The following is a 60,948-nucleotide window of genomic DNA, read 5'->3' as shown; positions in this document are numbered from 1 at the left end:
TGGTTTGTGTTGCAACTACTCGACTCTGTTGTGGTGCAAAGCAGCTCGGGACCACACGTCAGCGGAGCATGGCTGTGTGCCAATAAAACTTTATTTGTGGATACTGAAATTTGAATTTCATATAGTTTTCACGTGTCATGAAATATTCTTCTTTTGATTTTTTTCAAGCAGTTGAAAATAGAGCTCACAGGTGTACAAAAAGAATGGGTCAGCTTTGGCCCATGGGCCATAATTCGCCCACCCCTATCCTAGAGGGCCGAGACCCTCTTTGTCTACTCCTCTGCTGTATCCCCAGCGGCCACAACAGTGCCTGGCACATAGCTGGCACCCGATGAGTATCTACTGATGGCCAACTGCTTCCTCTTCTGCCCTCCAACTCCAATTCCTTTTCTATCCTTTCCAACCAATAGCAGCAAGCTTCTGCCTCACCCCCAGGCTCCAGGGCAGTAGAGGAGCCCCCTGGCCAATTCTCCAGCACTCCTGGGACCGTCCCACCAGCACGCTCCTGTTCCTCCTCTTCCTTTCTGATTCTGGGCCTCATTCTTCTTCTTCTTCTTCTTCTTCTTCTTCTTCTTCTTCTTCTTCTTTTTTTTTAAAGATTATATTTATTTATTTGACAGAGAGAGAGACAGCCAGCGAGAGAAGGAACACAAGCAGGGGGAGTGGAAAAGGAAGAAGCAGGCTCCCAGCGGAGGAGCCCGATATGGGGCTCGATCCCACACCCTGGGCTGAAGGCAGACGCTTAATGACTGAGCCACCCAGGCATCCCTCTGGCCTCATTCTTTACCAACCTCATGATCACAGTCACGGGAGGGCCTTTAAACCGAAGCCTCTTCTCACATTTTCATCTCACGCCAATGGAGAACCCATCCAGTGAACTCTCTAAGTCCCAGCCTCCTGCCCTCCACTCCTTTGCAGGGGAAAGCATTAAGGGGAAAGGGAGAAGGGCTATGGGTGTTACTTGCCATTTCTCTTGAGCACCTACTGTGTGCCAGGCACCACACAGACATTTTACTGCCCAGTCTAACTTAATGCAATCACCCCTAGTTTAGAGATGCAGAAACACGTTAACTACGTGCTCCGAGTCACATAGCTAGGAGGAGGCAGAGCCTGGGTTAGAGCCCAGGCTGGTGTGGTCCCATTCATAAGCATGTTTGAGGGCTTGCCATATGCCAGATGTATCTAGGGATACAGCAGGAAACAAAACAGCCAAGGCCTGCCTCGTGGAACCTTATTCTACTGGGAGAAACAAACAACAGCAAACATATAAACAGGCAGTATGATTGCTGGTGGAGAGGCGAGCCGTGAAAACAGGATAACGGAGGTGATGCCATTGATGGGGAGCTATTTTAGATAGGGCCAGTTCTCTCCGAAGAGGTGACATTTGAGCAGAGGTGTGAATGAAGTGAGGGAGCCAACTTGGAGAGCCGGAGAAAGAACAACGCTCCACGTGGAGGGGACGGCAGGAGCGAAAGCCTGGGGTGGGAGCTACCTGGCCTGTCAGTGAGCAGGAAGGATGCCTGGGGGCAGGAAGGCAGTGAATGAATGGTAGGAGAGGCGATGCCCCAGGCAGCAGGGAGCCAGGTCCTGTGGGGTTTTGCAGGCCCAGCAAAATCTGTGGATTTTGTTTGAAATGTGGTGGAGGAGTCACAGGAGTGTTTCAAGCAAGGGAGTGACGCCACCCCGATCTCCCAGACCTAGATGGAGCAGACGAGAGACTCCACCCCTCACCTGTTCACCACTCCCCACTGTCTGCACCCTGTGTACCCCTGTGCTCCCCTTCTGGGCTGAGTGACGTCATTAAGAGCACTGGCTTTGAGTCTGAGAGAACTGGGTTCTCAGCCCAGCTGCAATACTTACCAGCTGTCTGACCATGGGCAATCCTGTCCCTTTATGAGCCTCAGTTTTCTCATCTGAAAAATGGGGACACTGGTTTCTATCTCATGGTGGTGTTGGGATGATTTGATGAGCTCTTGTTTGTAAACAGCTCCTAGCAGGCCATATTGTACTCTCTCAATAGCCCCTCATAGTTGGTGATTATTATTTAAATACTTAGCCAAGCTCTGGCCTTTTGTAATCACTTGTTAAAGAAGACTGCCATTACGATTATCCCTCTCGTTGTGTTCCACCTGCTGCCAGGAGACACGTGTGCCAAGACCCTCCTCTACTGAAAGGCTAAGAAAGAATAATGACAGACCCTCTCCCTGAGTCAATGCCCTCTGCTCTTGAACATTATAGCAAGCACGTGCCCAAGCTGCATTAGAGAGACCCAAAACCAGCCCTCTGCCCCATCCATTCAGCCTCCCTGCTCCATGTCAGAAAAGTCTCTTCACCAGGATACAAAATAATAACCTCACTTGTGTCCAGCAAAGCCCTTTCATGAGTCATTCATTTAACAAACACCTCAAGTGACCGCCCAGAACAGCCTGTTCTAACCCCATTATTATTATTATTATTAGCTAGCATTTATCCACTACTCAGAGTGTAGCATTTCACAGCATAGGGTTAGACTGCCTGGGTCTGAGTCCTGGATTTACCACTTCATACCTAGATGATGCTGGAATATCACTAAGCCTCTTTGAGCACCTCCTATGTGCCAGGCAGTGTGTCAGATGCCAGGAAGACAATGAGGAGCCAAAACGCGACCCCGGCCCTCTCAGAGTTTACTGTCCAATTGAAGAGCTAGGTGTTAATAGAATAATCACATAAACACACGGAAAGGTAGCACTGTGAGAAGTACCCATTGCTATGAGTGTGTATAACAGGGAGGTAGACAAAGATGTCCTGTAGAAGTGACTGTGGAGATAAACTGGTTTGAGGAAGAGGGGAGACAGTTTCAAGTACGAGGAGCAGCATATTCAAAGGCCCTGTGGCAGGAGAACTGAAGGAAAGTCAGTGTGGTTGGAGTCTAGGTGGAAATGGGGAAAATCGTGAGCTGCTGCTAGAGCAGATCACTGCTGCGTAGGGGATGGTTTGGTCTCCATAGCTCTCTGGTGAGTGACTGCTGTCACTACAACACTGATAGGCAAGCTGACCTACCCAAGCTGCCCAGGCCGGGCCCGGGTGTCCTCTGGGCTTCCTTTTTCCAGCACAATCCACCACTGCCTTTCCAATACCTTTGGGAGAGGGGACATAGGAAGTGAAACGTACTCATAGGAAAGCACAATCATTACTCAGTCCTTAAGTGGAGATGCTGCACTTGATAGGGAATCCTTCCCTGTAAAAAGGGAAAGAGGACCAGGGGCCCCAGGAAAGGGGCAGACTGAAGACAAAATTGCTCCTGCTTTCTCCTCACTTCCTCCACTCCTGCCCATCTACCCCATCTCCCTCACCCAGTCTTTTGTCCTCCTGTCCTGGGCTCTCTTCCTGTCTCACTTCACTCCAGCTTGTCGTCAGATATTTGGCACCTGTGTGCCATCTCTTCTATATCCCAAGTAGGATCATTAGATTTAGCAAATCAAAATACACGATGCCCAGTTAAATTTGAATTTAAGATAAACGGCAATAGCTTTTTACGTAAGTCCACATATTACAATGCTAGCCCTGAGCAGGAGGGGTCGGGGCATTGCAAACTGGTTCCAGGCAACTGAACTGGCTGATACTGACCCTGATGTTAATAACGGTTGCCACCTCTGGTCCGAGCTGCCTCTGGTTTAGCCCCCACCCTTTCTCATCAGGGAGGAGGAGAGTGAGTGAACAAGAGAACAAAGTCTGGGCCCACACTGCCAGAGTTGTCTCTCAGCTCTACCATTTTCCAAGCTGTGTAACCTCAGAGAGACCCAGAGAATGGGATGCTTCATTTCTGGTCCTCAGTTTCCTCACCTGTTCACTGGAGATAGTAACAGTACCTACCTCATCATGTTGTGAGGATTAAATGAGTTTATACAGGTAAGGTGCTTAGAACAGTGCCCGGTCCATATAAGTACTGGGTGTGTGTTGGCTGTAATTATTTATGGAATCACACCAGATTGAACATAAACCCCGTGAAAGCAGGGGCTTGGTTTTGTTCATTGCTCTATCCTCAGCATCTAGAAGAAGTCCTGGTATACAACATATGCTCAGGAAGAGCGCCTGGCATGGAATATAAAGGTATAAATGTTTACCGAATTAAAACGAATGTAGGTGAGGCACCTGCATGGCTCAGTCATTAAGCGTCTGCCTTCAGCTCAGGGTGTGATCCCAGAGTCCTGGGATCGAGCCCCGCATCGGGCTCCCTGCTCCACCGGAAAGCCTGCTTCTTCCTCTCCCACTCCCCCTGCTCGTGTTCCCTCTCTCGCTGGCTGTCTCTCTGTCAAATAAATAAATAAAATCTTTAAAAATAAATCAATAAATAAAAAATAAAATGAATGTAGGGGCACCCACGTGGCTCAGTTGGTTGGACGGCTGATTCTTGATTTTGGCTCTGGTCGTGGTCCTCCGGGTCCTGGGATTGAGCCCTGAGTCGGGGTCTGCGCTTGGCAGGGAGTCTGCTTGGGGATTTTCACCTTCTCCCTCTGCCGCCCCTACTTTCTCTCAAATAAATAATTTTTTTTAAAAAAGATTTTATTTATTTATCTGAGAGAGAGAGAGAGAGAGAGAATGGAAGGGAGATAGAGAGCACGAGCAGGTAAACTCCTTGCTGAGCAGGGAGCCCAATGTGGGACTCGATCCCAGGACCCTGGGATCACCTGGGATCATGACCTGGGCTGAAGGCAGACGCTTAACCGACTGAGCCACCCCGGTACCTCTCGAATAAATAAATCTTTTTAAAAAAATAAAATAAAATGAATGTTGTGCTCAGTATATACCTGAAAGATTTGGATTACAATTCTTTCACGGATAAGGAAACTGTGGTTTAGAGATACAAAGTGAGTTAGTTTTCCAATGTTAAGGATGTAATAGAGCTGGGATTCATATCAAGATTTGTTGGGTTCTGGAACACCTGGCTGGCTCAATCCATAAAGCATGCAAGACTTGATTTCAGGGTTGTGAGTTTGAGTCCCATGCTGTGCATAAAGCCTGCTTCAAAAAAAATTTATTGGGGGGGGCGCCTGGGTGGCTCAGTGGGCTAAGCATCATACGCTTGATTTGGCTCAGGTCATGATCTCAGGGTTGTGGGATCCAGCCCTGAGTAGGGTTCTGAGCTATGTAGTGAGTCTTCTTGAGTCTCTCTCCCTCTGCCCCCCCCCATAAGTAAATAAATAAATAAGTCTTTAAAAAATTTTGTTGTTGGGTTCCAGTCTTTTCCACTGAAAACTCAATTCACTTGCTACCTTAGGAAAGTTGTGGAATAAGGGTAGCATCTGGATTTAGGAGAAATCTTCATACACTTTGATTTCTTAAAAGTCCTAATCTGTTCTTGACCAGCTGTGTAACCTTGGGTAAATCATCTCATCCTTGTGAGGCTGTTTTATGATTTATAAACTAGGTGGTGGTGGGAATTCAAAGAAGTCACAAGTCAATGGAGCTGGTTCACAGAAGATTTTTGATAAACAATCCTCTCCATCCTCCTGCCTTAAGATTTATTTATTTATTTGTTTGTTTGTTTGTTTGTTTGTTTTAGGGAGTGGGGGAGGGGCAGAGGGAGGAGGGGAGAGAGTCTTACCAGAGGCAGGGCTCAATCCACAACCCTGAGATCACAACCTGAGCCAAAACCAAGAGTCCCATGCTTAACCCCCTGCGCCATCCGGGCATCCCAACCATCCCCCTGCCTTATAACAGCTTTGCAAGTAACTGTCCATTCTTCCCCACTCATGATCCAATCTCACCACAGCTGGACCCCTAACACCTCATTAGATGGAGACTGAATCTCTCGAAAAGGAACCCTTTTCCCTGGCCTTTTACTCCACGTGCAGCCCAAGAATTCCTCAACCCTGGGAGTCTGGGCCCGGTCCTCCTCCGAGGGGGCACAAACACAAATCAACCCAGGGCTGGGCTTGAGGTTGGAGAGATTCTGGGGAGACATGGCTAGAAAGGGGTCCCCTCAACGACAGATTACCAAAAAAATGTGCATTAAGAAATCACTCTGGGGGCGCTGTGGGTACTGATGGTGGCAGCGGAAGAATAGGAACCTACCTGGAGCTGGGGCACTAAGATCGCGGGGGAGCTCCAGGGCCTCGGGAGGTGAGGGCCTGAGGGGAGTGGAGCCCAGGTTCTTTTCAAACCTCCGCCTGGGTCAGGCCCGGGACTTTCGGGGTGAGCGCGTGTGTGAGAGGGAAAGGGAGAGGCGGGTGGATGAGGGCTAGGGGAACAGGGGCTTCCCTCCCGCAGGAGGAAGAAGGAATATCTGGGGCGTGATTCCACCCGAGCAGATGAGGGGAAAGCGATGACCCCGGGGTGGTCCGCGCGGGTAGGACAAGGTTTGGGAAGGAGGAGTCGGGAAGGCCTCTTCTAAGCGGAGCAGAGCACCGGGCAGGGGCTCGCGGCGGAGGCGGGGCCAGCAGTCCCGCGCGCCGGGGGCGGGGGTCCGCTCCGGGAAAGCCGCGCCGCGGGGGCTGGGGCGGGGCTTCGACGGTCCCGCCCCTCGCTCAGGTAGCCAATGGGCGCGGCGGCGCCGGGTGACGGAGGGAGCCGAAGTGCGAGTGCCGCGGCGGCAGCGGCGGCGGACGGCCCAGCCCGAGCGCGGGGGTCTCGCTGGGGGACGCGGGGACGAGGGGGCGCGGGGGCGCAAAGCCGGGGACCCCGGGACCCGGGAGGCGGCGCGGCCCGGGCAGCCAGAGGAGCGCGGGCGGCCCGGCGGCGGCGCGATGCCGCTCGCCCAGCTCAAGGAGCCCTGGCCGCTCATGGAGCTGGTGCCGCTGGACCCGGAGGTGAGTGAGCGGGGCGGGGGACGGGCGCCGGCGGCCAGCGAGCCTGGGTCCCCACGGGGGCGGGGCGGCTCGCGGCGCCGCTGCAGCCTGCTGGGCTTCCTCGAGGGCGCGAGTGCACTCCGATCTCCTGCCCTTCTTCGGCTCCACCCCCCCATGCTCCGGGTGTGTGTGTGTGCTCGAGGGACCGTTCCGCCAAGCGCCCAGAACCCCCTTAGTCCGGAGAGGGGGATCCCGCGGGGCCCTGAGATCTGGCTCCCTTCACCCCACACACCTAGGACCTGTACCAGGAGCTGTCGGAGCCTCCTCTATCAGCACGGATGGGCAGGGCTGAGGTGCCAGATGTCTGGGATTCTACAAGAGACGAGGGTCATGGGAACCCCAGGTCTCCTTGATGTCTCCCAGCGCTCTACTCCGAGAGCCCTCCGCTTCTCCGCTGCTGACCCTAGCAGGGTTACCCCTCTTGACCCTTGGCAGTTGTGGAATATGGGGTGACACCACCAGTCTAGAGCTGAAACTCTTGGTTTTCTTTGCCCCAAGGCTAGGGTCAGACGACACTTGTGTCCCCTACCCCAGGCTGTGGAGAAGACCGTGGGGGAAAGCCCTTAGACTTTATGAAGATTATTCCCGGAGACTGGGAGGACCTTGGTGCCTTCCTTCTTTCTTGTGAGCCCTCCCATAGGAAGGGCTGGGCCCCTGGGGCATTTGGCCTCTGTCACCTAACCTCTCCCAGAAGCAGCTCCTGCCCTCCTCTGAGGATTCTGTGGTGCCAAGCCCTAGGATGCAGAAGGCCAGCTGTTCCTGTGCACTTTGACCCCCAGGGTCAAGGTCAAGGCTCTAAACCAGCAGATTAAGAAAACTTTCCCCTCAGCCTCAATCTGGGAAGGAGGCAGATGAAACTCCATTTCCAGAGGGTATGGGGGGGGTGTGTATACTGGGAGGGTGTGAAGACCTCAGTGAGCCCCGGAGCCAAGGTGATTTTCTCCTGGCTTTGGTCCCTAGCCCCTGCCTAGTTCCCCTCCTCTGCCTCCTCTTACCTGGGGTAACCACCAAGTACTCTGCCTCTCAGGGCCACAGGTTTGATTAGAGTGAGGACCCCGGGTCCCCAGCACCCAGGGTGTGCTACCCCTTTAAAGGGATGGTCAGAGCTGACACTGGCTATTGGAGGGTGGGCGCGGCAGGATTAGGTAACCAGCCTGAAGGTGCAATTTGGACTAAATTGCTCTGGGATCCCTGCCATGGGGTTTTTACAGGCCCTGCACGACTCTCGGAGGTTCTCTCGCTGACTCACCCTCTGAGGTGAGGAGCACTGCCCTCTGCAGTGCCCCCTCCCCGGAGGCCTGGGGCATAAGGGCCTGGTTGGGGGGGCGCTCAGACGTGGATTCCTTTGCCCTGGCATGCCCCTGTGACTTAGGCCTCCCTAGAGGAAGGTAGGCTGGGAAGGACTTAACCCAGGGACTTACCTTGGGTTATACTCGTAGGAAGGGCAGACACCCAGGAGCTTGATTCCCAGCGCAGGGCACTACTTCCTGCTTCCCTTTGAGGAATCCTGGGCCAGGGGACCAGGTTTAAACAGGAAACTCACTCAGTTTTGAGTACAGCTGCATGGGGGTTCTGTGAGAGGTGAAGACTAGTTTATTTCCTAGGATTGGGGGCATCGTGATTTCTCAGAGCTTCAGCTTGGAAACACTGTGTGACCCTCAGCCGGTCCTTAGCCTCCCTGCACCTCTGTTCCTCCAGTGGCCAGCACTGGGTCCTTGCTTCGTGCTTCCTGGGCCTGAGAGGTGCAGAGCCCTGGGCACTGCTGCCTATTCTCCCCCTCCTCCACTCCGTGGAAGTGCCAGGCGACTGGGTGTTATTGTTTGGGTAATAGGAGCCATGGGGCAGCCAGGGTGCCGGTTGGGCCATTCTCACTGGAGAACAGGGCCTTGCTGTTCTTAGCCCAGGTGATATGTAAGCGATACAGTAGCCTGCCCTGCAGGTACAGCACAGCCCCCGGCTCCTGGCCAGGAAGGAGGCAGGCAAGGGGCTGGGGGGGGGGGGGCATTTGGCAGAGGCCTGGGACCTGGACGGCTCTGCCCTCCTCATGCTGCCGAAAATGGGCTGCTGGGAGGCAGGGCCCGGCCCAGGTGGCGGTGTGGGTGAGGATTCTGCCTGGGCCTTCCCTGGCCCCGCTGAAAGCAGGAACCTTCTCCATGTGCCCAGCCCCGCTGTGTACAGTGTGCCACCGACCCTGCTTCACCTTAAAATAATTCTCAAAACAGCTTCTCAAAGTAGGGATTATTGGGGTGCCTGGCTGGCTCAGTCAGTAGAGCATGCGACTCTTGATCTTAGGGTTGTGAGTTCAAGCCCCATGTTAGGTGAGGAGCCTCTTTTTAAAAAAGGGGGGTTATTACCCCCCATTTTTGTATGTAACAGCTGAACTTAGGAGAACTGGCCTATGAATTAATGTCAGAGACAGGATGCGAGTCCAGATCTCTGTCTTCCAACAAGTTGGGGGGGGGCGGGGCTCAAGGATGGGGAAGGGCTGGGATCAAACTGGCCCAGGTGGAAGGTACTCCAGGAGAGGCTCCGGATGTTGGCAGACTCTCCTTGTCCCACAGGGCCTCTGTCCAGCCTTTTCGGAGGGCCGGTGGTGCCAGCCAGCTCTGGCACCTGGCCCCCAGCCTCCAGCAGCGTGCAGGGCTGCCAGTGCTGGGCTCTGAACCCAGCTCCTGGGGCTGCTTCCTGCCCGTGGGGCACGTGCTGTCTTTGTCCATCTGCTGCCTGGCTTCTCCAGACGCTGCCCTGAGTTCCACTTCTCAAGAGAGAGCTGCTTGGGAGGGAAGGAACAATGCGTTTTGGAATCCATCTCTGACCTCTGGGGAGGGGACACAGTGGTCTGGGGGCCCTAGGCAGCTGTCCTAGGAGCAGTGCTCTCTGAAGAAGAGTGGGAAGAGTAGGAGAGGCCAGAGGGCCCTTCCTATACCAGACTTTTTAGACAAGGTCTTTGACTCAGGATTCTGCAAGGTCAGCATCATTGTTCCCTTCCATTCATTCATTCATTCATTCAGCAAATATTTATTGAGTACTTATCATGTGACAAGTACTGTGCCAAGCAACAGTGCAGCTGTGAACAAGACAGACCTGGCCTTGACACAGATGAGAAAACTGAGGGACAGAGAAGTGATGTGACAGACCCAAGGACAGAGCGGGTGGCCGGCAGAGCTGGGGTCAGCCACCATGTCTTTGTGGCTGCAGAGCGGTTCTTTCCACCTGCCTGTGCAGCAATCAGGCCAGATGAGCACATGGACCCTGTCTTCCCAGGACCTTGGCTCTGAGGGGGATGCTTGCCTGTGGTCTCTGCACTCCTAGTCCTTTCTCCAGGGCTGCCCATCCCCTTCTAGAAACATCGTGCATCAGCTCTTACATGAGGATTGTACCCAGGCCAGAGACCCTGGGACCAGAGGCAGCCAAATAGGGCCTGTGGGGTCCCCTGAATCATCCAGCTACTGCTCAGTCGGCCTACACCTCTGGGCGCATCCGAGGCCTCCTCCCCTCCCTCACTGGGGATTGAGGCTTGTAGCCATGTGACTTTGGGTTATGGCCCCATGCCCATCACCTGCTAGCTGAGGGACCTCAGGTAAGTCCCTTAACTCTGAGCCTTGTCTGACAAATAGGAGTACGAGAAGCTGCTCTGGTCTTCTCGCTCTTTCTGCTGAGCTGAGCTTTCATGTGACCGACTGTGTGCCGGACCCTGAGCTGGGTGCCAGGGAAATGATGATGGACAAGCTGTGGCTTCTTTCTGAGTTAACCTGCGGTTTGCTTGGTGCTCTCGGGGCCCTGAGGAGGGAGGAAAGGACTTGAGGCTTTGTGAACAGAGGAGAGGACATTGGAGGTGAGTCCTGAAAGAAGGCCAGGTCTTTACCAAAGTGATAAGGCAGGAAAGGTTTTCTTGGTGGAAGGAGCCACCATACAGATGCTGGGATATGAAGCAAGCTGGTCTGCTCAGGGTCCCAGGTCATTCGGTTCAGCTCAAGAATAGGACCCAGTAATCATAATGGCTGTTGTTTGTGGGCCAGTTATGTGCCAGGGGTAGATATTTATAGGCAGTATTTTATTTGCTCCTTGTAGCCATCCAATGAGATACATTACTTTCAACTCCATTTCACAGATGAGGAAACTGAAGCGCTGAGAAATGAAGTAACCTCAGGGTCATGCAGTGGTAGAAGCTAGAATTTGAACCCAGAAGGTCGGGTTCTAGAACCCGCATGCTTAGTCACCTGTGTTGGGCAGTTGGAGATGACGGCCTTGGATGCCATGCCAAGGGGCTGGGACTTTATTCTGCAGGCAGTGGGAAGTCATGGAACGGTTTGGGGCCTGGTCCATAGAAGGTTCTCCGTAAGGAGTGCGTGAGCGAGAGAGGTGATTGCTCAATGCAAGGATCCCAGTTGAGCTTGAGGCCGGATGGGGGTTTGGCATGGGGAGGGCGGGGGGCGGGGCTGGTATGCATGTAGGCCGTTGTGCCCATCTGTGGGAATTATAGCCTGAGTCTAGAATGCTGGGTGAACTCAAGATATGAATGCATTGTGGCCCCCACTCCCTACTCCCCGGCGCTGATCAGCCCAGCCCTCCCCCCAGGTCGCTGAGAGATGACAGCATGTATGTGCATGTGCCTGTGGAGGGGCCTGTGGAACAGCGGCCCCTGGGGAGGATTAGGGGCATTAAGGGGGCTCAGGGGGCAGGATGTTCTTCGAGCAGCAGGGAGGAGCTGCTCCAGGGGCAGGGAGGTTATGTAATGGGCAGAACACAGCTGTGCCTGCTTCTGCCAGGCAAAGCCACTGCCCTGTGGACACAGCCCCTGGCTGCAAAGCCCTGACCTGCCCTAGGCTGGGTCTCGCTGACAGTAGGAGCCCCCGTCTCCCTCAGTGCACTCTTGCTGCGCCAGGAGGGGTGGGGACAGCTCTTCCTTGCTTCCCAAGGCCTGGTTACTCACCTCATATCACACAGGAAAGGGATGGGCTGGCTTTGGTATATCCCTGAGGGCGAAGTCTAGGGGCTGGGAAAAGCAGCCCTGCCTAGAAATGGGCCCCAGTGGCTGCCTCTCTCCAGGTAGTTCCCCTGATGAGGTGTGGGCTCCTCTTCAGCAGACCTTTTTTGAGCGTTTCCTGGGTGTCAGAGACCGGATTTTGAATCCCCACTTATCAGTCGTGTGACCTTAGGTGCCATCGCTATGCTCCTCTGAGCCTCAGTTTCTTCATCTAACAAATGGGGACAGGGCCTACCTCCCAGGTCAGGAGGATTTACTGGTGCCACAGGTGTGAGGCTCCAAGCCCAGTGCCTGGCATGTGGCAGGGGCTCGGAAGAGAGCAGCTGTTAGCACCAAGTCCTAATCTCTGTCTTCCCCCTGTATTAGGAAGGCAGGCCTGTGTGTACATAGTCCCTGTCTTGTGGCCAGTGGTGCAGGGAAGGGATGCAGGGGCACAGTGTGGCAGCAGTGATTCTGCCTGGCAGGGGAGGAGTCCCAGAATGGGGCAGGAACAGGGCAGCCATCTCCAGGCTGGACACTTGCGCAGACTTGGCCTCCTTGCATCCCTGCAGCAATTCTGGGAGGTGGGTGTAACTATCCCCATGTTACAGATCAGGAGACTGAGGTCTCTTTGCAGTTGATTCGTTGGCGCAGACTCACAGTTTGTCTCCAGCAGAGCTGGGAGCCATGCATGCCCTTTCCTTCTCCCTGGGAGGAGGTGACATTTGAGCTCAGTCTTCAAAGATGAGGGGTTTGCTAGGCAGAGAGCATGAGGGAGGGAGGAGTGGGAAATGCTGGAGAGGGGCTGTTGGAGGAGGGCTTGATACCTGTGCCCCCACAGTGAAAGTGGAGGTAGAGGGCCCTCGCCTACATAGCCTCCCTAGCTGTCCGGGGCAGCCACACGGGGTGGGGTTGGGGGGGCGTTCTGGTAGGGTCTGTTTTTGCTCTGTCCCACCCCGGTAAGTTCCGATAATATTCCCCCATCTCCCTTCTCTTTTCCAGAATGGACAGGCTTCAGGGGAAGAAGCTGGACTTCAGCCGTCCAAGGTGAGGACCAAGGCAAGCACCCAGAGCAAGGGACCGTTTGCATGGCTGTGGAGGAGGAGGGAGGCCCACCTAACTCAGCCTTCCTCTCTGGTCCCACCAAATCCTCGAGGCGACCCGGGCACAGAGATCACTTGCTCCAACTTTCCCCTCGCTCCCTCCCTCCCTCTCTCTCTTTCTTTCTTTTTAAGATTTTATTTATTTTTTAAAGATTTTATTTATTTATTTGAGAGAGAGAGAGAGAGCTTGAGCGCCCAAGCGGAGGGAGGGGCAGAGGGAGAGGGAGAAGCCGACTCCTGCTAAGCGCAGAGCACAGGATATGGGGCTTGATCACAGGACCCTGAGATCACAACCTGAGCCAAAGTCAGCCACTTAACCGACTGAGCCATCCAGGCACCCCTAAAGATTTTCTTAAGTAATCTCACACCCAACGTGGGGCTTGAACTTATATCCCTGAGATCAAGAGTCACACTGGCCGACTGAGCCAGCCAAGTGCCCCTCACCCTTCCGATTTCTTAGGCGAGGGGACTGCGGCGGAGACAGGGTCAGGAGCAGAATCCAGGCTAGCACTCTGGCTCCTCCTCACCCAGGCGGCTTCCTTGATTTATTTCCTTATGGCAGCTGGGCTGGCTGTAAGGAAAGGGCTGGAGGCACCGGTGACGGGAGAGGCTCAGGGGTCAGCTGGGTGTGACGAGGGCCTGGAGTCTTCTGGGTATGTGGTGCTGGTACATGAAGGGAGGGCACCTGGTGACCCCCCCCAAGTCTAACCAGGGCCCAGTGCCTGGCATGTGGCACACTGGCCGTTTCTCTGGGTTCCCACCTCCCAGCCCTGGGCTGGTTCCTTCCGCCCTACTGTCTTTGCTTCCCCTGGGCGCCTCCCTTTAGCCCTTCAGTCCCTGTTGCTGGTTTTGTGTGTGGACAGAAGCACCAGGGCTGGGTGACAGTTGTGTGACCTTGGGTGGGTCCTTTGTTCCTTCTGGGCCTGGGCTTTCTCTTCTGCTGGGAAAGACCACACCCAGTTTTCAGGAGCTGTGAGGGCCCAGAGCCGCTGGCTACGGGGTGGGGGTGGGGGGTGGGGGCTTGGGAAGCTGCCTAGGAAGGACGGAGCGTGGGTTCTGACCTGCGTTCAGGTCCTGGCTCTACCCTCACTATTTGAGGGTGGTATTTGGTCAGAGGTGTTCTCCCTTCTGAGTCTCCCATTCCTGATCTGTAAGTTGGGGACGACGGTGCCTATGTCACAGGAGCGATGGGAAGGACGGATGAGCTAGTGACTGCCGGGCGCGTAGGACTTCAGCTCCGGCAGCCCAGGTACCCCAGGTATTGCTCCGCTTCACTTCCTTCCAGTGGCCACACCCTCTAGACCTGGGTCGGCCTGGGCACCACACTTGCCATAAGCTCGACCTTTGAAATAGACCTAGGGCTGGTCCCCATGTTTGCCTTGTCTCAGCCTCCTAAGATAAGGGAGCTGAGCTGCCTGGGGTGGGGCAAGGTGAGATAAGTAGGCTCCCACCCCTCCTCTGATGGGGACTGTGGCCACCTTGGCCAACAGAGGCCAGACCAAGTGATACAGACTCTGGGTTCCTTGGTTTGTCTGGGCCCCTTGTCTGGAGAATCTCCGTCCACAAAGTAGCTGCCTCTAGTTGCCTTGGAACAAAACGAAGGGATTCGAGGAAGAACCAGGATGTTCAGATCTTGGGGTTCAAGTTCTGGGGGTTACAGGGGAGCTTGCAGCTTTGGGGGCAGGTGGTAAGCTACCTCAGGAGCTACAGGGGCTTGTTGGGAGAGGGTAGGAGCTTATATTTGATCTCAAGCCTATGACCCCTGCTCTCGAGCAGAAGACCCCGGGATGGGAAGAGAGACAAGGCTGGAGATAGGCGGGCAAGGAGAGCCTTGGATGCCACATTAAGGAAGAGAAAGAGCTTAACCCATACCGAGCCCCACACCGGGCGCTTTGCATTTAGTTTTCACCACACCCCTGATGTAGAGATTGTTACTATCCCCATTTTACAGATGAGAAAATTGAGGCCCAGGGTCACATAGCTGGTGAGCAATGGAGTCAGGTCTTGCTTGACCACAGGGCCCATACTTCTCCCAGCCCAGAGAATACTGCGTGCTGAAGAGGGGGAGTATGGGGTCCCTGGGACCCCAGGTTCCACCATTTCTAGACACCTGCCCATCTGTCTTTTCTGTGGCATCCCCAGTGCCTACTTCTGGGCTCAGCGCACCAGGGGGCGCTCAGCCTGTGGTCAGGACCTCATCACTTGGTGCGGTGGAATGAGCTGGGAGCAGGCCAGTTTCTCCTTCGCTTATCAGACTTTTGGGTCCCCGTGCTGTGGCGCTGGGGGACCCTAAAACGAAGTCAGTACCCCTAGCCTCAGGTTGCTCTCAGGCTTGAGGAGAGGGTGGAGACAGGCAAGCTGTGTGGTGGTGGGTGTTGTGATGGCGGAGAGCGTGACTGTGGGCACAGAGAATCTCCATTCTGTGCCAGGCCCCATACTGGGCAGAGAGGCGGTGCCGGGCCACCTTGCCAGGTGCCCACATTTCTGCCGGTGAGGTGGTAAGATGAGCACGTCCTGGGGAACCAGCCAGGGGCATCTGCTCTCCGGGCTGAGCGTGCACCAGATGGATGGTTACTGCTCTGCGTGGCAGAGGAGGAAGCATCGCGGCGGGCTGGAGGGCGCCAGGCACCTTCCCTGCAGAACTGGCATTTGGCTGCGCCTCCAAAGGCAGGGTTTGGCAGCCCCAGAGAGAAGTGGGCCTTCCAGGTGGAGAAGAGGCAAAGAGGGGCCCTTGGGAGTCAGGCTTTCTGAGTTCGGAATCCTGGCCCTTTGTTATTTGCTGTAGAACCTTGGGCGGTACTTTGCTCTTCTGGGGTTCAGATGCTTTTCCTGTACAAGAGGAATAGGGTCCACCCCTCAGGGCCGCCCAGAGGAGGGAACGTGATATGTATAAGTTAAACAGTCCCACAAAGTTTGTTGTTTTGTTTTGTTTTTTTAGATTTTATTTTTAATTAATCTCTACACCCAGAGTGGAGCTCGAACTCACAACCCTGAGACCAAGAGTCGCCTGCCCCACTGACTGAGCCAGCCAGGTGTACCCAAAGTTTAGTGGTTTTTTTGTTTTGTTTTTGTTTTTAAAGATTTTATTTATTTATTCGACAGAGATAGAGACAGCCAGTGAGAGAGGGAACACAAGCAGGGGGAGTGGGAGAGGAAGAAGCAGGCTCATAGTGGAGGAGCCTGATGTGGGGCTCGATCCCGGAACGCCGAGATCACGCCCTGAGCCGAAGGCAGACGCTTAACCACTGTGCCACCCAGGCGCCCCCAAAGTTTAGTGTTTAATGCTTGCTTATTTTATTCATTTTGGGCTAAAAGGGGGATTTGGGTTTTAGCAGCCATGGTATGGACAGCAGTCCAGGGCAAGAGCTCCCCGGATCCCGTCGGCACCCCGGCACGCCTGGTGTCCTCAGGCAGACTGGGGCTCCATTCACCCTCCCTCCCTCCGCGAGGGTGGACCGGGCACCCCCGGCCCCCACCCCTGGCTATCTCCGGAGCTGGACCCCTTTGAAGCGCCTGCAGGTCTATTTTGAGAGCTGAGCGTCTCCCCCCTCCCCTCCTCTCTTCCTGTTTATGAAACCCTGATCCATCCCGGATCCCTCATGCTCCCCTGGCTGGAGCACAAGCAGGATGTGACTGTGGACTTCGGGGAGCCTTGGAAGCCTCAGGTGTTGGGGGGAACTTCCCTTGGACTGGCCAGGCTAGGCTAGCCCACCCTCCCAGGCCCTGGGACCATGTGGCTGGGCTGTGTCCCCTCAGCCGGCCCAGAGGAGACCGCAGCAGTAAGACTGCCCGCCCCATCCAGGGAGAAGTCCTGTTTACAGCATTCCGTTGTCTCTGTGGCCGCTGTACTCGTAGCAAGAGCCTTCCCAGGGTGGAATATTTAGTTTTAACCTCTGTTTTACAGAGGGGGAAACTGAGGCTCAGACAGGGAGGGAAATTTGCCTGGGAGCACTCAGCTAGTGAGTGGACAGTTCTTAACTTTCTACCCTGCGCTCCTGGTCTCAGCCTCCTCTTCGTGCGGTCTCTCTGCATAGAGTGTCTTTGTTTTCTTCCTTTCTGCCTGGCCAGCTCCTGTTCATCGTCACGGTTTAGCTGGACGGCACCCTCTCTGGAAGATCTTTTGGGACCTCACCCCCGGCAGGTAGTTACTGCCTCGGGGCACCCGTAATGCTCGACTGTAGGATTGTAGCCGGTTGTGTTTTGTATTTTCGGGAGCTGCCTGAGAACAAGGCCTGAGTTTTACATGTGCGCCTCCTAGTGTCAGGCTCGTGGCTTGGGGACGGAGCCTGGGCCGCTAGCTGTGCCGGATGTCCAAAGGGGAAACAGGCTCGCAGGGAGGGCGATAATGAAACGCTTGAGTGTGGGCTTTGGAAGCAAACCCTCTTGGATTTTGCCCTTAGCTGCCCCCCTTTCTAGCCATGTAGCCTTGGGCAAGTCACTTTCTCTCCGAGTCTCTGAAATGGGATGATATTGTCATCTCTCAAAGTTGAGACACAGGGCCTGGCAGAAGCCACACCAGCAGAGGTCGAAGGAAAGAACGGCCTTGTGCAATACATGCTCCATTTAGAAGGGGCACAGTTCTCATTGTCACTCATGCCAGCCCTGGCCTAGTGCGGCAGGGACACCTGGGAACTGTGGACCTCTCCTCTCCTCACCTGCCCAGGGGCACGCTGGGAGACAGATCAGGAGCGATCTGTCCCACCGGAGGGGCAGGCCTGGGGGGCCCCCGCATATGCTGCCAGCCGGGGAGGGGGCTGTTGGTGTCCGTTACCGCCGGGATCGCAGCTGGGTTTGGGCTGCAGCTGGTGGAGGGAGGCCCTGGGGTAGGGACCCTAGAGACCAGGGATCAGGCTGGGGGGCTCTAGGCTTCTCTCCCAGCTGCCTTGTGGGAGGAAGTAAGTTAAGAGGAAGTATCTGGGGGGGGGGGGGGATGGGGCAGGGACCAAGGGATGTGGTCTGATGCCTGTGCTCCCCCACTCTTGCCACCAGAGGCCTCACAGCCCCAGCACAGACCCTCCAGCGAAAGCAGTTCTGAGACCGGTTCCTTCCTGTTGCCCCTTCCTGTACCCTGCTAGCCACAGAGTCTTCCTTTGCTTCTGAGGGATTTGAGGATTGGTGGGGGGCCCAGCTGGCTCCGCACTAGAGAGCTTCGGGGCTCCCCGGGCTGTCCCAGCTTCCACACCCCTGCCTGCAGGAGCTGGGTGCAGCGAGCGGCCTGTCTAGGGAGGTCTCTTTCACAACCGCCAGCAGGCCATCATCAGACTGTCGTTGGAGGCCCTTTGAGGACTGGAAGGGGAAGTCCGTGTGTACGTGGGGGCGTGTGTTTCCACATGTCTGTGGAAATGGTTTCCGATCATCGGCCTGTGTGTATTTGTGGGCGTGCCAGTTCCTGTGGGGGTACTGGTGTGACTGATGCGTCCAGGCCACGTGGAAGGGGGCTGGGCCTGGTCAGCCCCTGCCCCACCGCTACCTTCTCCTTCTCTCGGACTTCTGTGAGGTCCTTGCTAGGCCCTGTAGCCCTCTTGTCCATCCCAGGGCCCTGGCCTGGCGGTGCCTGCTCTGCGGTTGCCATTTTGGGTGGGCCCGGCCATAGGAAGGTCACTGCCGGGGAAGGGTCTTCTGCACCGTGGCCTGGGGCACTCAGAGACCTCGACCTTGCTGACTTCTGCCCCACATTCTCTCAAAGGGATGTTTGCAGGTGCTGGGACGCCCATTGTGTCACTACCTCGTTATCTTGTGACTTTTGTCTGTGTTCTAGTCTCCTCTCCTTAGGATCAGAGGAGATGAAGAGGGCTCTATCCCTGGGCCCCCCTGGAGTGATGGGCTTGGGGTCTACTGTGTCCTCAGCAGGGGAGCCTGACCCATCTTCTGTCCCTCCTCCCTGCAGAGGGGGAAGTGAGAAGGAGGGGGTCAGGGACCCTGCCTTCTGGGCCGGGAAGGCTGAAAAAGCAGAAGTAGAGGAGTAACGGGGCCCTTTGGCCACTGGCTTGAGCCCCACCATGCAGACCCCGGCAGATTTCCCCAGGGGTGAGAGAGACTCACTCCCCTGTCCCAGAAAGGTGAGCAGAGGGTTGGTCTGCCTCCAGCTGTATCTGTCACCATGGCCCTGGGCAAAGAATGCGCTTGGGAGTGGCTCTGTCCCCTGGGGTTTCCGGGTGACTGCTTCTGTCCCCAGGGAGTGTTCTCAGAGGCAGGCACGGAGGCTCAAACCTCAGGGCGGGGTGGGCAGGGGTTGCTGTGTGCCTTGGCTCGCCTCAGCCCCTCTCTGAGCCAGGCTTTCTCCTGTCCTGCCCAGGGTTACACTCAGGGACCTGCAGAGCCTGCAGCTTTTGTGGCCGTTCAAGGTCCCCTGAAGATGGGGCTGTGGCTGTCAGGTCCTAGACCTAGATTGGGAAGTCCCTGAACTGACCACAGTATTGAGAGAGGGGGTGGGCTTGGATGTGCAGGGCATGGCTTTGGGTGACTTACCTGCTCCCCCTTTCCTGGCACTCGAGGCCTGCTGACCCCAAGCTAGGGTAACTAGGGAAGGGTTTGAGAGTAAGGCGGCTCCACCGCTGTCCATTCTCAGCCCGGGTGAGTCACTGGCCTCTGGGCCTCGGTTTCCTGTATCTGCAATGGGGATAACAGATTCGGGAAATTTGGATCTGAGTCAAAGCCATCAGATTGCATTCAGGAGATGTTCCTCTCAGCCCACTGTCTTGGTCCTGGGCCCTCTGCAGGCCCTGGCAGGGATGAAACCTCAGAGGTGTGTCTGCCACAAATAGTGGGCTGCTCCCCCAGATGCGGGGTGTTTGCAGGTGATGTCCCCTCAGCTCTTCCCCCAGTGCCCCCCTTCCCCCCCGTAGCAGACCAGCAAGAACCCGGAGCTCTGCCCCTGAGTCCTGGCTCTGGCTTTCTGTGTGTCAGGTCTGCGTCTCTGTCCGTCCCCGTGGGTCTCGCTGACCAGCTTTGTCTTTCTGTGGCCACCTGCCTGTCTTGTCGGTTCCTGTCTCTGTCTCCACCTGATGAGTGCCTGTGTTCACCTGTTGGGTACATGTCACATGCTGGGTGCCTGTTGGGTTGTATCCCCTTCTGTCTCTGCCTGTTGAGTACGTGTCCCCATCTGTCTCCACCTGTTGGATGCAGCCCCCATCTGTTTCTGCCTGTTGGGTCCCCATCTGTCTCTGCCTGTTGAGTTCATGTCCCCTTCTGTCTCTGCCTGTTGGATATATGCCCCGTGCCCCTCTGCCTGTTAGGTATGGGTCGCCTCCTGCCTCTGCTTTGTTGCGTCCGTGTCCCCATCTGTCTCTGCTTGTTGGGTGTGTGCTCTTCCTACCTCCCCTTGCTGGGTATGTGTCCCTATCCATCCCTGGGCCCGTGTGCCCTCCCACCTCTGCCTGATAAATGCCCACCTTCATCTGTCTTCCCTGTGGATGCCTGCCTCTGCCTATGGGGTGTCCCCCTCTATCTGCCTCTACACGTTAGATGCCTGTCTTTGTGCGTTGGGTACCTGTCTACCCCTCAGCAGCTGTGTTGGCATCCGGCTTTCCCTTTGCAGACCCACAGGGAGGATGATGGGGGAAAGGGCCAGAGGGCAGCCCTCAGGCAATGGGGAGGGGGGGAAGAGAGGAAGGGAACGTGGTAAGATTGTAGGCCTGGAGCTGGGAAACCACAGGCCCCAAGTGATTGGTGGCCCTGAGCTGGGCCCAGCCCCCGCCCTCACCCTGCACATCCGCCTTGGGCCCGGCCACCTCCGAGGCAGCCCCGGACGCTGCCTGCTCCTGCCATGGTGCCTCGGCCCTGCCGGGCGAATGGAGCAGGATCCCAAGCCGCCCCGCCTGCGGCTCTGGGCCCTGCTCCCCTGGCTACCCAGGAAGCAGCGGCCCAGGACCAGCCAGACCTCTCTGCCTGCCCCTGGCCCTGGCTCTGGCCCCAGGCGGGACTCGGTGAGTGTGCCCAGATGTCTGGTCCTGGCCTGGCTGTGGCCCTTGGAGCAGGTGCTTGGGCAGCGAGTTTGGCCTCAGTTGGCTTTCGGCTCTCCTGGCCCCGGCCTGGCCCTGCTGGACGACTGGACCCTGCCCAGACTTGCTTCCTGGGGAAGTGAGGAGGCGCTTCGGGGCTCCAGGGCAATAGCGGCAGATTGGAGGGAGGACAGAAGGGTCCCGGTACAGCTAGGATCTGGCAAAGGGGTTTTTAGTAGACTCCTATGAAGGAAGTTTCAAAGGGTGGATCATGGAGTCTCTGGCCTTAGCTCCTGTCCACCGACTGACACTTACTGGGTTGGTGGGGGTAGTCTCTGGTGACTCTTGGGTCCCTGTGCATCTGAGCCCTGTCCTTCTGGTCAGAAGTAGCCTATCATCCACTCTGACCAGGAACAAAAGCCTGGCTCTGCCTCCCCGGTATGAGAACAAACTCTACTTCCTATTGTGGCAAAACCAAAACCTTTGCAGCCGGGGGAGGGGAGTCGCACAGGCAGGACCCGGGCCGTGCCTGGGGGTCCCTTTGGGCCTCACCGGGGCCAGAGCAACAGGAGCAGTAGGAGCCGTGCCTCACCTGACTCGGCACCTTGGTCGTTTGACCCTCACTAGCCCTTGAGGCCCTTTTGGTGTTGATGAACCAGGAGGCCGGCCCCATTAGTATAGCTGTCTGGTGTGGCCAGCAGGGCCTTGTCTCCGGGGGAGTGGGCTTGGATGGGGACCATGTCCCCTGCTGGCCCGGATGGGACCCACCATGCTCATCAGCTCTGTCCCTCCATCAGGATGAGGGCATCCTCAAGGAGATCTCCATCACGCACCACGTCAAGGCTGGCTCTGAGAAGGCCGACCCATCCCAGTTTGAGCTGCTCAAGGTTCTGGGCCAGGGATCCTTTGGCAAAGTGAGTCGTGAGCCCACAACGGGGAGGGCAGCATTGGTCGTGTCAGAGGCGGGGGTGAGGGGTCACGTTGGGGTTCAGAATGAGAGGGCAAGGGTAGATGGGTCTGAGGGGAGAGCAGGAGGTCACCTTGGTACCCAGGGAGGACAAAAGGTCAACCTGGGGCTCAGGGAAGTTAGAGGTCAGCCTGGGACCTGGAGGATGGGAGCTAACGGACTCTGCCCCCTCCCCAGCTTCTCCTCTGCTTTTTCCCTGTTGCCTTCTCAGGTCTTCCTGGTGCGGAAGGTCACCCGACCTGATAGCGGGCACCTGTACGCCATGAAGGTTCTCAAGAAGGCAACGCTGAAAGGTGAGCAAGGGTCGCCTCCCCGTGCAGAGCCGAGGCTGGGCAAAGGATTGAGGGAGCCAGCCCGGCTCTCCAGAGTGTTCGGTCTGATGGAGGAGATAGCTGTTTCCAGGAGCACGTGGTCTGAGGGTAAAGAAACAGGCCTGTCCTCAGCCCCCCTTCCCCTCCCCGACCTCGTGGCGAAGACAGGGTCCATTCCGAAGAAAAGACTTCTGGGGATTAACCTTGTCCTTCCCTCCTCCCCCTAAGCCAAGCACCAATGACCATAGCTGAAGGGGAATGTCTGGAAGGAAGGCAAAGGGTGAAAGCAGTGTGTGTGTGACAGGGGCCTTCACACGCCTGATACTGAGGTTAGTTGGGCAGAGTTGCTTCACGATGCTTGGAGAGTCTGTGGGAGACCTCTCAGGGTGGAGAAAGGTGTGAGGGAAGAGGCAGGGCGTCCAGGGAGGCAGCCAGGGAGGGTAGAAGAGGGGGAGTTGAGGTAAGGCCACAGAGATGGATAGCAGGGAGGTTCAGAAGGGAGCCCAAGGCCAGGTCTAGAATTCCCAGGCTCACACAGGGCATGACAGTGGTCGGTAGTGGACTTTGGGCTGGGCAGTGACCCATGAGCAGTCTGGGAACCGGTGTAGCCACTGACCAGGGGGAGTGGGCCCTGGCTGGGGTGAGGTGGGGGGGATCAGAAGTGTTGGCCTTGCAGACTTTAGGGGTCCTGTGGCCTGTGAAAGTTTGTTTCTGGGGTGCTGTAGCTTTGGCAGGGGTAGAAGTCATTCCCCAGGAGGGATGACGGGAGCCATGGAGGGGAGGATGGAGGACTTGGGCACTGCTGTGAGGGTCTCCCAGGTCAGGGCAGGAGTGGCCGAGCCAAGCCTGCAGTGTGGGGCGGTTGGGGCTGTGAGCGGGGAGCCTGGGGACGGTGGGTTGCAGCCTCACAGAGGGTAGGCTCACATAAGGAGGGGCCACTTGAGCTGTGCCTTAGAGGATGAGTTAGGACTTCTCCAGACTAAAAATAGTAGAGGAAGGGTACCCCAGGAAGGAGAAGCTGTTTGCCTGAGCAAAAGCGTAAAAATGTAAGGTATATTTGGGAAACGGTGGCTGGAATAGTCCAACTCTAGCATGGTCCATGCCACATCTGGTGAGGGAAATGAAAAAATTAGAGAGTGAAAAGTACTCTGAAGGGGCAAGCAGGAACACTGTAGGAGAGAGGGCCCTAATTCGGCCTGGCAGTTTAAGGAAGACTCCCTGGAGGAGGTGAGGCCTGAGCTGAGTCAAAGAAGAACCTGCTGGTGATCCGAATGCCCAGGGACTTTTAGTCTTTAAAAAAAAAAAAAAAAAAGAGGTATGTGAGGGTGCCTGCTTAGACCCATGAGTCTGAGTTTAGGCCCAAGGAAAGGAATCTCCCAGGTGACTATGCTGTCCATCCCCCAGACCAGCATTAGGGATTTTTTTGTGCCAGGTGGGGAGGGGGTGGTAAAAGCATCCCAGGGGGAGCCTCGGGGCAAAGGGCACACAGAGGACAGAACAGGTTGCTCAGATGGGCTGGATTGAACGGCCTTTGATGGGGCACAGCAGGAGATGGGGCTCGAGGTTCGGGCAGGGCACCTAGGGCCCAGCCCTGGGCACTGCCGTGAGGTGTGAGGAACATGTGGAAGAGAGCCCCTCTAAGCCAGGGCTTGGGGATGACTGTTTGGGGGGCTAGATTCTCCCTGACTGCCTTTCTCTTCCGGTCAGTGCGTGACCGCGTTCGGACCAAGATGGAGAGAGACATCCTAGCTGATGTGAACCACCCGTTTGTGGTGAAGCTGCACTATGGTGAGACCACAGCCCCTGCTCGAGTTCCCACCCTACCTGCCGGCCTCTGCCCTGCCTCTGGGCGGCTGCCTTGCCCACATGTTGCCCCAACCCCCAGCAGGCCAAGGGAGCTTAGGGTAGGGGGGCAGGGCCCAGGGTCCAGCTGGCTCTACCACCGCCTTTTCTCCTCTCCCCAGCCTTCCAGACTGAGGGAAAGCTCTATCTTATTCTGGACTTCCTGCGTGGCGGGGACCTCTTCACACGGCTCTCTAAAGAGGTGAGCTGACACCCCACTGCCATGGGCCCCGGGATGGAGCTGGAGGGACAGCAAGGCCTCTCATCCCAGAGCTCTGTGAAGAGCGTGACCAGTGTGGCTTGGACCTGGACCGCCACCCAGGCCTGCCTAGCAGACCCTGACCTAGGAACCGGCCCTGGGACAGAGCGTAGACTCTGGCCACGCCTCAGAGTTTTTCCAGGCTGGGTAAGGAGGAGGAGGCCCTGGGTCTCACGCCACCCCGACTGACAGGAGCTAAGGAGTCTTTCATTTCTCCACCTCTGTTCTTCCAAGGCTGCCCCAGGCAGGGCTGTGAGGTTGGGAAGAAACCCAAATCCTCCCAGAAATCTAGATATTTTAACATTATGTCCCATGTGTTAACCAAAAGGATTTTTTATTTATTTGAGAGAGAGAGAGAGAGCAAGCATGAGTGGGGGGGCAGAGGGAGAGGGAGAAGCAGACTCCCCGCTGAGCAGGGAGCCCGATGCGAGGCTCGATCCCAGGACCCCGAGATCACAACCCGAGCCGAAGGCAGACACCCAACTGACTGGCCACCCAGGTGACCCTAACCAAAAAGCTTTTAACTGACATAAAAGATTTTGAGCCAGTTATAAAAATGGGACCATCAATACAAGTCAAACTTCAGAAGAGAAACAAACTTTAAAAAGATTTTTTAAATGTTATTTTAATATTTGAATAGGTAATACGTTTACATGATTGAAAAGAAAAATATCATTGAGAAGTCTTCCTCCCACCCCCGTCCCTCTACCCCCCATAGGTAAACATTTTTATTGATTCTTGTTTAAGCACCCCATGTTTCTTTAGTAACACAAACCATTCTGATACACGTTCTGAATTCCAACCCCCACTTTCTTACAGAAAAAGTACTACCCTGTCTATACCGTTCTGTATCTTGCCTTGCTCAAGACAGTGTATCTTAGAGGTCGATGCGTATCAGAGCACAGAGACTCTCCTTGCACAGAGTTCTCCGTCCTGCACGGGACCGAGCGCTCGTTCCAGTCTTCTCCTCAGTCCCCGAACTCTTCCAGCCCTTTCGCTCTTTCCAGACGGTGCCACAATGAGTGACTTGTGTGTTAGTCCTTCCACACTCAACCCCCTCTGTAAAGAGAAGAGCCTATGGCACGGGGGTGTCTAAGGGTCCTCCCCAAGGTGAGCCGTCAGGCCCAGGAAGCTGCTGACGGCCGGGTGCCCCCCGCTCCCGCTGACTCCGCCCCCGCCTGGTGCAGGTGATGTTCACAGAGGAGGACGTGAAGTTCTACCTGGCTGAGCTGGCCTTGGGCCTGGACCACCTGCACAGCCTCGGTATCATCTACAGAGACCTCAAGCCTGAAAAGTGAGTGAAGCCCGAGCTCCACGCCAGCCTCCCTCGGGAGTGAGAGACAGGCCCCGGGTCTCTCCCGTCGGGGGGGCGTGACTCTCCCCAACAAAGTCTCCCTCTCTCTGGCGGCCCCATGAATAGAGGGGTGGAGTGGGACGGTGGCGGACGCAGACCCACCCCGGGGGGCTGCCAGATCCCAGTGCTGCCATTAATGAGGCCGAAGCTCCTCTGTGTAGACGACTGCCTACGTTTTTTGCTAATCCAGTGTGATGTCTGAGATGCCATCACTAAAGGTCGTTCCTCGATGTGGTCCTCTCTAGAATTTTCCTTAATATCTAAATATCCTCAGATGGTAACTTGGGGGAGCCCAGGGGGCCAGGCGCTGGGCTGGAAAGAGATCTGGCTTTAGAGTTAGGCCTGAAGTCAAATCTTGTCTCCACCACCTGTTAGCTCTGTGACCGCGTGGAGTTACGAACTTCCCCGAGCTTTAGCTTCCCCGTTGTTAAAACAGGGCCATAATAGTACCTGCCTCAGCCAGTTGTTCCAAGGATTAGCAAAGAAGGCAGGCGACACATCTGCTTGGCGGCACCAGCCTGCTCCACCTGCCCCTCATCAGATGGATCTGGGTGGATCACCTTCTCTGGGCCAGGCCCAACCCCCCCTCAGCCCCCATGGTGTCACCAGAACCCAAGGGGCCACAGCTGAAGGGCCCCGACTCCCATCTCTCCATTACAGCATCCTTCTGGATGAGGAGGGCCACATCAAACTCACTGGTGAGTAGAGGGCCCCTGCCCCCCGCTCGAGTCCCCGGGGAGGGCAGGATGGGCTCTTGATAGGCCTGGGCTGAGTGCCAGGAAATCTGTTCTTCTTGAGAGGCTGTGCCAGGCACTTGGAAGTGGTCAAAAGCCCAGGCCCTAGACTTGGGATGGCCTGGGTCTGAACCCTAGCTCCCCACTAGGTGACCTTGAGCAAGTCACCTAACCTCTCAGGGCCTTAGCCTCCTCCCAAGCGTCTTGGGGGGTGATGCCTTCAGGCCTGTGGGCAGGGGGGTGGGTGTGCCGTGGGGCTGTTTGTCCAGGGGTTGGCAGCAGGGAAGGCAGGGGGGTTCCTAAAGATGTGTCCTCTTGCCCTTGTTGCCGCAGACTTTGGCCTAAGCAAGGAGGCCATTGACCATGAGAAAAAAGCCTATTCCTTCTGCGGGACAGTGGAGTACATGGCCCCCGAGGTCGTCAACCGCCAGGGCCACACCCATAGTGCAGACTGGTGGTCCTATGGGGTGTTGATGGTGAGTGCCCAGACGGGGGTAAAGCATTCAGCCCATGCTTTGGGCCTCGGTTTTCCCATCTGTGCAGTGAGGGAGTTGATAGTCTCCAAGACTTCCTCCTGTCTTCTCCCGGCCAAGCTGCCTCACCCTCCACCTTCCTTGGGAGGATTCCAGGCTTGGCCCCGCGTGGGCTGCCCCCAGCCCGGGACTGGGCCTCTTCTCAGCCTCAGCCCCCTAGTACTGCTTTTGGTGTAAAGGAAAGAGAGTCCCAATTCTTGATCCGGCTGGACCTGCCCCAGTCCAGCAAGAACCCTGGGAATGGAGCTGAGTGGCCTGGGTGGGAGGAGGTGAGGGACGGGGAGACAGAGACCAGAGTCTCAGAGACCCTTGTCCTTTGCAGTTTGAGATGCTGACGGGCTCCCTGCCCTTCCAGGGAAAGGACCGGAAGGAGACCATGACACTGATTCTGAAGTAAGCACCAGCCATGCCCTGACACTTCAGGGTCTCCCCCGATGCTGGCCCCAGCTTGGGGGCCAGCATAACACCCTGTTCCTGCCCCAGACTTCCCCATTGATGAGACCCTCCTCTGGGTTAAGCATTATGCTTGCCAGGGCTTGGGCGGGTATCCCTGAAGTCTCTGGGAGGTGGGTTAGTGGATGGTTTGTCTGGATCGAGCTGGAAATTCGACCTGGACAGAGCGGGTTGGAGAGACAGGGCCTCTGGGGCGGGCTTAGGCCTGATGAGATCTGGGGGCTATTTTAGGGCGAAGCTAGGCATGCCCCAGTTTCTGAGCACGGAAGCCCAGAGCCTCCTGCGGGCCCTGTTCAAGCGGAATCCTGCCAACCGGCTCGGTAAGCAGCCCCAGCTCGGGAGGGGAGCGGGGTACAGCTGCAGACTAGGCCACAGAGCCACATCTGGGGCTGAAAGGGGCCGTTGTCCTTTGTGTGGGCAGACAATGCCGCGGGCCACCCTGCTTTCTGGCTCCATGTGTGGTGTTGGGGGGGGTGACCTGTGTGTAGGGGGAAGGCAGGAACTGAGTCATCCCCACTCCCCCTGGGGACAAGGACAGAGGGCCCCACACAGCTCTTTCGCCAAGGCTGCTGGCACAAGAGAAAGAGCATGAGCTCAAGAGTCAAAAGGCTCAGGTCCCAATCCTGGCCCTGTGTCAGGTCCCCACTGCCCTGCACACAGTTGTGGTCCCTCCGTAAATATTTGTTGAATGAGTGCCATTTATAAACTAAGTGACCCGAGGCAGTTGACTTCACCTCTCGGAGCCCCGGGTCCTCATCTCCGTGGAGGATGCTCTCGAACCGTGTTGACTAAATGAAGTTGCACGAACATGCCTGGTGTGTAGTAGATGGTAGTATGTCTTGGCTCCTTGGCTCTTTGGCTCCTGGGTTCCTCTGGACCATGAACAGCTTTGTAAGGTCCAGTCCGGGTCACTGGGGTTGAATGAGTGAGAGTCTGCCTGGTGGCTGACAACGACATAGGATAAGAGCAATAGAGAGGAGGCCTGGGCTGGGAGGGAGGTGGGGGCCTCTGCAGTCTCAGAACAAGGCCAGTTTCTGTTGTGTGCGGCCTTGGACAAGTTCCCTGACCTCTCTGGGCCTTTCTTCTTCCATTAGTACATTGGAGCTTGATCATAAGGGTTTCCAGAAAGTGGAAAATGCTGAGTGGGCTGTAGGCCTTTTGGGGTGATGGGTGGGTGGATTTGGGGCAGAGGAGCCCATCGTCCCCCATGCCCCAGTAGACTACTGCAGCCACTGGTCCCAGACCACAGTGAGGTCACACAGCAGACAGGGTGGGTGTCTGGGGGCTTGGACTGTGCAGGGGCAGACCCCTCATCTGGGCTCTTTCAGGCTCCGGCCCTGATGGGGCAGAGGAAATCAAGCGGCATGCCTTCTACTCTACCATTGACTGGAATGTGAGTGTGTCTGTCCACCCCAGATCCCCAGTCAGGGCGTCATCTGTGGTGGGAGGGGGCTTCTACCAACAAGGGCCCCAGATACGGAGTGGGTGATGGCACGGCCTTGGAGGAGAGGCTGGCCTCCCAAGGGCCAGCAGTTATGCCCCTGTCTGCATAGCCTATGCTCCGGGCCACTTACCTTCTCCTGCCTGAGGCTCCTCGTGGGCTGCTGGGGGTGCCATGGTGACTGGAGTGCCCACCCCACCTTGCAGAAGCTATACCGTCGTGAGATTAAGCCACCCTTCAAGCCGGCCGTGGCTCAGCCTGATGACACCTTCTACTTTGACGCTGAGTTCACATCCCGCACACCCAAGGGTACGTCTGTGGTCTGGCTTGGCTTGGGCTGGTACAGGAGGGAAGCAGGAAGTCGGGGGCCCCTTGGGATGTAGGGGTGGTCAGGGACTCGGGCGGGCCCAGGTGTGTGGGCAGACCGAGGGTAGGTCTCTGACTCTTTGTCCCCATCTCATTCAGCCTGACTCTCCCACTCCAGGGCTCTATGGGCCTCTTTGTATCTGGGTGAGGGGGTGGGGGAGTGGGTGGTTAAGGCCACAATAGAAAAGTCAGGCCCCCTGCCCGGGGCATCTTCCAGCCCACTGGGAAGACCGAACACATCAGGCTCACATTCACGTCAGGGCTAAAGAATCCGACCCAGCAAAAACATGAGGTGGAGACAGTCTGACAGAACAGAGGTGACAGCGCCCACAGGTCAGGGGCAAGTGTGGGAATCGCCTTTGGCTGCTCTGATCACTGGACCTCAGTGTACTCATCTAGACCATGGGCTCAGCCACAGACCCACTCTGTTCTTGGGGTTACTGCGAGAAGCCAAGGAGGGGGCTTTTGGGAGGGAGTTTGATAAATCCCCATATTTTGGCCAGATTTTGGGGGATAGTGTTAGTTCTGGAAGGATTCCCAGATGGGTGGGTTTTAGCTCTCACTGTGGGTTGCACACCTCTGATGACAGGGAGCTTAGCACTTCTCCAACAGTTTGTCCCATCCTGATTCACTTACTGACCCGGACATACCAGGTTCCTGCTGCGTGCCAGTGACCAGCCACGGGGCTGGCTCTGCCTTCAGACGGCTCACACCGTAGTTGGGGGAGAGACGTGAAAACTATTGGGCAGTGTGACGAGCGCAGCTTCCTAGGGGTGTGGAGCTGGGGGAGCAGCCTCAGGCAGTTTCTCAGAGGGGAGCGTGACAGCTGAGTCTCCAAGGACAGACGAGCCGTGGAGTACCCGGTTACAGGGAACAGCATGAGCTTGGGGGCTCCTTTAAGGAGCTCGGGAGTCTGGTGAGGCTGAGCTGTGGAGTGGGGCAGAGGAAGCTAAGATCACAAGGACCTCAGTTGCCAGGCTGTGGAGTTGGGCTTTCTTCGGAGGGCACTTAAAGCGTTCAGGCAGCGGGTAGGTTTGTGGTTGGGACCATCCCTCCTGCTGCTGTGCGGAAGATGGACTCGAAGGGGCAGACCTGAGGACGGAGGCCTCCAGAGAAGGATGAGGTGTCCTGGCTTGGGCCAGACGCCCAGTGTGGGGGGTCTTTTATGTTTCTTGTATGTCAAGGCTGGGCTGGTCTAAACACACGTGAACAGATGGGCTAACTGAGGCCTGACGTGAGGGGCCTGCCCAAGCCCCCTCCAGAGCCTGCTGCCGAGGCAGGCCTGGAAGCCCCATGGTCTCCTTCTGCTGGGCTTCCTCGAGGTCAAGGGCACCTTCTCAGGGTCACATCCTCCTCCCGCCCCTGCAGACTCCCCAGGCATCCCCCCCAGCGCTGGCGCCCATCAGCTGTTCCGTGGTTTCAGCTTCGTGGCCACTGGCCTGCTGGAGGACGATGGCAAGCCTCGGGCCACACAGGCACCACTGCACTCAGTGGTTCAGGTGAGGGGGCAGGAGACAGCTCTAGTCTTTTCTACCTGGAAGCCACCAAGGCAGAACGGCTGAGAACACAGGCTCTGGCGTTCAAACCCCGACTGTCACGGTATAGTCCGTTGGACCTCCCAACCTCCCTGGGCCAGTTTCTCGGCTTGGATGGCAACATGGGTAGAAGTTTCCCAGCGCAGAGCCAGGGACGTTGTAGAACCTAGATAAGTAAATGCAAGGGGTGCCCGGGGTGACTGGCAGGTCCCTGATGGGGATGGGGCAGAGGGCTCTCGTTTCCTCACATATGTCCCCCATGAGTGCACTTTCGCAGCTCCATGGGAAATTCAGAATTGAGAGGCATGAGTGTAGACTCTGGAGCTCATTTCCTGGGTCCAGAGCTTCCAAGGTAAGGGACTTTGAGTGAGACATTTACCTTCCCAGGGCCTCCATTTCCTCAGCTGTAAATGGAGGTGATGATAGAAGCTTTCTCCGTAGGTGGTTGTGTGTGTAAAGTTAAGGTGACTGTGTAATTTATTATACAACTGGGACATCTTTGTCCAGGACAAGTGTTAAACCAGACTGGATACAAGGACAACAGGTGTGAACCAGGGCTGTCACGCGGTCACTGCTGAAAAGTGCTGAGACTCGTGCCTGCCACACACTGAGTGCCATAGAAGCATTTGCTGTTGTTAATGGCTCAGAACCTTAAGACCCCTCATGAGGTGGGCTGTGACACCCCAGAAGGGGGAGGCAACTCACCCACGCTCACAGGAAGTGGCAGAGCCAGGACCCAGCTCAGGGCTCCTACGTTCCTCAGGCCTGCCCAGCTTTCTTGGGGCCACAGACCCCTCGATGTGTGTGTGGCGGCTGTTGCCTGCCCCCATCGCCGCGTCTGACCACAGCCCGGAGCCACTGCGTGTGCCCACATAGAGTAGAAAACTGAGGCCCGGGGGGCAGATTCTTGCTCAAGGTTACAGGACCAAGATTCTGCCCCAGGCCTCTGGCTCTTGCCTGGTGCCACGTCCACTGAGCCAAGGCCTTGGGTGCTAGGGGACGACCCCCGCGTTCTAGAGCAGAGGGTCAGCCCCACCTGTTGTCTCTTACAGCAACTCCATGGGAAAAACCTGGTTTTTAGCGATGGCTACGTCGTAAAGGAGACGATTGGTGTGGGCTCCTACTCCGTGTGCAAGCGCTGTGTCCATAAGGCCACCAATATGGAGTATGCTGTCAAGGTGGGCCTCTTGACCATGTCTCGACCAAGGCCGCTGGGCTGGGGGGAGGCCAATGTAGTCCTTGCCCTTTGGTGGGGGAGGGTGGGTGCCTTAGGCTCTATGGGTGGGTGAAAGGCATGTAGCCGGCACCCCCCAAGCCCTGCAGGGTGGGCTCCGTGGCAGGGAGGGGCTCTGAAGAATGTACCCCCTTTCCTCAGGTCATCGACAAGAGCAAGCGGGATCCCTCAGAAGAGATTGAGATTCTTCTGCGGTATGGGCAGCACCCCAACATCATCACTCTGAAAGATGTGAGTGGGGGGTCCTTGAGACTGGGATGAGGGCTGGGGCACTCAGCTCGGGGATTTGTCTCAGGACTGCCATTCCTTTGACTTCTGATTTTCCTCTGCTCGTGGGAGGCAAGGATCTTTGTGCTTCCCATCTGGCTGCACCCCAAGGCCCCCACTTCAGACTCAGGCATAGTCTGACCGCTTGCCTGCCCCCTGGGGGACCAGTGCTGATATCCTCCTGTCTAGGGAGGACAGGGGCCCAGAGTAGTGAAGGCCCTGAGGGCCACTGAAGCACAGAGCAGAACACGTGTCCGAGGCTCGTGTCCTTGTTTCCCAGTGAACGGGTAACCAGGAGGCCCGGGCCTGGCGTGGAGGGGAGGGCCCTGATGGTGAGGTCTCTGGCAGGTGTACGATGATGGCAAACACGTGTATCTGGTGACGGAGCTGATGCGGGGTGGGGAGCTGCTAGACAAGATCTTGCGGCAGAAATTCTTCTCAGAGCGGGAGGCCAGCTTTGTCCTGCACACCATCAGCAAAACCGTGGAGTACCTGCACTCCCAGGGGGTAAGTCTGGGGTAGGGGGCACCCCGCGGGGATGGCGGGCTGCCGGGAGTCTGACCATCAGCAGAGTGCGTGAGCCGTGGGCTGGCCCAGGCAGTGGCAGGCTTCAGGCAGCCAGCCAGAGGGGAGACGAGGGATGGTGGGTGGGTAAGTAGATGGATCTTAGGAAGGGAAGGAGGGAGATGTGAGGCCAGATGGTGAAAAGGAATGTTTACACTGTACTTACTGTGTGCCAGGCACCACGCTAAGTTCTTTCCTTAAATTATCTCGGTTGATTTTCACAACAACCCTGTGAGGTTCGTGCTGTTATTGGCCCCACTTTACAGGTAAGAAGACCAAGGCTCAGAGATGTGAGGTCACTTGCCCAGGTCACACAGCCAGGGAAGAATAGAGCCAGAATGTCTGAGGAATGTGCTTGAGGAGCTGCAGATAGGGTGTGGGTTTGTGAGTTAGGAAGCAGCAGGGTCAGCAGGGAGTCGAATCTGGTTGTGGGTTCGGCTGCTAGGACAGAGGAAGTGGATGTAGGAGGAAATGCTGCTGGAAAGATAGCAGGTGCTAGAGAAGAGGTGTTCGTCCAAACTGTACGACTTGGCCTTTGTCACTGCGTGCACTGGAGGTAGATTGCCTGTGGTGTGTATAGAAGCTGAAAGCAGAGTTAGCATGAGTTTCTCTCTGGACAAGATAATGTTTTGGGGTGCTTCCAATCAGACAGCGTGGGAGTTAATGCAGGTTCTGGAATCCGATGATCGGCTGTGTCTAAGTCCTGTCTGTACGGTGGGGAAGGCCCCTCACCTCTGAGCCGTCTCCTCCTCTGCCAACTCGGGACAGCGGGAGCTGCCACCTCGCCGCTCTGGGAAGGCGCCACGGGCCACGGCAGCCCCGTGGAAGATGCTGCATCGGGAGGAGTAGGGCCAGATCATTGCTGTGCCTTTTTTTTTTAATTAACTTTTTACTATCAAAAATTTTAAATATATACAAACTCTGAGAGGAGTATAATGAACCTCCAGATACCCATCACCCAGATGAAAGAAGTGTTGGGATTTTTGTCTCCCTTCTTCCGTCTCTCCGTCCCTCTCTCTCTTTTCTTCCCTTTCTTCCCTTCCTTCTTCTTCCTTCCTTCTCTTTCTTTCTTTTTCTGTTGCCGAAGTATTTCTCCCAACCTTTTATTGAGGAAAACATTCAAATCTATAGAAAAGTTAAAAGAATCTTACAGTGAAAACCATTTCCCTTCTCGATTCACCAAATCTTAACAGTCTGCCATATTTTCTTTATCTGTTTCTGTGTTTGTCTCTACCTCTATATCCTTATCTCTGCATATGAATATATATTTTTACAGGTGCATTTGAAAGGAAGTTATGACACTTGACCCATAAATACCTATAATTAAAATATGTTAAAGCATATCTCAGACCTCACATAATCTCAGTTGTATATCTAACTCTAAAAAAGACATTTTCTTTCATAAACTCTCAAAATTAACAATTACTTGTGTTCACGTGGTACCCAGTCGATAGATACATTTCCCTATTGTCCTTTCAAAAAATCTTTTGCCATTATTATATTGGAATCACAATCTCTGAGAGATTTACACCTTTCCTTCACTTGTTAAATCCCTTAAGTCTCTTTTCAAAAACAGAGATAAAATTTGCACGGAGTAGATCTTAAGTGTATAACCTGATGCATTTTCTTAAATGTGTACATCCGCATAACCTCCGTAGTAAAACCTTCCTTTTTTATGCCACTGACTGGTTGAAGAGATCAGTTCTGTGGAATGTCCCACGTTCTGAATGTGTCTGTTTGCTTCCTTATGGCATCGCTTTTTTTAAATATATTTTTTTAAGATTTTATTTATTTTTGAGAGAGAGAGAGCATGAGAGCGGGGAGGGGCAGAGGGAGAAGCAGACTCCCCACTGAGCAAGGAGCCTGATGAGGGCTCGATCCCAGGACCCTGGGATCATGACCTGAGCTGAAGGCAGGTGCTTAACGACTGAACCACCCAGGTGCCCTATGGCATAATTTTAATCGTTTCTCTATTGCGTGTATTTCTAAAATCTTGATTATATTCTGCTTCAACTTCTTTTCGAAAGCAAGGAGTTAAAAAACACTTCGTGGGAGGTGCAGTGTACTTCCTATGGCATCACATACCCAAGCAAAGTGTCACTTTGCCCCCATTAGTCATTGGTGCCCTCCGGTGGTAACAGTCTGGGGATGGGTGAATGGGTGGCAGGCAGTGGGTGAGCCTGACAGCGTATTGTGAAGACCCTCACCAACCTTTCATGCAATGGTTTCATCCTCTCAGGATCTTTGCCTGAATCAATCATTTCATTAGGATGGCAAAAATGGCAATGTCTGATTCTAATTTATTAGGGGGGATTCTTTTGTAAAAAAAAAAAAAAATCAGAGCTTCAATTCGGTTACCACATGTACTGTTTTAATGGTCATGTTTGAAGTGGCTTTGGCTTTTGAAATGGCCAGTGCAAATGGACTAATATTTAAATATGTCAGGTCAGATAATGTTTCCTTTTCCTGTTTTGTTCTCAAGTGAGTATTAAAGTTACCTCCAAGAAGGTTTAGAAGACAGAGCCAAAGCAATGAGTTTCTCATGGGTCAAACTCAAAACAAGGAAGGGCTTTGTAAAGTGAGAGCTGCCTCTTCCACTAGGGATATAGTATAAACGCCAAGGACAGACAACCACGTGGTGGGGGTGTTACGGGAGAAAGTTCTCTCTTTCCCAGCGCTGCGAGTCTGTGGGTCTCTAAAGTTTCTGGCCCTTTCCAAATACCAGCGGAGATGATGAGGAAATGGGAAACCCTCCTTGAGGTATTTGGAGGGAGATTCTTTGAGTTGATTATGAGTTGGCAGTGTCTGTGGTCTAGAAGCTGGGAATCTCCTGAGAGGGATGGGAAGGAGAGCAGCAGGGTCCCCTGGGACTTTGTTTGTTTTAATGTTCTCTTCAGTAGAAATTGAAGTATGGCATAAGCACGATTCCTCATGTACAAGTCAGTAAACGTTCAGAAGTGAATACGCCCCCCTAACCAGCACCCAAGTCAAGAGGCAGAGCTTCTCCAGTTTCCCACAATTCCGTCATATCCCTGCCAGTCCCTGCCGCCTTCCCAAGGATAACCGTTCTAAGCTAAGTGCTAAAAAGCAGCTTCTCTTCATTTTGCCCGTCTTCGAATTCTGCATACACACCCTTGGTCGTATCTTGCTCCCGCCGCGCCGCGCGCTGCCTGCGATTCCTCCGCGTCGTGCGGCCGTAGCGCCCTCGTCGTCACCGTGGTGTAACTTCTGCTGTATGATCAGACATGCTTTCGCGCTCCCTTCTGCTGTTAATGGACACTGGGTGGTTATCAGGTTTTGACTATAAGTAAATAATGCCGCCGTGACATTCTAGCACTTGTCTTCTAGTGACCACGCGTGTGCGTTGTGACACCGTGCGCACACCTAGCAGCGGACCCTCCGGGTTGCAGTGTGTGTGTGTGTGTGTGTGTGTGTGTGTGTGTGTGTGTGTGTGTGCGTCTTCAGTAGGTGATGCCAGACAGTTCTCCAGAGCTGTTCTGCCTGCTTACAGCCCCTCCAGCGCGTGCGGGAGTTCGGTCCTCGCCGACGCTTGGGCTCCTGCGTGGCCCTAATCCAGCCGCACCCGGAGACGGCGAGGGCTTTCTCAAAGCAGAGTTCATCTGCATTTCCCTGGTGACCGGTGCAGTTGAGCCCCTCTTCGTGTGTTTATTGCCATTTTGGACAGCCTCTCTCATGCACTGCCTGTTCAGGTCCTATGTTTATTTTTAAAAATTGGGTTGTCTGCCTTTTTCATCTTATTTTGCCAGAGTTCTTTGTTGAACACATGGAGCCCTTTTGAGCCTAGCTTCCCTCGTGTTGTCTCCAGAAGGGCCCCGCTATGCCCGGGACGGCCTGTTTGAGACAAGCCAGTAGAGTCACACTTTGGCTTCTCTGTTTAACCAGATGATTTACATAGAACTTCACTTTTTTTTTTTTTTTTTTTTTTTTTTTTTTTTTTGCGGCTGGTCCCAGGTGCCTGAATGCACACCCTCCAGTGATGGGGAGGACACAGGTGTAGCTGCTAACGGAAGCTGGTGTGACACAGCAGTTCGCACAGGCCAGAGTTCTAAGCACTTTACGTATCAACTCAGTTGTTCCGACAGACAACTGGAAGTGGGTACTGTCATTATGCCCATTTTCTTTTTTTTTTTTTTTTAATGATTTTTTTATTATATTATGTTAGTCACCATACAGTACATCCCCGGTTTCCGATGTAAGGCTCGATGATTCATTAGTTGTGTATAACACCCAGTGCACCATGCAATACGTGCCCTCCTTACTACCCATCACCGGTCTATCCCATTCCCCCACCCCCCTCCCCTCTGAAGTCCTCAGTTTGTTTCTCATAGTCCATAGTCTCTCATGTTTCATTCCCCCTTCTGATTACCCCCCTTTCTTTATCACTCTCTTCCCCTACCGATCATCCTAGTTCTTATGTTCCATAGATGAGAGAAATCATATGATAGTTGTCTTTCTCTGCTTGACTTATTTCACTTAGCATTATCTCCTCCAGTGCTGTCCATGTTGTAGCAAATGTTGAGAACTCGTTCTTTCTGATAGCTGAGTAATATTCCATCGTATATATGGACCACAACTTCTTAATCCAGTCATCTGTTGAAGGGCATCTCGGCTCCTTCCACAATTTAGCTATTGTGGACATTGCTGCTATGAACATTGGGGTGCATATGGCCCTTCTCTTCACTACGTCTGTATCTTTGGGGTAAATACCCAGTAGTGCAATGGCTGGGTCATAGGGTAGCTCAATTTTTAACTTTTTAAGGGACCTCCACACTGTTTTCCAGAGTGGCTGTACCAACTTGCATTCCCACCAACAATGTAGGAGGGATCCCCTTTCTCCACATCCTCTCCAACAATTGTTGTTTCTTGCCTTGTCTATTTTTGCCATTCTAACTGGCGTAAGGTGGTATCTCAGTGTGGTTTTGATTTGAATTTCCTTGATGGCTAATGATTTTGAACATTTTTTCATGTGTCTGTTAGCCATTTGTATGTCTTCATTGGAAAAGTGTCTGTTCATATCTTCTGCCCATTTTTTGATTTGTTTATTTGTTTCTCGTGTATTGAGTTTGAGAAGTTCTTTGTAGATCTTGGATACCAGTCCTTTATCTGTAGTGTCATTTTCAAATATCTTCTCCCATTCCGTGGGCTGCCTCTTAGTTTTTCTGACTGTTTCCTTGGCTGTGCAGAAACTTTTAATCTTGATGAAGTCCCATAAGTTCATTTTATCTTTTGTTTCTCTTGCCTTTGGGGATGTGTCATGAAAAAGGTTGCTTTGGCCGATGTCGTAGAGGTTGTTGCCTATGTTCTCCTCTAGAATTTTGATGGATTCCTGTCTCACATCGAGGTCTTTCATCCATTTGGAGTTTATTTTTGTGTATGGTGTGAGATAGTGGTCAAGTTTCATTCTCTTGCATGTAGCTGTCCAATTTTCCCAGCACCATTTATTGAAGAGACTGTCTTTTTCCCACCGGATGTTTTTTCCTGCTTTATCAAATATTAGTTGCCCAAAGAGCTGAGGGTCCATTTCTGGGCTCTCTGTTCTGTTCCATTGGTCTATGTGTCTGTTTTTGTGCCAGTACCATGCTGTCTTTGTGATCACAGCTTTGTAGTACAGCTCGAAATCCGGCATTGTGATGCCCCCAGCTTTGTTTTTCCTTTTCAACAGTTCCTTGGAGATTCGGGGTCTTTTCCGGTTCCATACAAATTTAAGGACTATTTGTTCCAGTTCTTTGAAAAATGTCCTCGGTATTTTGATCGGGATAGCATTGAAAGTGTAGATTGCTCTGGGTAGCATGGACATTTTAACTATGTTAATTCTTCCGATCCATGAGCATGGAATATCTTTCCATCTTTTTATGTCTTCCTCAATGTCTTTCAAGAGTGATTTATAGTTTCTAGAATATAGGTCCTTTACGTCTCTGGTTAAGTTAATTCCAAGGTAACGTATGGTTTTTGGTGCTATTGTAAATGGGATGGATTCCCTAATTTCTCTTTCTTCGGTCTCGTTACTCGTGTATAGAAATGCAACTGATTTCTGAGCATTTATTTTGTATCCTGCCACGTTACTGAATTGCTCTATAACTTCTAATAGTTTGGGAGTGGCTTCTTTTGGGTTTTCCGTATAGAGTATCATGTCATCTGCAAAGAGAGACATTTTGACTTCTTCTTTGCCAATTTGAATACCTTTGATCCCTTTTTGTCGTCTGATTGCTGTTGCAAGGACTTCTAGTACTATGTTGAATAATAGTGGCGAGAGTGGGCATCCTTGTCGAGTTCCTGATCTTAAGGGAAAGGCTTCCAGCTTTTCCCGATTGAGAATAATATTTCATTATGCCCATTTTCTAAGTGAGGGAACTGAGGCTCTGGGAGTCAGTAAAAGTCTCCTCACTAATCTGGCTTCCCAGTCCTCTGGTTTTCCTGTCCTTGTCCTTTAATCTTTAAGTGCTTTTTTTTTTTTTTTAAGATTTTATTTACTTGACAGAGACAGAGAGAGAGCACACAAGCAGGGGAAGCAGCAGGCAGGGGGTGAGGGAGAAGCAGACTCCCAGCCGAGCAGGGAGCCCGATGCGGGGCTCGATCCCAGGACCCCAGGATCATGACCTGAGCTGAAGGCAGACGCTTAACCAGCTGAGCCACCCAGGCGCCCCTTTAAGTGCTTCTTAACAAGCGCGCACTGTGTCTTAACATCCAGCACGGTGGTGGCTTCGGCCCAGGGAGTGCTGGGGTTACTGTGACAGCAGCTGCCATTTCCCAAGCCCGGTGCTAAATATTCTTGGTACCTAACTCATATGCTTCTTCCTGCCCCAGCACTCTCGCCAGCCCATTTTCCAGGTGAGAAAATTGAGGGCCAGAGAGGTTAAGTGTCATGCCCAAGGTCACACTGACTGTTAAAGCCGGGTCACACCAACTGTTAAAGCCGGGCTTCGCCCTCTGGCCTGACTGAGATCACAGCTCTGCCCGAGGCCACAGCCAGTACTCAGTGGCTGCATTTAACCTGCACACATATTTTGTTTGGCCTGCGGGCTGTGGGTTGTTTCCTTGCTTTGGGTTTGGTTGAGTTGGGTAATTTGGCTCCTTTTGAAAGCCAGGCCTGAGCGGCTGTGCAGGGACCGTCAGCTAGAGTAGGTTGGGTGGCAGCTACCCCTGTAGACTGGTTGGCCTGGCTCCCTCTCAGCCGGGCCTCACTCCTCGCGTGCCCCGCCCGTCGCGCTCTTCAGTGCGGAGAGGTGGGAGCCTGTCCCACACCCAGGGGACAGATGTCAGAATCACCGGTGAGCCACATTACCTGGAGCATTTTGCCGTTTCTCTGTGTCGTGTGAGGGCAGGAAAGAGATCGAAAACTTCCATATCCCACTTTCCCAAAAGTGTCATCTGTGTCACACTGAACTACAAAGACTGTAGAATTAAGGTCAGAGCTGGGTTCAAGTGCCACTTCTGCTTTCTCACTTACGTGAGCAAGTCCATTCTCTTCTCATAGCCCTGGTTTCCTTCTCTGGAGAAAGAAACAGCAGTCCCTGCCCTGCCCTCCGCCCTAGGTATAACCGCAGCCCCCGTGAGATCACGGGCAGGAGAGTATTTTGGAAACCAGGAAGATCACTTGTACAGGGTAGTCGGTGTCCTCAGCCAGGCTGAGCATCCCTGACCTCCGGGAAGCCTGGCTGGGCCCGCCGCAGGGAAGAGAGTCCACATTTTTAGGGTCTGCCCTTGTCTTTGGGGCCATATGATTGTATTAGGAAGGACAGAGCCCTAGGAGCTGGTCAGGCACGGCCCAGGAAGGGGCTTCCCAAGAGCTTGGGTGCAATTTGCAGGTGTCGCCCAGACCGCCCTGCCGGGCTAGCCCTCTCCTCATCTGGCCTTGTTCCCTCTGTGGAGGTGGGCTGTCCTGGGCCATGTCTACCCTCCAACCTACCTGCCCCAGGCACCTGCTAGAGGGCTTGGGGGTCAGGGGGGACTATGAAAGGATCATTTCATAAAGCCACCTGATCTGTGGGAGTCAGCTGACCTCACCTGCAAGATCTCTGCGTGTTTCCGAGGTGGGTTTGTTTGTCCGTCGCAGAGTTCACTTAGCATCTGCCCTGTGCCGGGGCTGCTAGGGGAGCAGGCGCTCCGCAGACAGGGTTGTTTATGGTCGAAGGAGCCTCCCTTGGCCTAAGCTCAGGACACTTGAGGGGTTGTGGTGGACGATGAGACTGGAATGGATATCTGAGCCTCCCACACCAGGATGGGGACTTTGGGCTTTATCTTGCAGGTAGTAGGGAGCCATTGAAGGTTTTTGACAATACCCTTTTAGCTCATGGGGGGAGGAGCAAGAGGCTGAGACCGAGTTTCGTCTGGGGTGTGTTGGGCTCGAGGGTCTGTGGAACATTCGTTGTTGCTATCTGGTAAGCAGCTATATGATTCTGGACTCAGAAAAGTTCTGGGCTAGGGTCTGTGATCTGAGAGTTGTCGATAATTAGGTAATGGAGGAGGCTTCTACATAGAACCCTGCAGAGGAAGGGGGGAGGGTGGAAAGTGGAGTGGCTCAGCCCTCTCAGATTACAGAGGAGCAGAGGGGAGCCAGAGGAGTCATTTGCTTCAGGCCTCAGTAGTAAGTGTCTTTCAGGCATTCGACAGATGCTCCTTGAATACCTTCTGTGAGCTAGGAACTATTCTAAATGTTGAGATACAGCGGTGACCCAAACACTCATGGAACTTACGTTCTAGTGGGTGGATTCAGAAAAACAAAGTAAACATGTCAAATGGAGGTAAATGCTGTGGATAAAAATAAAGCAGGGTGAGGAGACTAAGGAGTACTGGTTGGCATTTGCTCTTCTATATGGAATGGTCTAGGGAAGTCCTCACTGGTAATGTAACATGTGAGCCGAGACCTGAAAGAAACAAGAGAATGAGCCAGGCAGATGCCTGAGGGACGAATGTTCCTAAAAGTGGGAACAGTGAGTGCAAAGGCCCTGAGGCAGGAGTGTGCTTGGCATGTTGAAGGATGTGCAAAGAGGCTGGTGTGGCTGACGCTGACTGAGCAAGGAGGAGAGTGCTAGAGGACAACAGAGTGCAAGAGATGTGGGTGAGGGGCGGGGGAAAGATCAGGTGGGGCCATGCAGGTCTTTGGAAGGACTTTGCCTCTTAAAGGGGGAAGCTTTGGAGGGGTTCCAGCCAGGTGACATGATCTGACTTACATTTAACAGGATCACTCTGGCTGCGGTATTTATTTATTTTTTATTTTTAAAAAAAGATTATTTATTTATTTGATAGAAAGAGAGAGAGAGTGAGTGCACAAGCAAGGGGAGCTACAGAGGGAGAGGAAGAAACAGGCTTCCCACCGAGCAGGGAGGATTCCGGGATCATGACAGGAGCAGAAGGCAGACGCTTAACCGACTGAGCCCCCCAGGCGCCCTGACTGCTGTATTTAGAGCAGACTGTAGGAGGCAGGGCAGAACCAGGGAAGTTGGGAGGTGGTTGCCGTCACACAGGGGAGGGAGGATAGCGTCCCTGGTTGGGATCAGTGCTGCCAGTAGAGGGGTTGAAAAGTGGTTGGGCTCCGGATAGATTTCAGTGGCAGAGACAGAGTTTGCTGATGCCTGGACTGAGGAATGTAAGGGAAACAGAAGAATTGAGGAGGAGTCAGGATTTTGACCCAAGCGATGGGAAGCATCGGTGGAGCTGTCTTTAGGAAAAAGTGTGACGAGCGGATTTGAGGGGAGGAATAAGTAGAGTTTGGTGTGGACAGGTGAAATCAGGGCTGCCACGCGGACATCCACACAGAGTTCGGGTCGGCAGGATCAGCAGCCCTAAGGGCCCCATTTCAGCCCCTTCCCTTCCTTTCAGATTCTGGGTCCTCCTGTCCCTCTCTGGGCCCGTCTTCCTAACTCCCCCATCCCTGGCAGTTGATCTGGGCCGCTAGCAGCCTGCCCACATTGAGACTGACCGGACCCTCTGCCCCCAGGTTGTTCATAGGGACCTCAAGCCCAGCAACATCCTGTACGTGGACGAGTCTGGGAACCCCGAGTGCCTGCGCATCTGTGACTTTGGCTTTGCCAAGCAGCTGCGCGCCGAGAACGGGCTCCTCATGACGCCCTGCTACACTGCCAACTTTGTGGCACCCGAGGTGAGCGTTCCCGCCTCCTCACCTGCGAGAGTAAGGGGGCCCGGTGCAGGCGGCCTTGGCCCTTCTACCGAGGCCCCACATTGTCCAGGATTCCAGTCTGTATGGTCTTGGCTTCGGTACCGAGGGAGGATCCAGCCCACGGCTGGGATCCTTGTCCTACCCTTTGGGGAGCAGCACGCAAGCATAGGGGGCCACTTGCCGCTGCCCCTCCGACCGACCACCCTCCCCTGCGTTCCCTCCTGCCAGGTGCTCAAACGCCAGGGCTACGATGAAGGCTGTGATATCTGGAGCCTCGGCGTCCTGCTGTACACCATGTTGGCAGGGTGAGCGTCCCCTCTCCCCGCCCCTTCCTCCAGCCCTGCGTCAGGAAGGTCCGAAGATGGGGACGTGGCCCTGCCTTTGGGAGCCCCACATGGAAGGGGAAGACACCGCCCTGGAGAGTACCCGGTCTGAAGGGAGAAACACAGCTCCCCACCCCCACCCCTCACCCCAGGATGGAGGCCAGGGGCTGTACCCAAACTGGGTGGACTTTTCCCCAGATACACGCCATTCGCCAACGGACCCAGTGACACACCGGAGGAAATCCTGACCCGGATCGGCAGTGGGAAGTTCACCCTGAGTGGGGGAAATTGGAACACAGTTTCAGAGACAGCCAAGGTGAGTCTGTGAGGCGCAGCTCATTTGGGGTGGGGAGGCAGGGTCCCATTCCGGGGCTTTTTAGCAGTCCATGAATAGGTAAATGGCAACCTCGTTTCTGCAAGTGGAATGTTCCACAGATCCATGTTGCTATATTTCTCCAAGTGGAAGATTCCCAGGCGCACTGCCCTCCTGCCTTGTTTGGACAACTTGGTGATCATTCACGGCCCTTCCCATGTTCTGAGCCCTGCGGGGGGCAGAAGGCTGCATAATCACAGCCCTTGCCTTGTGGGAACTTGGTGCGAGGAGAGATACAGGCTTGCGTACGAGGAACAGAGATGCCAGGCAGCAGAGAAAGGAAGTCCTCCTCCAGGGGTGCAGGCATTGGAGGCATGGAGCAGGGCTACTGACCATGTCAAGCAGAGAGGCCTTCTCGGAGGAGGGAACATTTGAGCTCTCCGTATTAGCAAGGTTGCAGTTATGGGAACCTCTGTGCCAGACAACGGGTTGAGCCCTTAATAATAGTACCTCATATCAACTTTATCAGGTAGATACTGTTCTCCTCCCTCTTTCTCAGAGGGGAAACTGAGGCTCGGAGCGTTGAAGTAATTTGCCCAGGATAATCAGTTGATCAGCAGAAGAGTGAGGTTTTGAACCTGAGTCTGCCTGATCTCAATCTTAGGTTCTCCCCATCTTCCTGCATGGCTTCTAGAAGGTGAAAGAGAAAGGAAAGGACATTCCAGGAAGAAGTCCCAAAGAAGGGCATGTGCTTGGGCAGCCTTGGAGAGATGTGGAGAATGGATTACAGGAGCTATTGGAAGGGTTCAGGCTGGAGATGGTGGGAGATGGTGGGAGATGGTGGGAGATGGTGGGAGATGGTGGAAGATGGCCACTTGCCCATTTCTCATCAGTGGGGCACAGCTGTGTACTCCCCTGCCAGCCCCTCCCACCAACCCTCTTGTTTGCCGTGCTCCCAGGACCTGGTGTCCAAGATGCTGCATGTGGACCCTCACCAGCGCCTCACAGCTAAGCAGGTCCTGCAGCACCCATGGATCACCCAGAAAGACAAGCTCCCTCAGAGCCAGCTGTCCCACCAGGACCTGCAGCTTGTGAAGGTATGGCCACTCTGGGCTGCGAGGCCCAGGCCAGGGTTCCATGGGCAAGAACTTGGGTGGCATAGCCTGCAGATGCCACATCTATCTGTCCTCAGGGAGCCCCAGTCTAATATGCAAGGGTGTCAGCGGTCCTTGGGGGCACACAGGCTCTGACCTCCGAAGCCTCCGGTCTGATGGAGGAGGCAGAACTAATGACCGTGAAGGACCACCAAGGCTGGATTAACAGGGGGCTGGGTGGGTGTGGAACACTGAGAGTGGCCGGGGAGCACATGTCCCCGCTCCCGCCTGCACCTCCCACCGTTGTGATCTGACCTCCCGCCGTCTCTCCCAGGGAGCCATGGCGGCTACCTACTCTGCCCTCAACAGCTCCAAGCCCACCCCTCAGCTGAAGCCCATCGAGTCATCGATCCTGGCCCAACGGCGGGTGAGGAAGCTGCCGTCCACCACCCTGTGAGAGGCCAGGGCGTCCGGGCCGCAGGGTGGTGCTAGCTTGATGGAGGCAGCATACTTCCCAGAGGGAGCAGGCCTGAGTCACAGGGCCCCAGGGAGCGGAGCCCCGAGGGGCCCAGGAAGCGGCCAGCCCAGATCACCCCCACCGAGGGTGTGAGAAGTGCCTTCTCCTTCCCCAGGACGGACTCTTCTCAGCTCGTGCTCTGCTGGTTGAAATCAATTCACTGTACAAACTCATCTTTTTTTAAGGAAAAAATGGCATCAACCGCCATGGATTTTTTACAAGATCCATTTGCCTTTCTGGGAACAGAAATAGCCAGTGCAGCCCCAGGAGGGGCACTGAGTCACACCAGGGCTCTCTGCGGCTGCGAGTCCTCAGAGCTTTGGCGTCCTACCCCGGGGCACCCCACGACGGACCACCTGCAGCCCCGCACATACCTCCAGGGCAGTCCCGCACCACCTTCCAGAGCCCTCGGCTGTTAGCAGAACTTGCTCTATTCGCAGTCAGCTCCTTTTCCGTTCTGTTCTGCTGCGGGGGGTCGGTCTAAACCTCCTTCTGCTAGAAGAGAGGACCAGGACCCCGTGGCCCCCAGCTCAGGCACCAGCATCTACACCGGCTCCGCCAGTGGGTTCCTGCAAGGAGATTGGGCAGCCCCAGGAGGAGGGATCCAGAAAGCACTTTTGGACTGACTTGTGTTGGGAGTCTGCTCCAGGACAGAGTTCACAGGAGGCCTGTGGGGCGGGCCGAGAGAGGCGGGGGCTCTTTTTCATTTCCTCCTCAGCTGGTTACTCAGGGTTCCTCTGTCCATGGCCTTTCTAATAAACTTGCAGTTGAGTTGAAGCACGCTCGCCTCCACTGTTCATCCCCGCATTTCCCCTCTCTGCTATTGGGTGCTGAGGACTTTGGCAGCAACAAGAAATGGACCAGGGCCAATGAGCCCAGCTGCTTGGAGTTCGGGTCATTTGGGGAGCATGTGGGAGTCCCACCAGCCCTTCCTACACATTCCTGCCGGGAGATTCCATTATGGTATTAATAAGAGGAATGGTATTATTAGCCACCAGTGACCAAGTGCTGGCGCTGTGCCTGGGCCTGGCGTGTGTATTTCATTTAATCTTAACGCTGTGAAGTAAATGCTAGTCTATTATTAATTCTGTTCATAGAAGGGGAAACAGAGGCTCAGAGAGGGGAATGACATTTTGTCCACAATAAGTATTTTCTGAGCACCCACCTTGGCCCTGCTCCAGATACCGGGGAAGCAAGTAGAAAGCAAGGTCATTGTTTTCATGGGTCTTTCCTCCTAATAGAGGAGATGGACAGTTAGCAAACTGAGGTCAGCTACGGACGAGACATATGCAGAACTAAGTTGGGACATGAGATGGCATGGTCAGGAAGGCCTCTGTGGGAAGGTGACCCAGAAGCTGAGATTGAATGATAAGGGCTGGGCAGAGTTGGGAGGAAAGGAGGTGGGTGTGGAAACCTGTCTCCAAGGAGGATGTTAACAGCCTGGGCATGCTCACGGGGGACCAAAGAGAAGCCAATGTGGCTGTGATATCAGGGCCAGGGGTTTGCATGAGATGAGGTTGGAAAGGAAGGCGGGACTGGTCATGCTGGGCTTTGTGGCCCACGGTAGGGAGTTAGGGTTGAACTCCAAGTAAAATGTAAGCTCCTAGACGAACTTAAGCAGAAGAGTGGTTTGATTCACATTTTTAAAAGATGGCTCTGACTAATGTGTAGAGAATTAATGGGGGGAGGGGGAGGGGGCTACTGCAGTGGCTCAGATGAGAGATGAGGTGGCCTGGCCTAGGACAGTGGGAGAGGAGACGGGGAGGGAGTGAGCAGGTGGGATATGCTTTATAGGTAGAGTAGACAGCATTCGTTGGCAGTTCGGATAGAGGGGCTAAGAGAAAAAGGAGATTCTTAGGATATCTTCTAGATTGTTGACTTGAGCAGTTGAACGCTGAGGGAAACGTGGAGGAACAGTTTTGAGAATTCTGCGGGAGATACCTTTTAAATACCCGAATGGAGATGTCAACTCAGAGTTGTATCTAGAAGTTGGAGTTCTGGAGAGAGGTCTGGATTGGAAGTATCCATCTGGGAGTCATTAGCTCGGAGGAAGTTCATAGAGCCAAGAGGCCGGGTTTTTCCAAGTGTGGCCCACAGACCAGCAGCAGCAGCGGCATCTGGGACTTGTTCCAAATACGGAACCTCAGGCGCATCCCCAGACCTACTCTGTCAGAATCTACCTCCGAACAAGATCTGTGCATGGTTTGTGTGCGCACGGAAGTTCGAGAAGTGCTGTCGGGAGGACTGAGAGCAGAGAAGGAAAGGGACCGCCGTCGGGCCCTGGAGCATGCTAGCACTTAGGGCGGCGCAGAGGAGACAGCCCGTGAGCCGGGCCTGCCGGTCTGGCAAGATCTGAGGCCCTTTGAACCAGGGCCTCTGTTGCTGTTATTTCTCAGCCTCCCCACTTTGTAGGTTAGAAAGCCAGAGGCTTGGGGGTGAGTGAATCCTGTTAGGATGGAAGGAGTTTCCGACACAAGCCGCTGAGCTTCGCATTGGCCTAAGCTCGCAGGTTCTGAGCTAGCGGCCTCCGCATAGGAGGAGGGAAGGCAGTGTTGGGGTCCCAAGGGCTCAGGAGCCCTCCTGAACACCCACTGACGCACACAGTGCTGAGCCCCTGACCTGGGTATGTTCACTCCCCTGAGACTCAGTTTCTCCATCTGTGCAGTGAAACCGACATGTCCTGTCCTACCCACCACCCACGGTTGTCCACCCTGGACCTCTTCACCCGAGCTGGAGTCCTGAGCGTCATTCCCGACTCCTTCCCCCACTTCCCACATCCTTCTGTATCCTGGCGCCATCAATTCTGTCTCCTAAATATTTGGGGGATTTATCCCCTCCTCTCCATCTTCCCTGTCCTCATATTTTTGTTCTTTGCCATAGCCTACTAATCCCCTCCAGTCTTTTTGTGTCCCCAACATCCTCCGTTTGGAATTCCAGATCTGACCCAGCATCTGCGCTGGGGTGGCTGCTCACCGTCCACCAGATAGAGCTCAGGCTGACGGTCTCCCGTGCGATCCGGCCTCGCTGAGCATCAGCGCTCATAACATAACCTCGTACTGCTCACAAAACCTGAACTGGCTGTGCTTCTGCCTCCCCTGGCTTCTGCTGCTATGTGTTCTGGTTGACTCTTACTCATTCTTTAGGAAAATTTGAACGACACTCCAAGAAACCAATTAGCAGACCCCACACAGGCTTTGACAGTCCTCCTGTGGGATCCCCAGATACCCAGCTGCTCCACTTGTTTGTACATCACACTGTTTGGAAACAGCTGATGACGTCTTCCTCCCCTCCCCCACACCAGACTGTGAACTTGGGATATGGACTGTGTTTTGTTCATTTTGGGGTTTTTTTCTTTAATTTTATTTATTTATTTGACAGAGAGAGAGAGACAGCGAGAGAGGGAACACAAGCAGGGGGAGTGGGAGAGGAAGAAGCAGGCTCCCCGCTGAGCAGGGAGCCCGACGTAGGGCTTGGTCCAGGACGCTGGGATCATGACCTGAGCCGAAGGCAGACGCTTAACGACTGAGCCACCCAGGCGCTCCTGTGTTTTGTTCATTTTGTGCCCCAAGCACCTAGCACCAGGCCTTTTGGTCTTTAGCTAGCATTTTGGTCTTTAGCTAGCATTTGTTGACTGGGTCAGCACGAGGGAAAGCAGGAACAGTGGACCTGACAGTGGGTGGTACAGAGGAAGCACAGAAGCTACATCCTCAGAGTTGCAGGAGCCTAGAAAGGCATCTGGGGAGAAGGAAGAGACGCTGGTGCTCTGAGGCCCAGAGCAGTTAGTGGCTCGTCCCAGGCACCAAAGGGAAGATTCAAGAACCAGGAATTGGTGATGGGTGGGGCGGGCGCCATAGGTGTTTTCTCAGCAACTAAACTCTAAAGCATAAATTCTTCACCTCTCTGAGCCTCGGTTTCCCCACTTGCTAAATGGGATCACAATTCATGTCCATTTCACGGCATCACCTGAAGATCAATGAGCAAGTGAATGTGAGTATGTTCAGGAAGTTAAAAGAGCAGCTCGTACCGTTAAGCTTGTTCTGATTTTCACAAAATCAAAACAACTCCCCAAGAACTCAGTGGACTCCGGAAACCGTTCCCAGCTGCCAGCATCTCAGCCAGGAACTTCCTTCTCTGAGTGCTGACTCCCTAGGTAAAACCCACTAATCGAAATAACCTGTCTTGGAGGAAAAAATTGTCAATCCATATGTCCCTAAATTCTAGAGTCACTCTTCCCTTTAATGCTCAATAACAATCCCTGAGCTCCCACCCTGTAGGACACCCCTTCCCACGAGATATTGGCTTCCAACTATTAAACGAATATTAGGGGCGCCTGGGTGGCTCAGTCAGTTCAGGGCCCGACTCTTAATATTGGCTCGGGTCATGATCTCAGAGTTGTGTGAGCGTGGAGCCTGCTTAAGATTTTTCTCTCTCCCGGGGTGCCTGTGTGGCTCAGTTGGGTGTCTGACCCTTGGTTTTGGCTCAGATCATGATCTCATGGGTTGTGGGATCGAGCCCCACATGGGGCTCCGAGCTCAGATCCTCTCTGTCTGTCTGCCCCTCCTCCCCTCTCTCCCTCTCTAAAAAATAAATAAATAAACAAATACTATGTGGAGGTGCTGGACACCAAGTGTTTTCCATGCTTTACTTCACTTGATCCTCACGTGAAGGAGATATGATTAATTCCACTTCATACATGAGAAAATCGAGGCCTGGAGGTTGATTTGCCCAAGGACACGGGTGAGTGGCGGAGCAGAACTCAGAAGTCTGTGTGATTCTGAAACTCACTCAACGACTGTGTTGGCCCATTTCTCTGCTTCCGAGAATGCCCAAAATCTACTTAAATGTTCCACAGATCTGTCTGGTGTGGTCATAAACGTTGCTATAATATTGGGGTCTGGTCTCAATCAGAGGATGTAGCTGTTAGTTACATTTCCCAGCTGGCGAACAACAGAGAATGCGTGGGAAATGCGGGGAGTTTCCTATGCACAGTCTCAAAAGGTAGTGAGTTCCCCATCGCCTGGGCTGCACACACACAGCCTTGTCAGGATCTTAGAAGAGATTCTAAATCCCTAGCCGGGAACTGTTTAAATGGTCTTACACGTCCCCTCTGAGTCAGAGACTCATATTCTCAATTGTTGGCACAGGCACCAAAGTCCCTGAGCATTTGTTGCCTTTTACCCACTATGTGCCATGGTCTCCATGACAGTTTCTAAGACAAGCAACCTCAGATAAAAGGCTGGTTTCCTACATATGTTAGATACCCAAACCTTTGGTACGTTAGTTAACACTTGGATTTCTCTCACCCACCCCTATCATAAAAGGCCACCAAAGGACCTGCCAATCTGTGATTTGGCTATTCATGTAATGGCCATAACAGCAGGCAGGCTTTGTTGAGTTCCTTCGTTACCCTGAACACATATACACATCATCCCTAATGCATTGTCCTCTGTTTTTCAAAAGTTCGCAATAGGCCGTTTCGCTTTTACAAAAGAGCTACGTTAGTATCTGGTTTTGCTAACCGAAAGAAATCTGAAGAGGATTTCTCACCCCAAGCAGCCCCGCCAAGTTCCTCCCCAGGGAGCTCCATTCAGCATCAAGCCACCATAGCATTTCTTTTCTTTCTTTCTCTTTCTTTCTTCTTTCTTTCTCTTTCTTTCTTCCTTTCTTTCTTTCTTTCTTTCTTTCTTTCTTTCTTTCTTTCTTTCTTTCTTTCTTTCTTTCTTCTTTCTCTTTCTCTCTTCTCTTAAAGTAAGCTCTACACCCAACCAGGGCTTGAACTCAGGACCCCAGGATCAAGAGTCCCGTGCTGTACCAACTAAGCCAGCTACTGGATCTTTGAACTGTGTCTGGGAGCATCTGTGATTTATCTCAGTTTACTCTGAGCATCCGTTAGCGAGATGGGTTCTAAGGCATCAGAAAAACCTAAGAAAGGTTATTTTGGGGGTTTCGGGAAAGCTAAAAAATTTTTCCATATAAATGAATGTTAATTGCTTCACTTTATGTCATTTCGGCGTAGAGACGTTTTCATAGGAACACTGTGCTTTCAGACAGTCGAGGAAACCTGTACTCAAAGCAATCTCATGGGGTAGGTTTTATCACTTCCATCTTATGAGGCTTAGAGAGAAAACCCGCCCGCGGTCCCCCAGCAAGTTGGCGACTGAGTCATGTTTCGAACCCAGGTCTGTTTGGCCCCAGAGCTCATAGTACACCAGATACACAGGCTGCCCTCGTCCCGCAGTGACTCACAGAAATCTCACGGTCAAAAAACGGCTCTAGAGGGGCGCCTGGGTGGTGCAGTCGTTAAGCGTCTACCTTCAGCTCAGGGTGATCCCGGAGTTCTGGGATCGAGCCCCACATCAGGCTCTTCCGCTGGGAGCCTGCTTCTTCCTCTCCCACTCCCCCTGCTTGTGTTCCCTCTCTCGCTGGCTGTCTCTATCTCTGTCAAATGAATAAATAAAATCTTTTAAAAAATTACATTTCTTTAAAAAAAAAAAAAAAACGGCTCTAGAAGACTGAGACCCAATCTCCACCCACTACAGGAATCTCCCGTAGATGGTTATCTGGTTCTGCTCAGACACCGCGGATGACGGAGACTCCCCCACACCACGAGGCAGTCCCCGCACGGCTGGAAAGTTCCTCCACTTTGAGGTCTTCTGAGTCGCTTCTATTTCTTGGGGGGTTCCCACTAACTCCAAGGGACTCAGGGAGAAATGACTCAACAGTAGTAGGGAGAAATCTCAATGAGCACGCCCCTCGCCCCCCGCGAAGGAAGCTGCCACAGCGGGCACAGGGTTGGGGCTAAGGTCATGCTGCCATGAGAGGAAGACCCTGTGAAGCGAGCAGGAGGGCCTTGCGGCCCTCCCTGCCCCCCAGGCCCATGCAGGGGGGCCCTTACCTCTTCCTTCCTGCCTTGACTCCTGCCCAGCTCCTCTGGGAAGGTAGCAGTGAGTTAGCGGTAGTGGGAAGAGCACTGGATGTGGAGTCAGAGCTGTGATCACACTCCAGCCCCAACACTGACCTGCTGTGTGACCTTGGGCAAGTCATTGCCCTGCCCTGAGGTTCCCTCGACCGTCAAACAGGGCTACTGTAAGAATTAAAAGAGAGGGCGTGTGAAGTGTCTACAGAGCTTTTCGGTTACAAGCAAACAGCAACCAGGATGCAGGAAGCCATCTCGAGTTGTGGCTAAGTGCAGACTCTGAGGTTCGGCTACCCTGGTTTTGTTGTCTAACTGTTTTCTTGACATACAAGCAGTCCTGGGTTAGAATCCAATTTTGACCACTTGTCTATGTGACTTTGGGCAAGTCATTTCAAACTTTTTTTTAATCAAGAGAGAGAGAGCGTGTGTACAAGTACGCGCTTAAGCGGAGGGGGGTGGGGTTGGAGGGTTGGGGGTCGGGGGAGGGAGAGAATCCTAAGCAGTCTCCGGGCCCAGTACAGAGTTGGGCAAGTCATTTAACCTCTCTGCTTTGATTTTCTCTTCTTTAAAATGGGGGTTAATAGTGGTGTCTACTCCTTGGTGAAGGTGAAACGAGGAAATGCTTTAGAAACGCACTGGGTGTGTTTATGAAGGTACTTAAACCACTTAACCCGTGTTGACCACCCATTCCCTCCTCCCAGAGCAGACTCCAACCTCTCAGTTCCCTCACACTCTCCCTCTCCCCAACACCCTTTTAAGTAGAAGGAGTCACATGCAAAGCCTAGAGAGAGGTCCATCCGGCAGAGCATCTGTGCCCCACAGGGAGAGGATGGAGGCCTCTCTCAAGGACCTTCTCTTTCTTCTCCCCTCCCACCCCAGAGCTCTCTCTGAGTTACACTTCATGTTTATGACTCAGTCTGAAACTTCTTATTATAAATAATTTCCTCTGTTTCTCTTCTCTTCTTTTGCTCCACACCCACTGCCCAGGCTGTGGGCCAAATTGAGAAATTGAGGGGCGATGACACATATTTGAACTGGATGTGAGGGCTGTTCTTGCGACCTCCCTGGAGTCACTCGCCTATCTCAACATCTTCTGACCAGGACTGGATTTGGTCAAAGTCAGTCCCGCCGTCATGACAGAACTTTGGAGTTATCAGACCCTCCGCATGGACTTCAGAGAGCACCTGAAGGGGCCAAATTCTTGCCTGGAGGCATGAGTCGGGGTTGGAATCAGAAGGCCCGAGATTGAAGTCAAAATTCAATGCCAGCCTTGACCAGCTATGTGACCTTGGGCAAGTCGATTGGCCTCTGAGCCTCATTTGCCTCGTCTGCAAACCATCCTCAAAGGGTTATAAGAACAAAGGCTCTGGCAGAGATTAGGTGCAGAACAAAGGGTAGCTAAATTGGAAGAATGCTTGAAAGAACCTTCAGAGCTAGGTGAGACCTTCCAGAACCAGAGCTTAACTCAGGGTCCATAGGCTTCCCAGGAATGTGGATATTATATGTATATGTAAAACAGCTTAGATATGTGTATTTTTCTGGAGGAGAAGGTACAGGGCTGTCATCAGACTTTGAAAGGGTTTGTGGGGGCGCCTGGGTGGCACAGAGGTTAAACATCTGCCTTCGGCTCAGGGCGTGACCCTGGCGTTATGGGATCGAGCCCCACGTCAGGCTCCTCTGCTATGAGTCTACTTCTTCCTCTCCCACTCCCCCTGCTTGTGTTCCCTCTCTCGCTGGCTATCTCTATCTCTGTCAAATAAATAAATAAAATCTTAAAAAAAAAAAAAAGAAAAGAAAGGGTTTGTGATCCCCTAAAATGTTAAGAACTCTTGTCTCCAGGAGAGCAGATAACTAGCACTTTTACTTTATAAGTGTGCAGGCCAGACTTTCTGCCCCAGCACTGGACCTTAGTTCATTCAGAACACATGTATGTTCCAGGCACTGAAGATGCAAAGATAAATCCTCCTCGCTTTTCTGGAGCACTACACCTCAGGAAGGCGAAGTCATTCAGAAGGTCACACACCTCAGAAGGAAGCCTACTGTCAGGATTGGAACCCCAAATCTCTGGCTGTAAAGCCAGCCACTGTGTGTCTCAGCAGAGGGACCCTCTCAGGTCTGAGGCTTGCCAGAGTTCCCCCGGCCCCGAGACCAGCAGACCAGCATTCCGTAAGAAAGGCTCTGGAGCCGTCATGAAGGAGCCTGATGTGGGCAGTGGGCACACGTCCTCTCCTGGACGTGCCCTGAGCTGCGTGTGGGTGGCACGTCCTAGACTGTGACTCGCCCTTCTGTGAGCTGCCTCGAGGAGGACGGATTCCCTTCCTAAAGTCCAGCTCAGGCTCACAGACCAAGAGGGAATCCACACGTGTATTTCTATCAACCATACTGAGGTTTGATTTACATACGATAAAAATGCATACACTTGGTGCAGTTGAATGACTTTTCACAAACGCATACGCTGGTGAAACCCATAACACTCTCAAGATACAGAACTGTTTTGTAACCCAGAGAATTCCCTTGTGCTCCTTTCTCAATCTCCCCCGATGTCAGACGGCCACAATCCTGATTTTTGTCACCACAAATTGGTGTTGCCTGTTCTAGAACTGGTGTAAATGGAATCGTAACAGTATGTGCTCTTCTGTGTCTGACTTCTTTCGTTCAACATAATGTCTGTGAAGATTCATCCGTGTGGTTCCATGTATCCGTGGTTCGTGTCCTTTCGCTGCTAAGTCATATTCCACTGAGTGGATATATCACAATTTGTTGAATCCATTTGCCTGTTGATGGCCATTTCTTCCCCCCACTTGTGGCTGATAGTAATATTCATGTAGGGTCTTCGCGTGGACATATGTTTTTACTTGTCTTGGGCAAATATATAGAAGTGGCGTTGCTACAACACAGGTTAGGTGTACTTTTAACTTTATAAAAAATTACCGTTTTCCAACACATATTTTACACTCTGACCAGCAATGTATGAAGTTCCAGTTGTGGGGCACCTGGGTGGCTCAGTGGGCTAAGTGGCTGCCTTCGGCTTAGGTCATGATCCCATGTGGTCGTTGGGCTCTCTGCTCAGCAGGGAGCCTGCTTCTCCCTCTCCCTCTGCCTGCCGCTCTGCCTGCTTGTGCTCTCGCTGTCTCTGTCAAAATAATAAATAAAATCTTTAAAAAGAAAGAAAGAAAGAAGAAAGAAAGAAAGAAAGAAAGAAAGAAAGAAAGAAAGAAAAGAAAGAGAAAGAAAGAAAGAAAGAAGAAAGAAAGAAGAAAGAAAGAAAGAAAGAAAGAAAGAAAGAAGGAGAAAGAAAGAAAGAAAGAGAAAGAAGGAAAGAAAAAGAAAGAAGGAAAAAGAGAAAGAAAGAAAGAAAGAAAGAAAGAAAGAAAGAAAGAGAAAGAAAGAAAGAAAGAAAGAAAGAAAGAAAGAAAGAAAGAAAGAAGGAAGGAAAGTTCCAGTTGCTTCATACCCTTGCCAATCTTTGGTATTATTAGTCTTTTTAGCTTTAGTCATTCTAGTGGGTGGGAAGAGGTTTCCTTTTGTGGTTTGAATTTGCATTTCTCTAATGACTAATGATGCTGAGTATCTTTTCATGTGCTTCCTAGTTATTCCTATATATTTTTGTCTGTTCGAACCTTTTGCCCTATTCTAAAATTAAGTTATCTTGTAGACTGTAAAGGATTTGTCATATGTTCTAGTGCGACAGCTTTGTCAGATCCCTGTATTGTGAATATTCCAATCTGAGACGACATTTTATTTGAAGAGCAGCTTTTAATTTTGATAAAATACAGTTTATTTCTCAAATTCTAATTTTGTTTGATGTTTTCCTATCCAAGGAGGTTTGGCTTGGTTTTGTTTTTCCTAGCTAATGGTCACAAAGATTTTCTTTTAAGGGAAATCCAAAATTGTAAAGGAAATTGTCCTGACAGACACTGAGCCCTTGGCACCAAGCACTGTGCCAAATCATCAGAGTGACCACCAGGAGGCAAATTATCATCTCCACTCAAAAGATAAGGAAATTAGACAATTTACTCAAGGGCCCAGAGCTAGGAAGGGACGGAGTTGGGATTAGATTCAGGTCTAGGCTGGAATTCCCTGCTCCCAACATTTACTGCTTTCCTACCTTCCTAATTCTAAACCCAAGTGGTGTTTAATCTGGCAATTTTAAAGATCTGTAAGGTTTTTACTGGAATTGCATTAGGTCTATAACTTAATTTGAGAAGAATTAACATTTTGACAATATTGAGTCTTCCAATTCATGATCACAGTGTATCTTCACCTCTTGAGGTTTTAGTTGTATTTGTTTAAGAGTTTATTTTTAAGTACTCTACCTCAGTGTGGGGCTCGAACTCACAACCCCAAGATCAAGAGTCACACACTCCAATGACTGAGCCAGCCAGGCGCTCCCATCTGTTGAGATTTTATTTAATTTTGTAGACGTTGGTGTTCAGGTCTTGCATATCTTTTGTTGACTTTATCCTTAAGAATTTAATATTTTGAATAATGTTGTCAATGGCATTGCTTCTTAAATTTCAATTTCCAATTATGTGTTGCCAATATAAAAGAATGCGATTGATTGTTATTTTTTTAAAGATTTTAATTATTTATTTGAGAGAGAGAGAGAGCACAAGCAGGGGAAGCGGCGGAGGAAGAGGGAGAAGCAGTCTTCCCTGCTGAGCAGAGAGCCAGACATGGGACTCAATCCCAGGACCCCAGGATCATGATCCGAGCCAAAGGCAGACGCATAACTGAACGAACCACCCAGGTGCCCCCAATTGAGTTTTATATATTGACTGTATACTCTGCTATTTTGCTGAACTTATTAGTTCAAAGAGCTCTTTTTGTAGATTCCTTAGGATTTTCCACATAGACAATCTTGTCCTCTGCAAATAAAGATAGTTTTATCTATTCCTTTCCGATTTGTATGCATTTCATTTCTTTTTCTTGCCTATTGCATTGATTAGAATCTTTGGTACGCTGTATGGTGACTAACATAATATAATAAAAAATCATTATAAAAAAAAAGAATCTTTGGTACGATATGAAATTTAAAAACATTTTGCTTTGTTCTCAATCTTAGGGGAAAAGCACTCAGTCTTTCACCATTATGTATGATGTTATCTGTGGGTTTTTCTTAGGTGTCCTTTATCAAGCTAAAGAAGTTGCTTCTCTTCCTAGTTTGCTGAGAGTTTTTATCATGAATGGGTTTCGGATTTTGTCAAATGCTTTTTCTGTACCCATTGAGATGATCGTATGTTTTTTGCTGTTTTTGTTGTTTTAGTCTATTGATGTAATGATTATATAGGTTGATTTCAGATGTTTAACTTTGCATTACTGAGATACACAGCTATTCTGGTTATCTATTTCTTCTCAAATGCACTTTGGTCATTTGTGTCTTTCAAGGAATTTGCCCATTTCATCTAGGTTGTTGGCATCTAATTTACTGACATCAAGTTGTTCATAATATTCCCTTATTATTTTAATGTCTGTGGTATGTATAGTGATGTCCCTGGAATGTTTCTCATTCCAGATATCAGTAATTCATGTCTTTTCTCTTTTTTTCCTGATCAATCGGCTAGAGATTTATCAGTTTTACTGATACTCTCAACTTTTTGGATTGTTTTTGGATTGTTTTTCTGTTTTCTATTTCATTGATTTTGGCTTTTAAAATCTGCAAGGTTTATCCTTCCTCCACTGCAAGCTGACTAAAATGCCGACACTGCCTCATTCTCGTAAGTCGCTAGTAGAAGTGCCTGACCTTTCTGGAAGACAACAAAGCAATAATAAAACGTTTAAAATGTGTATAAAATGCGCATTCTCTTTGCTTCTGAAATACTACTTTGAGGAACTTACATAGCGGTGTACTGGAAAATATGGAACAACCGACAGAGGCAGGGAGAACAGCCCTTGATTCGTAGCCTTTACTGATTTTGTGATATAAATGTTCCCACAATGGCCATTTTCAAGCTACTAACATACGTGTGTAGCTGGGAAGAGATGTCGACAGGTGGCTCTCAGGAGCCGGTACAAATAGGCTCCAGATTACCACTGAATTTATGTTAAGGAAAAACTTAGGAATAAATATAAGAAATTATGTACAAGTATATCCCACAGCGTTATTTTATTGGTGGGAAATTGGTCAAACTTAAATATGCACCAGGGAGGCAAAAAATGCATTATGGTGTAGCTATGTGATGATATTTTATACAGACATGAATAAAATTTTGTTTAGGAAAACTATTGAGAACATAGGGAAATATTTATGATATAATGTTTTAAGAAGGAAATGTAATATAGTATAAGATCAATTTATCTTTTAAATTTTGTATGTATAAGAAAAAAACCCCAAATGATAAACCAAATATTAACAATGATTCTTCTTTGTATTTTTAATGTTTTTAAAGATTTATTTATTTGAGAGAGAGAACACAAGCGGGGGTGGGGGGAGAGAAGAAGAGGGAGAGAGAGAAGCAGACACCCTGCCGAGCAGGGAGCCCGCTTTGTATTTTTTGAATACTTGACAAACTTTCTAAAAGGAAGCTATAAATCTAGAAAGAAAAGAAAAGAAAAGAAAAGCCACAAACTCCTAAGTAAAGAGTTGTGTGTGTGGCTTTCAGAGCCCAGTCGTGCCCTAAGCATGTGTCCCAAGAGTGGAAGGGGTAGGCAGATCCAGAAGTAGCTGACTGTTCCTACGACCACAGCCCTATAGAGCCACCTTCCTTCCTTTAGGATCTCAAAGCGCAGTCTTGACTAATCTCTAGGGCCTTCGTAAGGACACTATGGCAAAAAGAAAATGATTTACTGATCTCCAACCAAGAAACTAGAAAGCCTGAGTAGGGACAGGCAAGTGTTCTAAAAAGCATGTTTTAGAAAATGAAATAAAAAAAAAAAGAAAAATGAAATTCATTTATTATGCTGTACATTGCAGTGGTGTTGGCATCTGCTCATTTGTCAGTCAACAAACATTTCCTGGGCATTTACCCAGCATCTAATTTTTTGAAAGAAAAAATTATGACTTTGGTTTGGTGTTTCTTAAAAAGCAATCTCTCTGTTCCTTCCTCCCATTTACCACATGCTAAGCACTTTACTAGAGGCTTTAAAGGCTTTTGTTCATTTAAATATTAAAAAAATAAAACAAAACAGGGGACGCCTGGCTGGCTCAGTCAGTAGAGCATGTGACTCTTGATCTTGGGGTTGTAAGTTCAAGCCCCACATTGGGTGTAGGGATTACTTAAAAATAAAATATTTAAGGGGTGCCTGGGTGGTGCAGTCGTTAAGCGTCTGCCTTCGGCTCAGGGCATGATCCCAGTGTTCTGGGATCAAGCCCCATATCGGGCTCCTCCGCTAGGAGCCTGCTTCTTCCTCTCCCACTCCCCTTGCTTGTGTTCCCTCTCTCGCTGGCTGTCTCCCTCTCTGTCAAATAAATAAATAAAATCTTTAAAATAAAATAAAATAAAATAAAATATTTAAAAAGAAACAGCAAAGGAGATATGAATATTTCCATCTACATATGACAAAAAACTGAAATGTCAGGGAACTTAAATCAAGTGATATATTAAAGAACTCAACTGTCTTTTTTTTTTTTTTTAAAGATTTTATTTATTTATTCGACAGAGATAGAGACAGCCAGCGAGAGAGGGAACACAAGCAGGGGGAGTGGGAGAGGAAGAAGCAGGCTCACAGCGGAGGAGCCTGATGTGGGGCTCGATCCCATAACGCCGGGATCACGCCCTGAGCCGAAGGCAGATGCTTAACCGCTGTGCCACCCAGGCGCCCCTCAACTGTCTCTTTTAAAAAGATGCATGTGTTTTTAAACATCTCTGAAATTGTTATGTGTCTTAGAACAAGTAATAAAGCTCATGCCACGGTCTAAAAAAAAAAAGAGGGCGCCTGGGTGGCACAGCGGTTGAGCGCCTGCCTTCGGCTCAGGGCGTGATCCTGGCGTTATGGGATCGAGCCCCACATCAGGCTCTTCCGCTATGAGCCTGCTTCTTCCTCTCCCACTCCCCCTGCTTGTGTTCCCTCTCTCGCTGGCTGTCTCTATCTCTGTCGAATAAATAAATAAAACCTTTAAAAAAAAAATAAAAAAATAAAAAAAAAGAACTTAAATCTCTTAATCAATAGTTCATTTTTATTGAGTGCTTACCAGTGCCAACCACTGTACCAAATGCTTTATAAGTATTAGTGCCTTTACTTACTTGCCTATGGAGTGAAGTCTTTGATTATATTCATTTTACTTAGGAATATGAGGTTAAATTATTTGTGAGGTTAAATTACCTACTCAAGGTCATCCTGTTGGAAAATAGTAATGCTGGTACCAGCACTGGACTTGGCATTTGAAGACTTGTGTTCAAATCTTGTTTTTATTTTATTATTTCCTAAGATTTTACTTATTTATTTGAGAGAGAGAGAGAGAGAGATAGCAAGAGAGAGCAGAACAGGAGGGAGGGGCAGAGAGAAGAAGTTTCCCCGCTGCACAGGGAGCCGGTCCCTGGGCTCGATCCTGGGACCCTGAGATCATGACCTGAGCTGAAGGCAGATGCTCAACTGACTGAGTCACCCAGGTGCCCCTCAGGATTGTTTTAAAGGCATAAAAGGGCTTTGTATACCTCTAAAGCACTGTGTATATGTATTATCATTCAATCAGGGGCGCCTGGGTGGCACAGCGGATAAGCGTCTGCCTTCGGCTCAGGGCGTGATCCCGGCGTTATGGGATCGAGCCCCACATCAGGCTCCTCTGCTATGAGCCTGCTTCTTCCTCTCCCACTCCCCCTGCTTGTGTTCCCTCTCTCGCTGGCTGTCTCTATCTCTGTCGAATAAATAAATAAAATCTTAAAAAAAAAAAAAAACCATTGTTGATCACCAATTGTGTCCAGGGCATATACTGGAGGTACTGGGACGCTGCATACGTAAATGACTTGTTGCCACTAAAAAGTGCCTTATAGAAAAGAGATGAGATATAAATA

The 60,948-nt window shown here is 52.3% G+C and overlaps 1 protein-coding gene across 4 annotated transcripts; it reads left to right on the top strand.

The window, feature by feature from the left end:
• The first annotated feature begins 6,636 nt into the window (after positions 1 to 6,636).
• On the top strand, positions 6,637 to 46,122 carry RPS6KA1 (ribosomal protein S6 kinase A1). 4 transcript variants are annotated; one of them, XM_045782383.2, is made up of 22 exons: positions 6,637 to 6,788; positions 12,796 to 12,840; positions 21,634 to 21,750; positions 22,015 to 22,096; positions 23,822 to 23,902; positions 24,079 to 24,158; positions 25,403 to 25,509; positions 26,230 to 26,267; positions 26,637 to 26,779; positions 27,159 to 27,229; positions 27,521 to 27,609; positions 28,618 to 28,682; positions 28,937 to 29,039; positions 30,465 to 30,595; positions 31,684 to 31,809; positions 32,007 to 32,096; positions 32,481 to 32,639; positions 42,655 to 42,816; positions 43,063 to 43,139; positions 43,356 to 43,473; positions 44,430 to 44,567; positions 44,899 to 46,122. In XM_045782383.2, exons 1-22 carry the CDS (start codon positions 6,726 to 6,728, stop codon positions 45,019 to 45,021), a joined length of 2,208 nt encoding a protein of 735 aa, XP_045638339.1. In that variant the 5' UTR covers positions 6,637 to 6,725; the 3' UTR covers positions 45,022 to 46,122. The 4 variants fall into 4 exon arrangements, with proteins under 4 accessions (XP_045638339.1, XP_045638340.1, XP_045638338.2 ...); XM_045782384.2 differs by lacking the exons at positions 6,637 to 6,788; positions 12,796 to 12,840 and adding an exon at positions 18,299 to 18,955 and having other exon boundaries at positions 44,899 to 46,118; XM_045782381.2 differs by lacking the exons at positions 6,637 to 6,788; positions 12,796 to 12,840 and adding an exon at positions 20,515 to 20,821 and having other exon boundaries at positions 44,899 to 46,120.
• The last annotated feature ends 14,826 nt before the right edge of the window (positions 46,123 to 60,948 follow it).

This window comes from Ursus americanus, chromosome 33 (genome assembly GCF_024610735.1).
Source record: "Ursus americanus isolate L20-20 chromosome 33, mUrsAme1.1.p, whole genome shotgun sequence".
Taxonomy (NCBI): Eukaryota; Metazoa; Chordata; class Mammalia; order Carnivora; family Ursidae; genus Ursus; species Ursus americanus.
This window is presented reverse-complemented; position numbering and strand designations above follow the sequence as displayed.

What these genes read in the sequence shown, in the direction of transcription:
- RPS6KA1 (XM_045782381.2), top strand. Translation starts at nt 20,687, where the DNA reads ATGGAGCAGGATCCCAAGCCGCCCCGCCTGCGGCTCTGGGCCCTGCTC. An exon ending in GGTCCTATGGGGTGTTGATG is followed by an intron (nt 26,780 to 27,158) that starts GTGAGTGCCCAG and finishes TGTCCTTTGCAG; the next exon opens with TTTGAGATGCTGACGGGCTC. An exon ending in ACCATGACACTGATTCTGAA is followed by an intron (nt 27,230 to 27,520) that starts GTAAGCACCAGC and finishes GGGCTATTTTAG; the next exon opens with GGCGAAGCTAGGCATGCCCC.